Genomic DNA, 72,089 nt, shown 5'->3' on the forward strand with positions numbered 1-72,089 from the left:
GACATCCGAATTGATAAATCAGTCTCTCTCTTTCCCTCATTCTTTGTTTTTTCTTTCTCTCTCTTTGGCTTTCTTTATCTCTGTTGCTGTCTCTCTATCACACACACACACACACACACACACACACACACACACACACACACACACACACACACAGACACACACATACACACATCAGACTATTGTAGAATACCAGTTGGTTCACTAAAGCAGTTTAACAGCGCTAAAGGCCTAGCATTGAAAGCTGACAAAACACATGTACAAGTGTATATCTCAGCTGAGTCTCCTAAACACCCTGAGAAACTGGTTATGCAATAATCAATATAACCTCACTTTGCAGATGAGGATACAGACTCAGCAACTTGACCTCCTAGTGTTGTTTCTCAAACTGGCTGTGAACTCAGAATCACCTCCTAGAGGTGCTTTGACAAAGCTGTTCAGGCCCTACCAATTAAATTAGCACCTTGGGATGGGGCCCAGGAAATTAACATGTTTAAAAGTACCTCAGATGATTTGTGTGGCCAGGATTAGAGGCAGAAGAGCAAAATTTCAAAACATAATTTTCTGACTTAAAACTCCTTTGCTAATTTTACAGCTCTTGTCCTTAGGGGATATATTATCCAAATATACAAGTCTGAAAGCATACAGTTTTTAATAGGTACCTGAGATTTGGCATTTTTACAATATTTTACAATGTCTGTAGTGATACAGATTTGAGAGCCTATGTTTTCTTGTTATTACAAATCTCTCAAGAAAAATATTTATTTATCTGTAAGACTAATAAAGGGGAAGTCTATCATCTATACTTTATTTATGCTTCAGATATAAGAAGTGATCAAGAATTTTCATTGTAGCTTTTCTGTCCAGATTTGGAAAATAAAAAATTTTGACAAATTTAGGGGTTAAAATAAATAAAAGCTCAATGACTTTCCACAGTGTGTTAAAATATGTTGCTCTAATAGACTTTATGTATTCTGCACTTAATGTGAAGACAGTCATTTATTATTTTAGAGCAGAAATATCTGATATAACTGTTTCCTATCTTGCCTTAGAGTTAAATGTTCAAAAGTTTCAATAGATATCAAATGTTAATTTTTAATAATTATATTAATAATAAGTTAATGACTATGTTTAATAATTAACATACTAAATTATATATTCAAGCAAGTTTCTTCTCATTTGGAAGCTTTCTGTGGAAGAGTTGCTGTTTGCCAATGATGCTTCGCTCTCTTAAATGTTCTGTATTACCAATTAATAAGTCTCACGGGGTAGTGAACATAGACTCTGTTATACATGCTTGGAAGACATTTCATCAGCAAAATATTAAAGGTATAACTAACATCTTGTTTATGTTGCTAAAAATGTTTAATATGAATTGTCAATTGAAACAGAATTCTATATAAGGAAATAAAAAGATGAATTTATAATATTTTACATAGTAAGGATTGGGTGAAAATGTAAATTCAGTCCAAAAGTTTAACAATAACAAAAGCTTATAAAACAAATAGAGGAATTGCAAATTTTAATTTATAGCTGTTTCAGTGGAGATACAGAAGGTTGAAGATTGGGATGAACGTCTGTGTGATGTACAAGGTTAAATATCTACACCTGGAAATTGAGCAAGATGCTCCTGGTGCCTAAATAATCTCATGGTAGTAAAATGAGTCTTTATGTAAGAACTAAATAAATATTTTTGGAGGTTGAAGTCACATACAGTTAAGCTTATGGACATTAAACTCTTAAACACATACTGATACCAAAGGCATTTTTCTTTCATGCAGCTTTTGTAGCTTTAAGTGTCCTTTTCCAAAAATAGCAACCAATCAATCCATAAACCTTCACATTCTCATTACTTCAAATCCCTCTATTTCCTGCAAACTCCTAGTCTTGACCACTAGCCTAACTTCCAGACAAATATATTCCACTGCCAGCTAGACATTTTCAACTGGAGGTCTGTCAGGTACCTCTGACTCAACATATCCAAAGAGAAATCCATTATTTTTCACTGAAAACTGATACTTGGATTTCCTGTCTCTGTGAATTGCTCCACCTACCACCAAACCGAGATTTGAGAGTCATCCTTCATTTCTTTTTCCTCAGCCCCCTTATTCCAAAACTTGAAATAACTAAAGTGGTTCACATGTTCCCCAAAAGTACTCAGCACAATTTGCTTAGCCTGCAGGAGCCATGCTTTTTTTTTTTTTTTTTTTTTTTTTTTTAATAATCCATGTCAATCACAAAAAAATCAAAGCCATTCATAATAATCTGGTTGGGGATTCAGCATTGCATCAGCATAGAAAAATGCAAGGCTGTATATTTGAACAATAATAACAAAGCCATTGTTCATTTTAATGCTCCTATATCCATGGATGGTTTTGAGAACAGCCTTTCACAGAAACCCAAGAAACATTTTCATCTTCAATCAATCTTTCCAGAAATTAAGTTTTTTAATGCAAGGGTTAAGGGGAAGAAAGGGAGTAAAAAAGTTAAAACATGCAAGTAGTTATCTGGCATGAATTTCTTGAAGGAATTGCTAATGCCTGAGTGCTTCATGCTTTTCGGTGGCCTGGTGCTTAAATTTAAACTGAACTTCAATAGAAGTCATACAGAAAAAAATAAATGGAATGGAATCTAAGGAGCTCAGCAATTATGTTAAAATGTTTATCTAAACAGAAAATACTAAACATCAACTTTTAAATCTTTTTTTATTATAAAATATAAAGGGAATGAAAGTTTATCGGTAGATTGCACTAGGCAGATGAAATGTGTGTGTATTCGTATTAGGGTTCTACAGAGAAACAGAACCAATAGTATATGTGTGTATATAAATAAATATATATATATGTATATATATAAAAGAGGACATTTTTATAGGAATTGGCTCATGTGGTTACAAAGGCTGGGAAGTCCCATGATCTGCCTTCTGCAAGCTGGAGAACCAGGAAAGCCAGTGGCATAGTTCAACGTGAATCCCAAAGCCTGAAAATCAGGGGATTGATGGCATAAGTCTCCACCTGATTCATGACGTCCAAAAACCAGGAGCACTAATGTTCAAGTGCAGGAGAAGATGGATGTCTCAGTTCAGGCAGAGAGAGTGAATTCATTTTTTCTTTGTCTTTTAAAAATTCAATTCAGCCCTCAATGGATTGGGTGATGCCACCCACATTGGGGAGGGCCATCTGTTTTACTTAGTTTGCCAATTCAAGTGCTAATCTCTTCCAGAAACACCCTCAGAGACACATCCAGAAATAATGTTTTACCAGCTATCTGGGCATCCCTTAGCCCAGTCAAATCGACACATACAAGTATCCATCACAGCATGAATATCCACTGTTTTTCCCAAATAATGGAACTTCCATGTGACTTATTCAACTTTGTTCTTGGTGTGAAATCCTGAATGCAGTCTGTTTAGCCATGAAGAATCTAAGAATCTGATTATATGAAGGTCTTGACACTGATATACCTTCTTCAAAGCAGGTGACTTTCTGCACATATCAAGGATTTGAACAACAACTAATAGAACTAATGGACTCAGTTTGGCTGATTCAACTTCGGGTTTATGGTGAGCATCAAGCATTTAAACAGAAATCCTTGATCTGATGCCACTGGATAGTGTGTGTGTGTGTGTGTGTGTGTGTGTGTGTGTGTGTGTGTGTATGTGTGTGTGTGTGTGTACGTGTGTGTGTGTGTGTGAGAGAGAGAGAGAGAGAGAGTTGGGGGTTCCTTAATGATATGATGCCATGTCACATATTGGGATATAGGGTGAGAGAATCCAATTTTTGTCAACACACTAATCAAGAAAAACTTTTCACACCCCCCTTTGTTGATCCATCATAAATGGAGCACAGAAGATGTAGAATGGAAATAATCAAAACTTAATTGGTCAGAAAAATAGTAAAAAGACCTCAGTCCTCAATAACAAGTGATCTGAAGCAGCAGTCACTTGTACATCAGATATTTTAAAAAGTAAGCTGTAGATTCTGTATCTAAAGTGCAATGTCCACTCATAAAAACAGAGACTGATCATTTTCATAATGTGATATTGGTCCTAAACAAATAAGAGAAATCTCAAAGCACAGGATCAGAACAATATGGGTACATTAAGAAGACTTCCAGCAAGCTTGGATAATACAGGAAGATGAAGAAGCAAGGAAAGATCTGAATAAAGACATATCTAGGGAAAGCCTAAACAACTGATTGGTGAGAAAACTGAAAATGAATATCAAAATGGCACTCTTAAAGACATAATCTGATGGGATTATATCAAACTAAAAAGCTCTGCACAGCAAAGGAAACAATAAACACAGTGAAAAGACAACCTACAGAATTGGAGAAACTACTTGCAAACTACACACCTGACAAGGGATTAATATCCAGAATATACAAGGAACTCAAACAATTTCACAGAAAAAAACCCAAATAATCCAATTAAAAAAATGGGCAAAGGAGATGAATACACATTTTTCAAAGGAAAGTAGACAAATGGCCAATAGGTAAGTGAAAAAATGTTCAACACCACTAATCATTAGGGAAATGCAAATTAAAACCCCACTGAGATATCACCTCACCCCAGCTAGGCTGGCTATTATCAAAAAGATTGAGAATAACAAATGCTGGCAAGGATGTAGAGAAAGGTAAACCCTTCTACACTGTTGGGGGGACTGTAAATTAGTACAACCATTATGGAAGGCAGTATGGAGGTTTCTCAGACAGCTACAGATAGAACTATCATATGATCCAGCAATCCCACTGCTGGATATATACCCAAAGGAATGGAAATCATCATGCCAAAGGGGTACCTGCACTCCCATGTTCATTGCAGCTCTATTTACAATAGTCAAGATATGGAACCAAACTAATTGTCCATCAATGGACAACTGGAGAAGGTAAATGTGATATATGCATACAATGGAAAATTACTCAGCCTTAAAAAAGAAAAAAAATCTGCCCTTTGCAGCAGTATGGATGAGCTTGAAGAAAAATATGTTAAGTGAAATAAGCCAGACACAGAAAGAGAAATACCACATTTCCTCACTTACAAGTGAGAGCTAAGAAAGAAAAATAGAGAGAGAAAAAGAGTACAACAAAGCATTGAACTTTCAGAAGAAGAGAACAGACCTATGGTTACTAGAGGTGGGAAAGGGGGAGAGGAAAGGGGGAGTAATTGGGTAAGCGACACAAAGAATAATTATGATTTGTAATGATGAACATGCTAATAATATTGATTTGATCATCACATACTGTACACAAATACTTATAGTCACCTCTGTACCCCATAAATATGAATAATCAATTATGTTTCAATTCGAAAAATAAATTAAAAACAAAACAGAACAACAAACAAACACTTAAACACACGGACACGCACACACACACACACACACACACACACACGACTTATAATTTGATGGATATAATTGTGCCTAAATAAAAAATGGCTTCACAAAGTTATGAAGATTAAGTGTGAATATTTACCAGATGCTTAGCACAAAGTACACAGTTAATGGTAAATATTAAATACACAGTTTTTATTTTAAAGTGGGACTTTAGTGATTCTCAACAGATTCTTTGGCTGCTTAATAAAATCTTGAGTTTAATATGAGTTATTTCTCTGGGTATACAAAGGAGGCATGTATTAGTTATCCTTTGCTCCATAACAAATTACCCCAAAATTTAGTGGCTTAAAATAACAATATTTATTATCTCTTAATTTCTGTGGGTTAGGAATCTGGAACAGTTTAATTGTGGCCCCTCACTCACGACGTCTCACAAGGCTGTAAGCAAGATGTTGATGGGCTGCAGTTATCTGAAGGTCCAACTAGGGAAGAATCCACTTCCAAGTTCATTCATGCAATCGTTGGCAGGATTCATTCTTTGCTGGATGGTTGGACTAAGAACCTCAGTTCCTCACTGGCTGTTGGCTGGAGGTGACCCTCTATTCCTTGCCACAGGGGCCTCTCGATAGGGTGCTTGTAGCATGATAGCTTAATTCATCAAAGCAAGCAAGCAAGAAAAGCCATGCAGAGAGGTGTAAGCAAGATGGAGGTCAGTCTTTTTTGACCTAAGCTTGGAAATGACATCCCACCGCTATTGCCATGTTCTGTTCATTAGACGGAAGTCCCTAGGTCCAGCTCACACTCAGAGGAGGAGATTATGCAAGGATATAAACACCAGGAGTCAAGGATCATTGAGAGCCATTTTAGAAGCTGTTGACCACAGGGCAAGTTGAGAAAACACTCCAGCAACAGACTGAAGACCTCAGTTTTACCTCAGGACCTACCACTACCTAGCTGTTCCGTTTAATCAAGCCCCTTGACAGAGCTCTAGTATGGTCATCCAGAGTGTGGGCTCTGGAATAGACAACTCGGGTTTGAATCAGACTTCACACACTATGTGACCTGGGAATGGTACTAAATTTCTCTCATTCATAGTTTCCCCACCTGTAAAAATGTGAATAATTGTAGTATATAACTATAGGGAAAATATATAAAAATAGTCAGTGCCCTTCAGATGTTCAGAATCTTGCTGAGCGCTTGATGTAAATATTCACGTGAGCTCAGGTGTTCCTTGGTTGTCTAACATAATTGCACAAGTGCATCCAGGTGTCCTGGATTATGGACTTAAGTATAAAGGATGAGTAGCTCTGATCCAGGGTGCCCTCCACCCCTGGGATGCCCCCGGGGGGTCATGGGGAGGCTGCTAGTGCTGCTAGAGTCTGTTGCTACAAACTATTGCTGCCAGTGCCCCTGGGATGCCCTGAGAGGCCACCACCACTGCTGCTTCTGCTGCTTCTGCTGCTTCTGCTGCTACTGCTGCTACTGCTGCTACTGCTGCTACTGCTGCTACTGCTGCTACTGCTGCTACTGCTGCTACTGCTGAGGACTGAGCTCGTGTCATCTGCCAGTGGCTCCCGGGATCTTTCCCAATTACCTAGCGTGGACCTGCATGTGAGGTGTCTGGTGACCCAGCCTGGCATGTGAGGGGTCTGTGACCCAGTCTGTACAATGGGTTTGCAGGGTCTGTGAGCCCTAGCCCTCACAATACAAATGGAAACTTAGTATAAAATAATGAAATGTTTTAGCTTTAGTTATGAATACCCTAAACCCTACAATTCGTGTAGCTATTTCTGTAGCCAGACAATTGGCATAGTCATGTAACTTTATAACAAGTAATATTGATTTTGTGAAAATTAAGTGAATTGATATATAAAAATCACTGACAAGACTGCCTGGGAGTAATAGTAATAATAGTACCTAGTTCCTGTGCTTGTTGAGAGGATTCAATGAGATAATGGACGGAATTTCTTAGCACAAGGCCTGGCTAGTAAACATTCAGCCCATGGTGTCTACCCTTGTTAATGTCTTCATTCCCTTCACCAGGGAGAGGAGTCTCCAATTCCACTCCTGCTGGCGGTACTGTTCCCCCTCATCTGCTCTTCTGCCAGGTTTCTAGAAAGAGGGTTAATTGGCCTGTGGAGGATTAGCAGCACAACCTAAGGTGTCCCCAGTGTTCATGGCAGTCGGCTGCTCTCAGTGCAGCTCTCTGACCACTCGTGCTTCTGTGCCACCTGGCCAAATGCTAATGAGAAGGTTGGATAGATGTGGGCAGCTTCACACAGTAGGTGGAAGAAAGGGGTCCACAGTCCCTCAAGGAGACTGGAGGGGACTCCAGAATCTGGAATGGACACGACACTAGCTGTGCAGCTCTGACACACTTGGGGTTCTGCAAGGGAAGGCGGCCCTCGGAACACAGTGGGGTGAGACCTGTTGCTAAAGCCCCGGGCTCAATGGGAACATTTTGCAAAATTTTGCTTAGGAACAGAGGTTTCAGTCCACTCCAGCTGAGTTTCCACTGGGAAATATTGTTTCTGAACAGTCTGGATGAAGAGGAAATGGTGGCATTTTTAGAGAGGGAAAATAAACTTGCTCTGTTACTCAAACCCAAATACTAGAATAAATACTAGATTCTAGGGTCCTTTTAAAGTCATTTCAAAGCTGCAGAAAGAAACACAATAAAAGTTGAATAAGGATTTATGTTATATAGTCATCCACCCAAGCAAGTTGGCTGACTGGTAAATAAAGTACAGTGTGATTATTTTAATGTAGGTCACAGACGGCATATGTGTAGAAAATTTCCTACATTAGGAAGCTAAGCCTCTTACATTAAGTGAACCACACTGGACATTTAATATGATTTTTACAACCAAAACAGAGCTCTGTAAATAGAGGATTCTGAAATGATAGGTGAGCAGGGAGCAGTGTTCCATCTTGCATTGAATTCCAAAAGTAACGAATATTTTATGGTTTCTTTTAAGTAGCAACAACACCTTTTTCTCTTATCTCCCCCAACTCAAACAACCTCCATGAACTCACTGGAAACCTTTAGTTTCAGAGACCTGACATCATAGATAACAAAGACAGATGAGAACTGAATGACAACCAACCATAAAGAAATCTCTTAAATGTGCCTTTTAAACAAAAAAACTTGGATAAAGCACAAAATCCCATAAAGGAAAGCCCTTTGAGAAAATAAAAATATATTTTAGATATTATGTATAATTTAATATATTTCTTATGTATATACATATACATATATACACACATATATACATGTATACATATATGTACATACACACAAAAATACATATATATACCACATATAGATACATGATGCTGTCTCTGAAAGATTAGTAAAAAAGATGTATACTTTTTGATTTTAAGATTAAAATACAGTGGAGTTTGATATTATGACAGAGTAAACAGTAGGTAGTCTGCAACTACATTTTAGAATATAACAGACAGTGACATTCTTTGACTACCTGAACTTCCAAAATTTAGAAATTTGGGTTTTTCCAACAATTAAGTGGAAAAGGTTACTACATACTGAGAACAGAGTTGTTTAAACAAAAATCATTTCTCAGAATGAATGACTAAAATCCTGGGCATTTTTAGAGAATCACAAGAGTTCTTATTCAGTGGGCAGATGTGGCTTAAAAAACCTGTGGAGAGAACCCTGCAAAGAGTTTTGCTAATGGAAAATATGCCTGGCCCTCTATGCCTATGTGATATGATTTATTTTGCAGTGCTCCTGAAAACACCAATGGGCCCTGGACCCAGATCTTGGGTCTTGGAAGGAGTCATGGCAGGCCAGGTCGGGGCAGTGGTGCAGTGGCAGGAGTGGGGCAGTGGGGGAGTGGGGGAGGGGTGGGGGTGGAACATGCTACAGACCAGGTAAGAATTTGACCTTGAAGCTGGAAGTCAGAAGGACATGGGTCCTAATTTAAATTTATGCCTTTAAACAGGTATGGGACTTCTGAAGAATTAACTAACCTTGACAAAGCGTCTCTCTCTCTCATCCTTAACAGGGGATAATGAGGCCTAGCAGATTTCTTTCATGAGGATCAAGTGAGATATGCCTTATAAGTGAAACATGCAATAATAGTACATAGGACAGTTGAAGACCTCTGTAAAGAGTAGCCACTATCATCATGACCCTTTGCATTTTAGATTTGACACCACTTTTTGTTATCTTCTTTATTCAAAGCCCCTAACAATGCCCAGGAATATTGTAAAAGGAAAATATTGGAGAGACTAACCTCATAATAAGCTGAACATATGAAGTTTCACTTTAAGTATAGCAGAGTGGTTAAGAACGAATGTAAGCTAAAGTTGGAGAAAGCTGAGTTCAAGGTCTGGCTCTGAAAAACATGTACATGATCTTTAATAACTTCTAATCATTCCTAAGTCTCCTTTTCTTCATCTGTAAAATGGAGATGACAAAGATAAGTATCTCACTTATGGAATGGCTGGGCGGAATAAATGCCTGTGAAGTGCTTGGCATGGTGGCTGATACAGATCAAGTCCTCAACAAATACTAGCTGTTAATAAATTAAATCTGAATTTCAGCAAGGTGGATGACAGATGGACTTTCAGCTGCTTCATTTTCAGTGAATTAAGCTAAATTGGGAACTCGGGAAAAAAAATAGCTAATAATATTAATGCAAAGAATTGCATATATTAAAGAACCAAAAATTGTTTCCTAATTTTTAAAATAAAAATGGGTAAGGGTCATGAAAATCAACTACAATGTATATTGAGAAGTTAAAATAATAAAATAAAATAAAATAAAAAAATAAAGTAAAAACATTTTACATTTTTCATGGTGGTTCTACACCAAATATATAAAATGATGAAATAAAAACAAACAAATGAAAATAATCCCATTGCATTACCCCAAACCAATGAAAGTAAAAGTGTAAAGAAAAAGAAAAGATATAGTTATATTTAAGCTTTTGGCAAATATAAAGAATGAATAATTTGGTGAATATAAAGATGAAAAAATTCTAATTTATATTTATTTAATTTGCTCACAACTGTCATGCCTTATATGTGCCCAGTTAGAATCATTTTCTCATATAATCGGCCATTTATTTATTAAATATTTTGGAGCATCAACTAATGATTAATAGGAGAGAACTGCTCACATGGAGTCTGTTCCTGATGGGTGCAATAAACAATACACAAACCAAAAAATACACAAATTATGATCCTATGTTAACAATTCTGGTGAGTGCTATAAAGAAGTACAGAGTTTTGTGAATGCACTGAGCAGTACAATCTAATTCAGACAGGAGGACTAGAGAGGGCTTTCCTGAGGAACTAACATCTAAGCTGGGACCTGAAGGGTGAGCAGATATTGTGAAAGAATGAACTTTTGCAACCTTAAGAGTGAAGCCCCTAGTGTGGGAAGGATGATAGGGGAAATTTTCAGGAAACAAGAGATCAGCCTGGCAACAGCATTGTCAGTCTTAGGAAAAGGTGCTGGGACACAGCTCTCAAAGTAGAGAGGACCCAGAACTGGCAGAGCCTGTCTGGCCATGTTCAGGATCTTAGCCTTGATTCTCAGAGCAAAAAAAAAAAAAAAAAAAAAAAAATCCAATGGCTGGATTCCTAGCAGGGGGCAATGGGAATAGTTTTGCAGTTTAAAAATGTAATTTTGGCTGTTATGTGAAAAAAGGATTTGAGGAAAATTGGAGAAGATATCAGGAGATTAACTCAAAAGCTACTGCCATAGTCCATTTAAGAAATGATGGTGTTTTGGATGCTCGTAATAGATGAGAAAGGAATTGATAGATCAAGGAATATCTGGAGACAGAACCCAAAGTTTTCATAGAGCAACTTGAATTTGAGCAGTTTTTGAAATCAAGTGGGAAAAGGGAATTGATGAGTGATAGGAAGGAAGTTGCTTTGTAAGTTCAGAGTTTTATGAAATGTCTGTGTCAGAGATATCCTTTTACCAGGTACAGACAAAAGAAAAGTCATATAAGTGTAATCATGTCTAATGATTTCTAACCTGGCTTGGGTTCAGATCGGATGCTTCACAATAAAATATTTTACATGTCTGAATTTATCACAACCCATTTGTTTTTTGAGAAAGTTTCCTCTTAAAAAAAAAAAAAAAAATATATATATATATATATATACGGTTCATCAAATACTTTAAACTCTTCTATAATGAATTATATCAACCTCAATCCATGAAACAAAGCATTCTTCTGAGTTAATTTCCAGTCTTATTGGAGTGACCATTCATACAATTCCTAGTTTTTGAGACAAATAACCACTGTAAATTATGTTCCTAAAAATTCCTGATAATGCTCCATTTAGCTATGGCTAAGTGCTGGGAAAGTCCTTCTTCTGCTGGTAGATTAAGACTCGGTTCCATCTGGGGAACTGAGACAAAAATTAGTACACTGTGCAATAGGATACTTCAGAGTACAAAGGGAGGGTAGAATTTTAGGAATATATACGTTGTAAGATTGGGCTCTATTTTCAATCTGATATGTGTAGTAATGGAAAATATTTTTCTACAAAAACATACTAGCTTACTGAAGTACTAGCTTACTTCTGATAAATAAATGTTTATATGATGCTCTTCCACTCTCTTTTGGCAGCACCAAGGTTCAAGGTAAAAAAGAAACAAGTCTTGCTGTCCAGAATCATATGGTCCAGTTTTATTCCTACTTGGGATGAGCAGAAATCAAATATGGTAAATGACTGAAAGTACAAAATAAGGAAGAAGGTAGTTACTTCTAGAATTGGAAACAAAAGAAGGCTTTGTGGATAAGTTGACATCTGGCTATCCCTCCAACACCTTATCTGTTACCCATGCCTCCTATAACTGTCCCACGGTAGAGAAAAGAATGCTGTGGAATGAGGTGACCATCACAGGCATATCTGAGGAAGAAGAACGGGTGTCCCCAGGGGGACCAGACAAGAACAACAAGGATAGGCATGTGAAACTTATGCATACTTGGAACCTAAAGCACCCCTAAGGAAAGTGAATTTAATTAAAGGAGCACTTTGGGCACAACCTCTCTGAACTGCATAAGGAGGCTGCCATGGATTGATTAATTGTGTCCCCCACAGTCCATATATTAGAAGCTTAATTCCACTGTTAAGGGTGGGAAATCCTATTATGGTCATTGAAAGGTGGGGCCTTGAAGAGGTGATTAGATTGTAGGACTGTGCCATAGTGAATGGATTAATAATGGTGGTCATGGGCGTGGTTCTGAGGGCTTTAAAAGGAGAACACGTGAGAGTCTCCCCGTCTCTTCTCTGCCATTCTCTCCATGTGACACCTGCATTGCTGTAGGGTCACCTCACCAGATGTGTTCCCTGGACTTTGGACATCCCAGCCTCAAAAACTGTAAGCAATAACTTTCATTTTCTTACAAATTAGCCAATTTCAGGTATTTTGCTATACGCATCAGAAACGGACTAATACAGAAACATAATGACTCAGGGAGACGGACAGTGTGGGAAAAGCAGACTTCCAACATAAGCGCTGGAAGGGACTGCAGTTCCTACCAGGAAATGGGCTCACACTGTTTCGAAGTTGAAAGGTGGGCATTGCCTTCTCTCCTTTCTACTCATATCCTTTGGTCTGAGATGATCTGTTTGTGGCATGTTTTTCCTTCAAGAGTGTCATTAAGATAGAGTTTTACCTACTCTCATTTTACAAAAATATTTTAGAAAGTGGGAAATGCAGTGTCTTTTACCTATGCTAGGGATGGTCTATTCAGAAGAGACTGAAAAGCACACATAGAATAGAAACAAAATTAAATTTTCCCTTTGATTGATACTAAGCACACTGCTGTAGGAAGTTTCATGTGGCTTCCACAGAAATCCCTTACAATCCTAGGAATTGGTCCACCACTGAGAACCTGATATTAGCCAACTCCATTGACTCATTCCCAGCCCTAACACGGCATCGTAACTTAAGGGGACTAGGCACTAGAGTGCAGAAGGTAGGGAGCTGTACTGAGCCTTTTCCTTCAAGCCAAAGACAGCAGGGTGTCCTCCTTAGAGGAAAGTCAGGCTTCTCCATCTACCAGCCTCTGAGGAAAGTCTGGCTGTATTTCATCTCAACTAACTGTGTTCTGTGGAACTAGGCCTTCTGCCAATGGCCTGACATACGTGGGACTGGTCTTGGCTTTACCGTTGCAGTGTCCGTGAGCAGCTGGTCTTAGTGGAAGCAGTCCATTGTTCTACTCAGTTTGGTGCCACCCTGGGATTCTCATCTGTAGAATGTTATTCTTGGAACCATGGGATCAATACATGGTGCTAACTTGCCTAGAGTAAATCCATGGATCAGGAAACCCACAGATACAGTTAAGAGTGAAATCGCCACAACGTACTTCAGGAGAATGAGCAGAAAGACCTATGAGAGAATATGGGTCAGGCTAGGCTGGCTGATGTCTGAGTAGAGATGTCAGATTTTGCAAATGCAAATAAAGGATACATAAGTGTGCATGAAATACTCAGGACATACTTATACTAAAATTTTTTTCATTGTTTATCTAAAATCAAATTTAACTGGGCATCTTGTATTTCATCTGGCAACCCTATATCTGAAACAAGGGCTACAGGGGAGGAGAGTGAGTCTGTAGAAACCAGACGGAAGCCAACCGTTCAGAGAGGAGCAAGGCTCATCGGAATAAAGAGTTCTCTCCATCAGGTACGGTGAGTGGTGCAGGCACATGTGATTCTAAGAAATTCATCTCCTAAGACTACATTTGGTATTACCACCCTGCTATTTTTGTCAGTAATCTCGTCCTATTTTCCATTTCTTTCCCCAACATCTTCCACTTTGCAGGCAGAGTTGGTTAGGTTTTTCCTAAGGCGGGGCTCATGGGGCAGCCTCTCTGTCCACACCAGGTATTATTATTCCATGTTTTTCTAAACTCACTGTTAGTTGGATGCTGTCCTTCAGGAAAGGGATCAAAGAGTAAGTCTCAGTCACAGCACTCTGTGGCGGGAGTAAAGGAGATTGGGACAGTTGCAAAGATCTCATTCAAACCCAGCCCAGCGATGGAGAGTGGGGGGATGGAAGGGAAGGGCCTGCCTTTGCCCTGCTCTGGCTGTGTCAGCAAGTTTAGTGAACAAATCCAACCTGCCACATCTACTCTGTGGCAGGCGTGGTGTTTGAAGCAGGGATAAAGCTTTGACAAGACAACATGTTTTCTACGGTACCCAAATGGAGTGTCCATCAGCGAAGTTCTCTGTTTGTCCTAAGAAACTTTACGCTCACCTCCAAGAAGAAAGAGAGAAAGAAGAATCTTCACCCAAAGAGGAAACAAGTCAATGATCTCAGAGAGGCAACGGGAGTGTCCCCAAGAAAAACACCCAAACAGTGGACCCAAAGAGGCTGCTGGCAGCAAAAGCAGCTCCAAGAAAAGTAAAACCTCCAAAAACCACCCCAGGAAGACTAGAATGGATGTTGCCTGGGGGAGGGCACACTCCAAGGTGACATTTCCCAGCCTATGTCCTATATCCCAATGAAAACAAATTCATGGAAGTCAAAAAGAAAAATAAATAAATTAATTAAATAAAATAAAGAAAGGAAGATTGAAGGATGTAAAGGCTAGAATTTATTCATTGAAAAAATATTAGTTGAGGAACTCTTACAGGGCCTTTTTTTTGCATTTAGGGAGTAAAAGCCTATCACCCAGTACTTCCGAGACATTGAGGAGCCATGAAAGCATTTGAGACCAGAAAAAAAAAAATATTACTTGGCTCCAAGATACAGAGGAAAACTTCAAAAATTAATATTCAAAGTTTTATCAAATGTCTAAAATTGTAACATTATGTCAGTTATACAAATCAACTCATATAATGACAGGAAAAGTTCAAGCCAGAAGAGCAAAATAAATAATTTTTATAAATGTGCAGAATAATAAAAGTTAAAATGTTTTCAAAATTTTTTCAGTAGGAATTGTATTTAATAAGGAATGCAAATGTGTTAAGAAAATAGGTGCTTGTTTTTTTTCTTTTTTAAGTTGTATCTCTTTATATATTTTATATCGACACCCCAGGGTTTTAGTCAAGTCACCTGTTTAATTTTCTCAAATATTTTCCCTTGTGTATATTTAGTATATATGGAGTTTATGCTATCTATAGTCCTTTGTTGTTGTTATTTACTGATAGGTAATTTCCATTCTATGTTTTTGATTTTAAAATATATTTTACAAGCATTTATAGTTTTCATCATAAATACATTAGCTCTGAAGGGTCTTTAAAATTCTTTGGTCTAATCTCATTTTACAGAGGGGAAAATGGAGTCCACACTGATTGAGGTGACCAAGGACACACACTTAATAAATGGCGATATAGGCCTCCAAATTGGATTTTTTTCTTCTACCTGCAGAGTTTATTCTACCACAGCAGGCTAACTTTAAACTAAAACATTTCCCAAACACTTTCTCCCCTTTTGCAGAATAAAAATGCTGATGTTACATATAAAAATGTGGTTGATTCACCTTATTAAGATATACTGGCAATATAATTCATACCCTTATTTTTCCTACCCAGGCAAGTTGTCCTGACCAACTTGAATGAAAATTATACATGATACAGTGAAGAGAATCACGCTATTTGCAAACTCTTCTCATTTTCATTCTGAGTTTTGAGTCATGCCAAATGAATTTGTATATGAACACAGTTATTACTTTGGCTTGTAATTATTTGAAATTATAAAAGGAGACGTTGAAATAAAAGTCCTTTTGGGGGTGACTTTGATACAGGGTATTAAGTTTAATTACATCATTCATGACCATAATATGGTTTTATCATTTGCTTCTAAATTTTCTTACATAGAATTCTATTTGTCCAAAAATTGCTATGGAGCCTATAACCAGAGTACTGAGGAGCTCTGAAAGGAGGTGACATTAGCACAATAATAGCTTTCTTCTTGGTGTAAGAATATTTCAATGTAGATAAAATGAGAATGTATTAGAACCGAACTTTATACAGCAGGTTTCTTTTAGTTTGAGCTTCATGTAGGCCAGTTTCTACTTAAAGTCCATAAAAATCTTAAAATATTAAGTATGAATGTCTTATTAAAATATGTTCATTCACTTATTTAAAGTCTTACACGAAGGCCATTTCCTTCCGAGTTTAAATTTAAACTATTATTTTTTCTTTTTATTTGTGTAAATTCACTGAAAGTGAATTAAAAAAATATTTTACTAGGCTTTGTGTTTGTGTTCTTCTTTTGTATTAATTCAAACAGAAAAATCACATTTCTATTTATAGAAAATATGTATTTGAAGGCTTTCAAAATATTTTTAATTTTAAAAGCTATGATTTAGGTTGTTGTTTTCAGTATACAGGAACAAATATGAAAACTGAATTTTAGAAAAAAAAATCTCTATTTCCCATCCTAGTGACATTTCAAATTCAAAGTAGTTTAAGAACATTATTAAATGAGGCCTTGGCATAATTTTGACAGATGGAGTTGAATTAGGGAAGCCAGCTTTGGAACTCGTCCACTAACTAGTCATGAAAGAAATGTCATCCCCGTTAAACTCCATTTTAACTCCCTTCCTTCAAATTTGTCTCTCGTTTGGATTAGATTGTTAAATTCCCTCAGTTAATCCTTATCCTAGCCGTCATTACCCCAGTCTGTGGTTTTTCATTATTTTGGAAATTCCTTTCTAGGGTTGCTGGCATGCCTTTATGAGAACGAACATGTGTATGCAAAGAAGAAAAGTTTCTTAATGAACTTGCAGATTCCCCTACTACATAAACATAAAGATGTTTGGAGGATTAGTAAGCATCTTGGGCATTAGTAAAATGTTTTGTCTGTCTTGTATGTTGGGGAGTAATGACACCCAGTTTTCCTATCCAAACATCTATTGATTAGTGGTGGACCCGCAACCTAACAGAACTACACTGTCTTGTAAAAATATGTTAAGTTACAGTGTAACCTTTTAGAGCAAATGCATTTTTTCTGTCTTGTTCTCCTTCTTAAGTCTAAATTCTCCCAGACCATGTGTTGTAAATATGTGGACTGACTTGGCATGGATGGACTACAGGAGTTTCCAAGCTCTGCTTTGCAGAGTCCCAGAGATTTCTCAGCATCCCCCCTGGGGCAACAAAATGTAGAATGAGGGTAAGCAGACAGGATTCTGTGCATGCGTGTGCATACGTGTGCATATGTGTGTGTGTGTGTGTGTGTGTGTCACAGGGGGTAATCAAACATTCCTTCACACAAGGGATTATTGGTATTAGTAATTAGGGTTCCTTGTGCTAATTTGTTTAAACAATATTTATATCTCTTCAATTAAAATTACAAACTTTTTGGAAACCACTGGTCTAAGAGTATTAAGACACTGGTGAAAGCTCTCTGACAGCTAAGCTAAAATTTTAGCTCCAGTGCTAATAAGATCTGAGGCCCTGGTTAAGTCACTTTGTTCGCTTAACTTTCAGTATACTCACCCACAAATTAGGGAGGCTAAAGAAATGATCTCTAAGCTTCTTCTAGGTCAGCCCTATACCATTATATGAGAAGTTCATCATTCGGCCTTCCAGTATATTCATTTTATCAGACTGCTGTTATCTAAAGTTGTAATCTTTGTGAAGGTGTTTCTCAAATGTAGGACCAATTGTCTTCATTTGTAGAACTGTTGTCTAGATTTAATGATTTCAAAAGTCCTTCTCAGCTTTTAAAAATTCTAAAATTTTGCAGTCTTTCTATATACTATTGTAAGTGTACAGGGAGACAAATGATAAAAGTAGAATATTAGCAACCTTTGCTTTCCTTTTGCATGCTAATAGACACATTTTAACTCTCTTGTTCTCTTTTCCTTTCCCATCCTTCTAGACGGTTCTTGAATTTGTAACTAAAAAATGGTGGGGGAGACCTCAGTAGACTGTTAAGTGAAGATAAAAGGGTTTTTCTGGAAGTGGGCCATTGGGCAAGGTGCATCAGAATAGCTGGTGGTGGGGGGATGGGAACAGTTAGACAGGAACAGTAAAGATGTTTGAGAAACATTTCTGGGCTCTCTCTATAAATGTCTTGAGTTATTTTGAAAGTATTTTATCGCCTGGATATGTTCTTTGCATTGAGACAAACCTCCAGGATTTAAACTACAGTGTTCACAGCTTTATAAACATTTGGTATTGTTTAGTGAACTAAATGTTATAGTGGAATCTCAAGTGTAAAACTAGTAAACCATTTGAAGGGTTTCAGAGCTCACAACAACACCTCTCTGCAGCTCTGTGAACTGCTCCTACCCACCTGCCCACAGAGATGGCCCTGCCAGCCAGACCCTGTGTCCACGACGAATAAACCGTTACTCAGTCTCAGCCCTTTAAGTCTCCCATCGTCTCTTCTGCTCTCACTTTCCCTCTTTCATGCTCCCTCTCCATAATTCATCTCTGCAATTCTCTGCATATCTAATTCATTTTTCTCTGCCAAACGGCTTTTACTGGGTCCATTTGGAAACAACTTTCTCATAGCTTCTGAGTTTACATACCCTTAGTTCCAGATATCAGCAAAAATTAAACAACTTCTTTCAGTCCCAATCCTAAATTTATGGCAGAGAGAATGTGACCAGCCCAGCTCTGCCCAGGTGTCCACACCTGGTGTCAGGCTCGGGCAGGCAGTGAGGTGACAGTAGTGCCTCCTTAACTGTGCGGCTCCAAACAAATGCAGAGGACTGTTGGGAGTCCTCAACTTTACGGCTACTGTTTCTCAAATTCTATAATCCTATGATCTTTTCACACAGGTGGAGAATGTCCTGCGCTTCCACAATCCTCCAATTTGCCACATCATTAAGAATTACACATAGCCCATTACCCCACAAGCAAACAAATGCACACTCTGTAATGAGAAGAATCTGGGCACTGAACCATGTATTCTCTCACTGCTTCAGCCCAACTCCTCTGACACAGATTACAAGATATTAGTCACTCTGGGCTTCTGTCGCTGAAATTCTCTGGTGGCCAGGAGATTCATCACTGGCCATCCTTCCCATTGGGTGTCCTGAGTGTTCTGTGCCTGTCTCCAGGCCTTTTGTTGGTGGCAGTGTCAATAAAGCATAGATGGTTTCTGAATGATCTATGAATGTTAACTAATAATCCTTCCCAAAGATAGCTGACAAAAGGGTCTCACTGCCACAGAAGTAATTAAGGAATAATGTTTAAGTATAATGGGTTGTCACCTCACTTGTACGAGAAACTTTCAGTGAGTCTGTCTTATTTAGCCAGCAATTATTACAGATTAAATTGTGTATCCCCAGAAACCAACCCTGACAGCACCTTGATCTTGGACTCCCAGCCTCCAGAACTGTGAGAAAATAAATTTCTGTTGCTTTGGCCACCGGGTCTATGGCATTTTGTTATGGCAGCCCAAGCAGACTATTACAGTGACCCTGTTGACACATGCATGAAAACAAAAAGTGGGTATTCGTGTATGGCCTTGGCCACCTCCAGAGGGGATGATCAGTTTTTCCTCCCTAGGTCAATTTCTGTAGTGGCATTAGCATCTTATTTGCACTTAATTGATCTGATCTGCTCTGCGCCGATCTGAACTGATCACCAAAGACAAGCGAAAATCCTGAATCGACCCTGCCACCGTCTGCTGTTTTTCAGTTGTCTAGACAGAGTCATAAATAGCTGGATGACGGCCCACTATAAATTTTTAATGAGAGATTTTGAAATTAGAAAAGGAGGGAAGCAATCACAATTTATGGCCTGGAGTGATTCAGTAAGCGGGGACCCACCTGGAAAGCCAGCTCTGAATTTTATCTGCTCAGCTGCCTCATAAACATCCGCTCTCTCGGTCATGCAAGTCCAAAGTATCAGCCCCCTTTAGACTCCACTTGCTCTTTCCAGAAAAATCCCACCATACCTCTTCCTGATTCTCAGCTTATGGTGGAGAATTTTTAAATTATCCAGAAAGCATCCCATCTAAACCAAATGAAAATGATTTAGGGTTATTCGTTAAGTACCACTTAAGTAGTTCCTAAGCAGGTTGGATCAACGGTCCCTTTGAAAATATAAGGCAGGGATAAACCTTCTTCCCAGAGAATATCTTTATATTGCAAAGAATCTGGAGAATACACAGGTATATTGAAGCCTATTCAAGCACCTGTGGATGCCTTGTTAATACCCTTACAAGATTACCTCCCTTAGCTGGCGTGGATCTAGATTTTCTGAGCTCTGTTCCTGTATAAATTTGGATATTCAGAAAGCAATATCCTGGGCTGTATTCTATCAAAATGTGCTCACTAAATTAGGCTATACTACTGTACCCTCAGAAAGGATAAAAACATGTTTACATCTATATGCAAAATATGTATGTATAAGTGTGTGACATATTATTTTCCAAAACTTTAGTAGAAGACATTGTTGTTGATGTGACTTAATGTGTCTTTTACGTAAAGATCCTGGTGATGAAATGTTTCTTTCCTCTAATTTCTTCCCACTGAGCTTCCTCTCAAAGGTAATAAAAATTATACAACTCAACATGTTTACCTTTTTTCTTGGCTCCCAGAAATCTTACAGCTAAATTTTATTGCTAACAGCAATGACCAATTTATTCTAAGTTCCTGGAAATTGTCCTTTAATTTTAAGTTTATTTAATGATTTTAAACTAATTTAACTCATGGAAAATCTTTTCTGGAATAGGCAGGGCATAAATAATAAGACAGAAAAAGTTAACAAGCCAGCAAACAACAATTACCCTCAGCAGGAAGATAAACGACAAATTTTAGTAGAAGAAAAGATTCTATAACTTTCAGTATTGACTCAGTAGAGTGAATGACACATTACTCTCAGTACAAGAATGATACTAGATGTTTCACCATCAATGGGATAGTCTTTTATTCTTCTGGTTAACAGCTATTGAGAACACAGATAGATGCCAAAGACTTCATCAAATGGACTTTGGGGGTGGGGGGTGGGGCATTGAAAACAAGTAAGATAAAGCCCTTGCCCTCAGGAGATGGGCCATTCATAACTTGGGGGACAAAGAGAGATTACAGAGCTGTGTGAAAAATGCTATGTTGAGACTGTAATGACTACAACCCCCATCTCCAATTCTTAACTGCATAATCTAGCTTTCATTTTGTCACAACATCGATTTTCCTAAAATCTTTGCTTTCCCATTTAGTGTTCTTAATCAAGAAGTGTAGTTTCAACTTTGTAATCTACAAGAAGAAATATAAATGGCCAATAAAAGTTTTTAAAAGGTTCAACTTCACAAAACAAAAGAATTTCAAATAAAAAGTAGATACCTTTCTTGTTTTTTTTTTTTTTTTTTTTTTTTTTTTTTTTTGCTACCAACTTTACAAAAAGAATGTGATTGAACCTTGGTTAAAGTATGAGGGAAAAGCACTATTGTATACTGTCAATAGGAAATAGTCAATATAGTATATTCCCAAAACCTTACCCATGTGATTTTGTGATTCTTTTTTTTTTTTTTTTTGGCAGCTGGCAAGTATGGGGTTCTGAACCCTTGATCTTAGTGTTATCAGTAGTATGCTTTTCCAAGTGAACCACTTTTGTGAATAATTTTTGATTCAACATTTTTACTTCTACAAATTTACTCTAAAGAAATAATCAGGGGCCGAGCCCGTGGCACACTCGGGAGAGTGCGGCACTGGGAGTGCAGAGACGCTCCCGCCGCGGGTTCAGATCCTATATAGGAATGGCCGGTGCACTCACTGGCTGAGTGCCAGTCACGTAAAAGACAAAAAAAAAAAGAAAAGAAAGAAATAATCAGTTATATATGATATTTTTATATGCACATATCTATGCATATATGTATGAACTATTATTTAAAATAAAAATTATCCAACAAACTATGGTACATAAAAATACAATAGTCATTGAAAATGGTGCTGCAGAAGCATTTTCATTATTATACAAAACTTTAATGATAAAGTACTGACTGTACACAAAACCGGTTACAAAACAGAACGTCTGGTAAAATTGTGTGTGTATGTGTGTGTGTATGTGTAGTAGGTAGATTAATAGATAGAGATATAAAAAGATATATGGATACAAAAGTCTGAAGAATATACATCAAAACATTGTCTCTAACACGGGCTTCCTCATTGTGTGTCCCACTATCATAACAACTCATCAAAAATTTTGTTAAAATGCAGATTACAGGGTTCAAATTTCACCTCCAGAATGAGAAGATTGGGTATGGGGAAAAGGATCATATTTTAACAAGCCTCTCAGATGATTATTATGCTGTAGAGAGAGATGTACTTTACAGTTAAAAAGGAATAATATTAATGCCAATTTCCAGTTAAAATTGCTTTTCGGTATAGAAGCCAACCCAAAGGAGCTTTTAATGGCCAAAGTGGAACAATTAGAGCTAGAATATAGATAGAAATAGCATTGGATTTTAACCCACAGAATAAAACATAAATATTTATAAGCTCATATTGATAAAGTTAAAGGATTGAATGAATTTTTTTCCTTACCAAAGAATTCCAGATAATATGTGTAGACACAAAGAGAAGAAAAGAAAATCATCTTCAGGCAAATATTATAGTAATTATAGAAGGTATGATTAACTAATAGATGCTAAAACTGATGGATAAAGGTTTGAGGGAATAAAAGGATATTTACATAGCCTCAAAGTATCTCCCCCAAGATATTCATTAATTACAAAGGAAAGATTAAAACTTTATGAAGAAATGTGGCAGATCCTACTTGCTAAACGAGTAATCAAGGTTAACATAACCAGGAAAAAGAAATATTAACGTCATGAACTCCTGACATGATTGATGCCCCAAGAAGGACACTACACCATTTCTGTGGCATTCTTGCAAAAAAATTACAACCTCATTATAATAGGAGAATATGTCAGACCAACTCAAATTAAGGGACAAAGTAAGTGAACAGTATTCTTCAACAATGTCAAGGTCATTCATGGAAGGCAAGAAAAGACTGAGGAACTGTTACAGATCAGAGGAGAGTAAAGAAAAATATCTCAAAGGAAGTTAGGACCCTGTATACGATCCTGGGAGAGAAAAAGAATATTAGTGGAAAAACGGGTGAAGTTCAGATAAGGTGATCTTTAGTTAACAGTACCGACCAAGGTTAGTTTTCTGGTGTCGATCATTGTGCAATCGTTATGTAACATGTTAACATTAGTGGTAGCTGAGTGAGGGATATAAGCCAACTCTTTACTGTTCAATGCAGCTGTCCTGTAATTCTGAAACTTATTCAAATAAACATTAAAAAAAAACCTTCTAACAATCCTTTGTTTCAGCAATTTTCAATTCTCAGTAACATATTTATAAATCACAAAGGCAATCATGAAAACATTAAAAACTGACTTTCCTCCTTGTGCCAGATTTTTAAAGGAATTCCCTCTAAATCAGGCTGATGATTCTAAACTGAGAAACTCACTTGGTAGCCAACAAATAGTTTAACCACAGAAAGGAGAGAGTAAAGCAGTAGGACTGAAAGAAAGGAGGAAGACCCTTTATCATTTTCCTCATCATCTGCACCTGGCTCAGAAATTCAAGGTCTGTTTGAATCAGAAAGTCAGACAGCCACATCTCTATGTGGTGTCACTTGCAGAGGCAGCAGTAGCTGTTCAGTTTGGGCAGGCACCTCTTTGGTCCCCCACTATCTGCCTGAAGCACAGCACGTCTTTGGCGTGCTGAAGACTCCAGAGACCATACGGCGCTTGGCTGTTGTGGCTGCAGAGCCGTGGCTGCACCTGCCATGTGTGGTGCCCAGCTCACCAGACTTTCAGAGAGAAGCCCTTAGGATCCAGGAGCAGCTGGATGGATCCTGCTGAGCCCTATAGAGGACTTCAGCAGCAGATATCCCTGAAGGGACTTGAAGCAGGAGAAAGAAAATTTGGCAAAGCCACCAAGTTGTCTGTGTCCATATTTGAGACATCTCTGAGGATTTTTAGAAGTTATTGGAAAGGTATGAGAAGTACTAATGATACTGACTGGCAAAGGCGAGTGTCGGTCAGTGGAATACACTTTATTTCTGGGCTCCTCGCATGTGGCAAAGACCCAGAAACATTAGCTATTATTTTTATTGTGATCCCATTTGCACACTCTGGCTGGGAAAATCTGATCAGATACTGGTTAGGCGAGGTCTGAGTTAGTAAGAACTCCTTTCCAGGTGCTGCATGAGCTGGAGGCAGCAGGACAAACATGGACAAGGTGTGTGAACCAGGGTGTTGCTTCTGGGTCTGCACTGACTTGGCAGCCGCTGCCCTTCTCTGAGCCTCCACTCTCTTCTACAAATGTGGGGGTGGGCTGTAATCGCCAGGACTCCTTTTAGCCACAAGTTTTTTAACTCCACATTTTTCAAATTCTTTCATTTCATGAATTCTTGAACATGATTACACAAGCTCTTGGCCCTCTGCTCAATATCGATAGAATGTAGAAGGAATGCCTTAGAAATGTAAATCCTCAAACCTCACCCCCAACCTACTGAATCAAAAACTTCTGACCACTTCCTCCTTTATTTCCAGCTCATTCTTTCTCCTACCCTCAACACCAGCATTTTGGCTTCACTGGGACCCCAGATCCATTGATTACCATTGATAACTACCCTTTAGTAACCCCCTTCTTATCTCCCCTATGAGTCCTCACTTTCCTTCCTGCCTAGCTTAGATTTCATAGACCATTATCATAAACACTTTCTTGCCCCTCTCTTCCTTCTGTACCTAAAAAACCCCCAAGCCTGCTTAATTCCAACTCCTCCTAGATTCTACAATTGCACCCAAACAGCTGAATTTCACTGGAGGGAAACACCAGCGATGCTGACTGGTGATGGGCCTCACTTTGTACTTAGGATAGCAGATCTCAATGGGACCCTTTGCATTGCCAGGCAGCCCTGTGACACTCCCTGGTTCATCCACTCCCCAGTTTCTCATGTGCCCAGTTCACACTTCTTCCTCACCCCTCACACTCTCAGCTGATGACCTGGCTTCTCATTTTACTGAGAAAATAGAAGCGATCTAAAGAGAACATACTTTTCTGCTAAACACCAACCATCCACATGGTTACAGTGGATGCCTTCTGTCCTGTTGTGGTAGATGTAGTGTCTGGGCTTTTCTAAGGACAGTATTTCCACTTGTTCTACTACGGGATCATTGTGACTGTATGCAAACATGACATAATCTTTTTATTTAAAGACTTTCTTTTATCCCACATTCTTCTATATGCTCCTGATCATTTCTTAGATCTGCCATAAAACAAAACTCGAAAGCGTCTATATTAGTTTTCCCCACTGTCTCATCTCCCATTCTTTCTCAAAATCCCTCATGTGATCAGCGCCCTCCCTGATCTCTAATTCACTGCAGCTCTGTCTGTCAAGGTCACTCATGACCCTTATGTTGGAAAATCTAGTGGTCAGTTTTCAGTCTTTGATGTTCTTGACTTCTGAACAGCATTTAGCAGATCTGACCATTCTCTCTTTAAAACATTTTATTTCCCTGCATCTGGAAAACCAAAATTCTGTTGTTTTATTTTTACTTTACTGTCCTTTTTTTCTCAGGTTTTTTTTTTTTTTTTTTTTTTTTTTTTGCTGTATTGTCCTTTATTCTAACCTCTAAAGTTTGAAAGGTCCTGGGCTTTAGACCTCCTCATATATCTTCTGTAGCTCCACTTTTTCAAAAGGTATTTCATCTGATGTCATGGAGTTAAATATCATGTACAAGCTTGATAACTTCTATATTTGTATCTATTCTCCCAGCCTCTTTCCTGAACTTCAGATCCCATCCCTAGCCACCTCCCTGTGGCCTCATGGCAACTTAAAGAGCATCTCAAACCTAGTAAATTAAAAGCCGAATGCTTAGCGTCCCCCAACAAATATGTCCTTCCCAGTACTTTCCAACTTAGTGTGTGGCCAGACCCATAGCCCACACACTCAGACAAAACTCGTGGAGACATCATTGACTCCTCTCTTACTTGCTCTCCTGATCTAACCCACCAGCACATGCTGCCCATTCTAGTTTCAAAATATTCCCAAATCTCTTACCAGGCTGACTCATTTTCAAGCACTGGTTTGGTTCAAAACAGCTTCGTTCCCCCATTAGTGCCTCATTCTGAGCAGTATAGACCTGGACTTGGTATTAGTCCTGGCTTGGCTGCTTCCTGGGTGCTTGACCTAAGGTAAGTTACATCACTGTAGGAGTTCAATTCCCAGAATTCAAATATGTGTATTTATGTGCATGTATGTAGTATAAATGTGTGTATGTATATGCGTGTGCATATATGTGTATATATGTATATATACATGTGTGTATATAAGATAAATCGATTCTAAATCTCACTTCTTCTCACCACCTCTACCACTATGCCTCTTGTTTAATCCACGATTACCTTTTGCCTGGAAAATTAACAAATGTCTCCAAATTCCTCCTCCTGAGTCCTCTCTTGTCCACCCCCATCCCCATATTCTATTCTCCACCAGCACCCTGAGTGATCCTTTTAAAACATGTCCCACCATGCTGTGCCCCTGCTCAAGTCCCTGCAGTCACTTCCCATCCCATCTGGAACAGCATCCAAAGTCCTCATGATGGTCTGCAAAACCCTCTGTGATCTTGGCCCTGCCCGTCTTTCCCTCTCTCTACTCTTTTTCAGCTACACCGGTCTCCTTGATGTTCCACTAACTCATCAGGCATGGCCCACTCCCAAGGCTTCACTATTCTCTCTTTCTGGAACGTTCTTCTGCCACAGATATGCTTTGCTCAGTTCCTCTCTTTATTCAAGTTTCCTCTCAAATCTCACCTCCTGATAGAAGCTTTCTCTGTTTACAGTGGTGTTCTGGAGCCGGCTTGTATAAGCTTGTGAGAAGCACTTGTGAGCTTCTATTCTCATCTCTGTGTTCAGTGATGTCACATTGGTAGCTAAAATCAGCCACAGTGAGAGCATTCACATCATGGAATCAGCAAATGCAAGAAATCAGAGATCTGCCCCCACCTCTTCTCCTCCAGAGAGCACACAACCCTATCTAAAATAGCAGATCTCTTGGCTAATTACTTGGTTTTATTTTCCTTTATAACTAATCACTATCTAATACTATATTTAAAAATATATAAATGTTTATTGTTTACTTCCCCAATGGAACATAAGTTCCATGAAGGCAGGGACTTTGTCTATCTCGTTCACCATTATATCTCCAATGCCTAGAACAGTGCATGGCACAGTCCGTACTCAATAAATACTTGCTGATTGAGCAAATAAATGAACAAATTGTGAACATAATTCCTGTACTTGAAAAGTTGAAATGTGCAAATTGCTTTCAGTTACATTATCAACTCTTTTTTGTTCATTTCCTTTTTGTTTTTTTGCAACCTCCCTATTTTTCTCAGTTTTCACACTCCCAGGATAGCATTAATCTTCTCTTTCAAAGCTTCAAACTTCCTTGTGTGTTAATTACTGATGAGAATTTTTAAGGCTGTCCTCCTTATATCTCCAACCTAAAACTTGTGATCTGTGCAACCTCTCAGATGATCACATCACTTATTTTCTGACCTGTCTCTGACACCTGCATTCCACACCTGGGGTTCAGTCACGATCTTTTCTAACATAATTCTTTTAATCTATATCCTGTCATAATTCTTAGCAGAAAGTTCATTTCTCATGAAACAAAGAAAACAGAGGAGAGATAGAGAAGGTGGAAAATAGTCAGTGAACTTGAAAATGTTATTCTGCTCAATTTATTTCTTTATTTTTGATTGGGTCATATAATTAAACCACATTTGCTTCCCTTATTTTCTGGCATATGCTTTCCCTTTTCAACTCTCTATACTACCTCTCCCCATCTCTGGGAAAAGCCCTTCTGTGGTATAGAATCCATGTTTTAAAAGCCATTGACCTAAAACTGCTGCTGTTGGGCTGTTTCTGTTAATGAACTTAATACGCACGGGAGAGAACGGCAAGGTCACCCATGTTACAGTGCTCAGTCCCTGTATTTCATCACAGGGAGTTGTAGACAATCAATGCAGAGGACGAAGATGTATTAAGGTAAATCACAAAGCATGTTTGGATTCCCTTGTATCATGTCAGCAGAGCCTATAACTGCTGAGCTTCTCTCAAATGGGCAACTATCTGCAAATGACCACACAGTCATAGGAATTTGATTGTCACAGAGGCTATGATGCAGAGAATGGTGCAGAGAAATGAATTATTTTATCCTTTCTTCCTACTTTGTTCCAAAATGGTGACATGTAAGAAATTAATCTATTGCATTTGGTATAATCTTATAAATATAAAGGGAATTTTTAAAATTAATTTTATTAGGAGTAATTGGACAGGAAATACAAGGGATTAGTTTTCTCAAAACTGAGCCATGTGACAACTAATATATTGTACTGTCATTTCTTTCTCCAGCCTATAATCCCTCATATGTCAGGAATAGTCTCACGATTGAACAGGTGTTTTCATAACAGACTGGAATTTGCTTAAAAACATATCCCTGAAATGTCTTTTTGAGGCACTTAAAGCTAAGACCCACATTATAAGAACATCAAACAGAAAAGCTGCTGACGTAGAGGAGGCCTGTCTTTGGGTCTAGATACAGCAGGTGACAGCCAGGGGCTTCTCCCAGGAGTGCTGAGGAAGCTCTCCTGGCCCCAACCCCTCCCCCACCTGGTTTGGTAAAGCTTCAAATTGAACTGGAGATTTTCCTTTGGCTTAATATTTTTAAAATATCGCTAAAGCGAATGGAATAGATTATTTTCATTTCTTGTACACGTTTGTGTGTCTGTGTCTATTTTGTGTGTATATGTATGTCTTTCTATCATTTTTCCAGGAGGAGTTTTTGATTAGGAAACGAGATGAAGAGATCCCGAAGACCTTGAAGTATGTGTCTGTGCATCTGTGTGTATGTGTGTATGTACGTGTATATGTGTGTGTCTGTGTGTGGCATATGAGTGTGTCTGACTATGTTTATGTATATGTATATGTATGTGTCTGTGCATGTACTATATAAGTGTGTCTCTGTATGTTTATGTGTGTGTGTGTGTGTGTGTGTGGTATGAGTGTGTCTCTGTGTGTGTTTACGTATATGTGTGTGTTTATGTGTGATGTATGAGTGTGTCTGTGTGTGTTTATGTATATGCATAAGCATGTGTCTATATGTGTGTAGTATAAATGTGTCTCTGTGTGTTAATGTATAGGTGTGTGTCTTTGGTGCAAGAGTGTGTGTGTTTATGTGTATGTGTTTGTGTGTGTGTGTGTGTCGTATAAGTGTGTCCATGTGTGCCTGCATCAGTCCCTTTTCTAGGAGTGGTTTCTGATTGTAGGAAGGATGAGGAGACCTGGATGACGTGGTACTATGATGTGGGAGAGGAAGAAAGAGCCCAAAGAGGAAGAAATGCTCAGAACGTGGGGCTTCAGCAGGATGGGGAGGTGCCGTGCCCGACAGCTTCTCCCACTTCATGATTTGCTCACATCAGTCTTGATAGGTTTGTTTTCTAAATTTCCTTGTACAGTTATAATTGACTCTTCCTAGGACAGAAAACATCAAGTGAAATAAAAATATTCTAATAAGTGACTGTGTACAAATTCAAGAGGTTTTCTTAAAAATGTTTACTTTTATTAACTGACACTTTATGAAAGTCACTTCCTGACTGCCCTACCTAAAACAGTCCCCCCTCATTCCCTTTCCTCTATCCCACTTCATTTTTCATTTTTTATCATCATCACCAGATATTTGGTTCTTTGTTTGATTGTCTCTTGGGAGTCTTTGCCCACCAGAATGTGAGCCCCAGGGGCGAGCCACGGTGCCAGGAGGAGACCTGTTGGCACTCTTTGGGACCCTCAGAGTTATTCCAATGTTCCCACCTAAACCCCGGGTTCCTGGCAAGGCCCAGAGCCCTGCAATTAGAGTAGCAGGCTAACTGAGGAGAGGGAGGTGGCCCTGGCTGCTCGTGGACCCTCTGACCTTGGACTCTTACGACAGATCCAGGATGGGTAGTCCAAGGATCAGGAAGTTCAAGAAGTTTTGCAGGAGCAAGGGAAAGACAGAGCATGAAACATCCCCAAAACTGCTTGCTTTGTAATTTAGAAAAGAGAGAGACTGAGGCACAGAATATCTTAGTTTACTGGGGGCTCAGAGGCCAGGCTGTCTGGAATTTAATACTGATTATGTGCTACCTGACTTCAGACAGGGTTCTTAACTCTTCTGTTCCTCAATTTTCAATAATCTGTAAAATGACATAAAAATATGTAAAAACAGCAACAAATAAAAACATTTGGGGGATAGTGAGAGGTTGGTTAATGGACACAAAATTATAGCTAGATAGAAAAAACAAGTTCTAGTGGCGTACAGTAGTGCTAGACGTCTACAATTAACAATAACTTAGTGTGTGTTTCCAAATGTCTAGAAGAGAGTTCAAATGTTCTCACCACAAAGAAACAAATTTGGGGGATGAATATGCTAATTACTCTGATTTGATCACTTGTACCTTGCATAAATGTATTAAAATATAATTCTGTACCCCATAAACATACACAATCAATACATTTCAATCAATTAAAAAATAAATTTAAAAACCTCTCATCTACCTCCCCCAAACAAATCAAAAAACAAAAAATACAAATCAAACCAAAGCAAGGCAACATTTGATCAATATCATCGGAGAGTTATAATAAAGAGCTGTGGGCCCGTGTAAGACAGAGCACTTTCAGCTGAGGGTTTATTCATTCACGGAGGCACAAATCAGGGCGGTGAGAAGGGATCAACAGGAGGAAAGAGAGAAGACTGTATTTCAAAACTGCAGTCACAAATCTGTTGCATGAGAGGCTAGAGAAGACGCTGAGAACAACGTTTTGAGCCTAGAAATCTAGAAAGTTAACTGAAAATTATAACAATAGTAAGCAAGAAAAGCTTTTGGGGGAAGAAAAGGTACTTGCTCATTCGTGTGGGCACTGAACCAAACACTTACGAGTACGCTCTACACTGAACTTCTGCCTTGGGGGAGTTCTCCAATACACGATCACGTAAGTATAGGATCATACACATTTCTTATCTAGCTCACCTTCGGTGTTCACAGGCCATTTCAGCAAATTTTGGGTTTTTTTTTTTTCTTTCTCCTATTCTAATAACACTGCCCACAGGAATAGTCATCGTTGAGTGCATTTCCTCACTAAGAGAGCTAACCATGCTCTACTAATGAAAAAACAAATTCTTCCACATTTTATCCTAGCCCAACTCAAAGCCATCAATAACCTCAGCAAACCCAAGGTAAGATGTGAGACATTTGAAAGCCAGTCAAGTAACGCTTGCCATAGATGACACCTACTTCTTAGTAACAGATGTTTGTGTGGCTGTGATCTACTGGGAGAAAATTCACACTCAGTGGCCCTCATAGGCCTACTTTCCACTGTGTTGAGTGCTATTATTAATCTTTTGGCCCAGAGTAAAAATCCAGGGGACTCCTGTTTAAAGCACTCAAGCTAGTTTTTCTGCAATGACAGTGCTCCTTTTTCATCTGGACTAATTATTTTTGTGTTCATCAGAACAAAAGAGCATATTGCAGAAAAAAGAAAAGAAGTCACATCGACCTTCTGCACATGCCTTTTGGACCATGGTTAGGGAAAACTGGGGACCTTGGCTGTATTCAGACCCTGTGTTCCAGCGTCAAAGGATGTTAGCACTAGAGGTGAGGCTAATCCTCACAATTTATAGATAGAAGATGGGAAGGAAAGTGAAATGACCAGCACACACATACTCAGTGAGTTCAAAGGAACACCGAGACTAGAATCTAGGTTTCTTGCACTTGGGAATCTTAACACTGAAAGAAAGAAAAACTGGAAGACGAGAAAAACATGGAGGGTAGGGAGGAAGAGGTGAGCCGATTATAAAGATCTGTGCTCAGGCACCACCATGGCCTGGTCCAGAGGCTGGGTGTGGCAGAGAGAAGACAGTGACCTGGGCCTCTGGTGCTCTGAGGCCATAGCAGAATCCTGAGATAGGCAGACAGTTTGTCTTTATAGGAGCAGGGAATGTAGGTCAGAAAGACCGGCTGAGCAATTTAACGGTGCCATTTTTCTACCAACTTTTAGAGCAACTCATGTCCTTCCTCAGCTTGCTTTTCTGAATGCTCAGACTGCTGAAGGCTCCTGTGTACTCTCTGCAGTTACATAGTATTTTTAAAATTGAAGTAGCAAATTGGACGTTTTTGGACTATCTATTCAGGACCTTCACCACCCCCGAAAGAAATGAATCTGAGAGAAGTCAAGGCAGGGTTCTCTGCCCTTCTCCCTTAGGGGATTAATGCAGGGCGCTCGCCAGGCAGTGCAGCCAGGGCTCAGCCCTTTTTCTCACGCTCCTGCCTCACTGTCACTCCTTTTCTTCCCTTCCCTGACCTGTTTGAATTTGGTCTTCAGCATTAGCTTCTAGAATCTCACCTTTCCCTCTGAAGAGAGGGTTGTTATAATATCAAGGAAGGGATGGGAAAAAAAGAAGCCAAGTCCTCTAGATGCAAGCTCCCCCTATATCCCAACTTTTTCCCAGACCCCCTTCATTCACCTTCAAATGATCATGAACAAATAAAAGCCATATGCAGAGGTGTTGTTAACCTTCTTCAGGACACACACAAGCAGCTTAGTAGAACACAGCTGCTAACTATCAGTATCTGTAAAGACCAAAAATACCTAACTATTTAGGTATTTGGGAGTTTGGCTATAACCATGGCCTCTTGTTATATTGCTATTGAGGAAGACAGCAGTTGCTTTTTCTTTCAGATTAATGTCTCCTAATTCCCAGTCTACTTGTGTAATGCACTAGAAATTTGGGGGAATAAATAATTTCTAAAGACATTAGCCCATGTTAACATCTCTTCCTGTGATAAAAATGAAATGGTCTGTGTCTTGACTATGATGATCTTTTGTTTTAAGGTAGAGCCCAGTGATTCACTTGAATATGGGTTTTAGTTCTGTTTAATGGAAATAAAAACAGACTAGTTGCATTATTCAACATCAAAAACAATGAAACTGGCTTATTCTATCTCAGTGGAAGTGAAGTTCCTATTAATAGCTGTGATTATTCTAGCAGGTCCACTTGATTACTTTCAGAGACAAGAGAAAAGGTAAAGGGCAGGTTTGCAGAATTGATGAGCCTTCCTAATTCAAGATTAAACCAGCCCATCATTCTATTCATGGTGTGCGGCTATTGTACGCTTATCTTTTCTTTCCTATGTATTTCTTAAGTCAGAATGCAGTGTCACTTTTGGGCTCTCTCACACTACCTACCAAGGTTACATATACCCTTCAAATGTGTAGGGAAAGTGAAGGAAAATGGTCAGGGACCCTCAGATGTTGAGAATCTTGCTGAGCATTTGATGTAAACATGCATGTGCGCCCAGGTGTTCCTTGGCTATTGTCTGATGTAGGTGTGTGGGCATCTAGATGTTCCTGGGTTGTCAGACTCACACCCAGGTGTCCTGGGTCATCAGACTTGAGTATAAAGGATGAGTGGCTCTGGTCCATGTTGCCCCCTGCCCCTGGGATACCCCAGGAAGGCCACAGGGAGGCTGCTACTGCTGCTGGAGGCTATTGCTGCAAGTTGTTGCTGCCAGGGCCCCTGGGATCCTCTAGGAGGCCACTGCCACTGCTACTACTGTGAGAAGCTGCCGCTGCTGCTGAGGAGGCTGAGGACTGACCTTGTGTCATCTGCCAATGGCTCCCAGGATCTTTCCTAATTACCTAGCTCATGGATCTGTTTGTGAGGGGTCTGGTGACCCAGCCTGGCACATAAGGGGTCTGTGAGCTCTGGCTTTAGCCCTAGCTCTAGCAATACAATTGGCTTTTCGGCAGGATTCCAACAATTGCCCTGACAATACAAAATGTCAACTCTTTATTATGGTGGATTAAAGAGGGCCACAAATAATTTGCCTGCCTTCTCATAGGAAGTAAGTCTATTTCCCCATCCTTGTCTCTGGGCTGGCCTGGCAACTTGCTTTAACCAGTAGAATGAATCACTTTCAACATTCTTACCAGAAATAGCCTTAGCCAGATCCGTGAGTGCATGAACTGCCCCTCTTACATATTACCACGGATAACCGTTTCTCTAATTTTTCTGCCTTTACATAACTTGGGCCCTTTTTCTTCCAACTTCCAAAAGCAATTTTCTCACTGCCCTTCATACTATCACCAACAGTTTCCCTGAGGCCTTTCCAGCTTCCACCTGCCACCAACCCCAAAGCCAATGCTGCACATCTATATTTCTAGTACCAAATCTGTTTCAATTATTTATTGCTGTGGAACAAACCACCCCAAAACTTAATGGCTTAAAGCAGCAATCTTTTTTTGTTTTTACTTGTTATTTTATCTCTTACAAATCTGTGGGTTGACTAGATTTAGCTGGGTGGTTCTGCTCTATGTGATCTCATATGGGAGCTTGATTGGGCTGGAAACTCTAAAATGCACACCACCTCCACCTCCCTAGCTGCTGGTCGTCAGCCAGGAACTCAGCTGGGACTGTCTGCTGGGGCACCTACATGTGGCCGGCCTCTCCACATAGCCTGGGATTCTTTTTTATTTATTTATTTATTTATTTATTTATTTATTTATTTATTTATTTATTTATTTATTTTTAAATTTTATTTTCTCGACATACATTGTGGCTGATTATTGCTCCCCATCACCAAAACCTCTCTCCCTTCTCCCTCCCCCCCTCCCCCCCAACAATGTCCTTTCTGTTTGCTTGTCGTATCAACTTCAAGTAATTGTGGTTGTTATATCTTCTCCCCCCCCCCCGGTTTTGTGTGTGTGTGTGTGTGTGTGTGTGATTTATACATTAATTTTCAGCTCCCACCAATAAGTGAGAACATGTGGTATTTCTCTTTCTGTGCCTGACTTGTTTCACTTAATATAATTCTCTCGAGGTCCATCCATGTTGTTGCAAATGGCAGTATTTCATTCGTTTTTATAGCTGAGTAGTATTCCATTGTGTAGATGTACCACATTTTCCGTATCCACTCATCTGATGATGGACATTTGGGCTGGTTCCAACTCTTGGCTATTGTAAAGAGTGCTGCGATGAACATTGGGGAACAGGTATACCTTCGACTTGATGATTTCCATTCCTCTGGGTATATTCCCAACAGTGGGATAGCTGGGTTGTATGGTAGATCTATCTGCAATTGTTTGAGGAACCTCCATACCATTTTCCATAGAGGCTGCACCATTTTGCAGTCCCACCAACAATGTATGAGAGTTCCTTTTTCTCCGCAACCTTGCCAGCATTTATCGTTCAGAGTCTTTTGGATTTTAGCCATCCTAACTGGGGTTAGATGGTATCTCAGTGTGGTTTTGATTTGCATTTCCCAGATGCTGAGTGATGTTGAACATTTTTTCATATGTCTGTTGGCCATTTGTATATCTTCCTTAGAGAAATGCCTACTTAGCTCTTTTGCCCATTTTTTAATTGAGTTGCTTGTTTTCTTCTTGTAAAGTTGTTTCAGTTCCTTATATATTCTGGATATTAATCCTTTGTCAGATGTATATTTTGCAAATATTTTCTCCCACTCTGTTGGTTGTCTTTTAACTCTGTTATTGTTTCTTTTGCTGTGCAGAAGCTTTTTAGTTTGATATAATCCCATTTGTTTATTTTTCCTTTGGTTGCCCGTGCTTTTGGGGTCGTATTCATGAAGTCTGTGTCCAGTCCTATTTCCTGAAGTGTTTGTCCTATGTTTTCTTCAAGAAGTTTTATTGTTTCAGGGTGTATATTTAAATCCTTAATCCATTTTGAGTTGATTTTAGTATACGGTGAGAGGTATGGATCTAGTTTCATTCTCCTGCATATGGATATTCAGTTATCCCAGCACCATTTGCTGAAGAGGCAGTCCCTTCCCCAGTGAATAAGCTTGGTGCCTTTGTCAAAGATCAGATTAGCCTGGGATTCTTATAGCCCGATGGATTCCTAGAGGAAGTATCCCAAGAACAAGTTTTCAAAGAGGGAGAAAGTGAGAAATTCCAATGCTCTTAACAGACCACATGCAGAAGTAGCATGTCTTTCCTTCAGCCACACTCCACAGGTTCAGGCAGAAGCAATCATAGTTCCAGGGGTAGGAAACTAAACCCTACTTATTGGTGGAGAATTTGTGCTCTCTTTAACTTACTCCAACCTTCAAATATTATTTTCCTGTGAGTGAGTTCTCTAGTCTACCAAGCCTTTTCTTCCTCCTCTCCTTTCTTCCTCTCGTGCTTTCATGCTCTCCTTTTCTGTATTAGCAATCCAGATACCATCTGTTCTCTCGTGTTCTTCTATCATCTGGATATACCATCAGGCAACAATTTTCTAAATAAAAGATTACAATAAAAAAATACGTAGGATATAAATAAGACAAAACTGCAGTGGTAACTGCTGAAACTGTGTGACAGACACTTGGGGGTTTATTATACCAGTTTCTTTAGTCTTGTACGTATTACAAATTTTTCATAGTAAAAGGTAAGAGGAGAGTAAATATTAGGGATTGCGATGTACTCAAACAGTAATCTCACAGCAGCACCTAGCTGACCAGCAACATTCTTAGCTGCTTAATAACTTTTTAAACAAGTTTTCAAAATCCTGGAATACACATAATATAGACATAGTCACAAGGAACCTAATTAAATGCATGGGTGTACCTGGTTTTGATAATATAGGAGGACACAGTTTTTAAAATTTGTAATTGCCAAAACCTTAGGAAGCATAGCTGTGCAATTACAGATAGAAACAGAAATACTTGCAGTAGCAAAAATGTACTTGATGAAAGCTTCATTAAAAAGTATTAAAACTTTGAAACATTATATGCATAGAGACTTAGAATGCCCTTCATAATATGCAAGATCTGATATGTGTTATCTGTGTGGCATGCTTAAGAAGAATGCCTGGGACATTGTGAGCACTGCAGTAGCATTGTCTATTATTATTATCAGCAGTGGCAGCAGCAAAAAGTGACCTGGCTGACAAGGGCCAGTGTGACTCAGCATAGGACTGAATAAGGACAGTGACGAAAGAAGACCCAGTTTCAAACAAGGACAGGCATGGCCCTATGAGTTTCACCCAAGTCACAGGAACATAGTCTTGGTAGGTGATCTCTGGCTGTGATGCCTCTTGCCAGTTGTAGTATGTTTAGCTCATGTCTTAATAGTGTCAACAGAGGAATTAATTGAAAAGAATCACAGCCATACTGAAAGCCATCGATCTGCATTTCCGAAGAGCTTATGTCCTTAGGCCTCTTGTGGCACCATGAAGTCACCATTGACCTTGGATGCTTTTCTGATTTGACTATCATTCCAGTGGGTAAGTTGATGACAAATTGGAACCTAGAAAATTGCAGTTTTCTTTTTCGTATGTGTTTATTGTTTTTCTCTGCTATTAGAATACAAGCTCCATGAGGTCAGGGCCAATGCCTTTCTTTTTCTCCATTATACCTCCAGTATCTAGAACAGTGTCTGACATGTTTGCTGAATGATTACATACCAACTGACTTATGTTTACTGATGCTTTGAGTTCAAAGAATCTCTTTGGACAATGTTAAGTTCCCAAGGTAGATGAATAAAATCTATATTTATTCACCATCTTGGTTTCCAAAGTTGATGATAGATGTCACCTTACCCAATGTTATTTGAATAGGGACCATTTCTGCTTGGATACATTTCACCTTACAAATAATCAAGTTGAGCGTCATCATTTCAATGGTTCTTAGTCTCTCCTGGTGTAGGCTTTACTTATTTTGCAAGAAAGTAGAATTTTATTTTAACAGAACTCTACCGAAAAACATTTTGACCTCAAGTTTAGTAAAGGTTTCATATCAGTTAATATCCAGTATGTACTTAAAACTATGTCATGAAATATATATTTATATTTACATTTATGTTTATATATAAACATTTATATACTTACATACTTATATAAATGTTTATATATTTGTGTATAACATTTAAAACTTCTCTACCCTTCTACCTACATCCTCATAACTATTAATTGGTTTTTAAAGTGATTAAATAATCAATTTATGTTTAAAGTGAGACACAGATATGAATATAATATGAAAAACTGTCAAAAACCCAAAGCCTGGCACAGCCTTTCAAAAACATGCTAGCAATGATGTTTTATATAAGTCACTGCTTTATTTTGATCTCATAGCTACTAATGCAAACTACTGGTCTTTTTACATATTTTTATAGTCTTTATACTTTGAAAAGTACTTTCATACAGTCATTGCTCTTTTGGTCTTCACTACAACTAAATACCTCATGTATGGTTTCTGTTCCAATGAAACCACATCTAAGTTATTATTATTTCTGTTCTTTATATGCAAAAATTGAAGATTGGGTACCTTGAGTGACTTGCCATGAATCATTAAGCTATTAGTATTTTTGCACATTTAAATGGCAGAGGAATTTTAATTACCTGTAAATCCCTTTTGTTTTTAAAGCATCATCTTATGCATGTCACCAAACCCTCCACTTATCAAGAGAGACAAAAGTGATTCCAACTCTCCAGGAAGTTGCTGCCATTTGGAGGCTATGCCACTTGGACTAAACAGGGTTAAACATGGCGTAGTGCCTAGACTGCTGAAAAATTAAAACCTCCTATGACTCAGTTTTCTTCTTCCTGAACAAGTTTGTAATCATTTTACCCCTCTAGAATTCACATCTGTTCATGACATAATGCTGTGGGTCAGCCTGGGTTCTGTCAAAATGAAGCCAGTATTACCAAATCCCAAATTACAGTATGTTTTACTAACCAGTTTTATAGACTAGACATTTCACTCAGGCAGAAAGGAATTCCCACTGCACTTGAGGGGTAGCAGAGCCTCGAGAATGGGCTACTGGTTCTGCTCGGCTTTGTGCTGCCCCTGCCTCCAGGCATCCCAAAGACAAATAAGCAGAGTAAATCTTGTGGGAGATAAAATTATGAAACCAGCCTTCTTGATTTTAATTTCTCCTTATTTGTGGATGCCATGACCTTGGACTACATCATAGCAAAGAGTTCAGATCTAAAAATAAAGCTTCTGAAAGAGAGAAAACTAAAGCCCTGACAGTATAAGAGAGTGAGAATGTACTTCCACCCACTAAACAGAAGTGAGGAAGTCACAGTTTTTTAAATAAGACTGTTCGTTCATAAAATTCTGAAGAATGTAAATGTTCTATACAGCTTAACTTTTCCTTTTTCTCAAGCATTACTTACCAAAATTCACATCAAAATATACTGTTTTATTTCTTAGGTTACCCCCTCAGTTTAGTCCCATTCTGGGTAAAATTGAAAAGCAATAAGTGGAGCAGAAGGAAATTAAGAGGAGACACAAGACTGGTAACATGAGACCAAAATGCAGGGCAAGGTCTAAGGCCTTTTAAAAACATATTTATTCATGCAGTAAAAAAATTGCCTGTTGCGTTTTTTACTGAACATGTGTTTATGTTTGTGCATAATAAAAATCCCAGAATTATGGCCTAAGATCTATACCCGCCATGAGTTTGTTTGCTCATTCATCTACTTCTTGACACAGCCAGTGAATATTTGCTGCATGTCTAAAATGTGCCAGGCACTGCTCTAGGCACAGAGGATGCAGCAGAGAGCAAGAGGGAAAATTTCTCTGCCTTCCTACTGCTTGTGTTGTAGGGGGGAGTAAAACAATTAATAAATAAACACACATGTGTGTGACATAATTTCAGGTGGAAATAAATTCTATATGGAAAAATAAAGCAGGTTAAGAGTATACAAAGTGAATCAGGTAGAAAGAATTTCATGGATGGGTGAATGAATGGACACAATGCACTGATGTTGACCCCCTAGCCCCCAGGTCTGGATTTCTTAACAACCAAGGACCTCCCTAGGTACTTGCCCTGGGGAAAGGGATTCCTCCTGAGAGAAGCATATTAGTCCATTTTAGTGTTGCTGTAACAGAACACCCGAGACTGGATAATTTATAAAGAAGAGAGGTTTATTTGGCTTATTCTGGGACAGCTGCATCTGGCATGGGCCTCAGGCTGCTTCTACTCATGGTGGAAAGTGGCAGGCAGCCAGTGGGTACAAACAGATCACATGGTGAGAGGAAGCAAGAGAGAGACAGAGAGAGAGAGAGAGAGAGAGAGAAAGAGGGGGAGGTGCCAGGGTCTTTTAAATAACCAGCTCTTGAGGTAACTAATAGAGCAAGATCTCACTCACTAACTCATTAACCGCCCCCTCCACCCAGGCATTAATCTATTCATGAGGGATCTGCCTCCAAAACCCAAATGGCTCCCAACACTGCCACATTGGGGATCAGATTTCCACATGAGTTTGGGGGAGGACAACACATCTAAAGTCTATCAAGAAGTAAATTCAAAGTGCAAAAACTCAGAGCACAGGCAGCATCTAGAATGCAATTGTTGCATCTACTTGGAGCACTCACGTTCCACCGATTGTCCTCTGGCTGCTTTGAGCGGGGACTCATTTATTTCAGAGCACTTGGGAGATGCGCTATAGAAAAAGAGCTATAGCATCCATGTCTCTAAAAATTTCGTTTTCACCTGGAAGCCTCATAAAAGAAAGCAGCACTTGTGTGGGCGAAAAGCAGTTTATTTCACTTTATGGTGGTACCTGGAATAACAATCTCACAACTTGAGAAGCATGAAGAATATCATCAGAGTGACGTGGTTGTGGAGACATATCTTTCCGTTACCCTCTTTTCCTCTTCTCTTATAAATCAGACCTCTCTTTCCTGGGGGAGAACCCATTCAATGTGTGTCCGGTGGAGCTAAAGCCTCTTCCTGTCACAGCAGCCGTTTTTTGACCCCAAGTATACATGCCTCAAACAAAGTAATCAGTGGATAGGCACGTGATGGAAACCAGACTCATTAGAATCCTCTGTAGAATGTTTCTGTAGGAGCTATGAGAAAAGTCTGTTTTTTCTTGAGACCGATACAACTGAAAGAGGTGAGTATGCACCATTCGTGACCACCATTGAGGAAAGTGAGAAAGACGGGAGAAAGAGACAGAATCCCGAGGACACTTGTGGACCCCTGGATCTAGCTGTATCTGAAGATGTATCTGCCCATAGATGTTGCAGGTATATGGATCAATAAATCCCTGGTTTTGTGTAAACAAGTTTGAATTGGGTTACTATCCTGAGCAATGGAAAAAGGCCCACATAATGAGAACCAGGGATCCACAGAGAAAATGTGAGCAATGACAAGAAATATACCCGGGGTAGCAGCTGCTGGTCAAAGGTAACAAGATGTGCCTGCAGGAGAACAGAGAATATGCTGTAAGGAAGGGGAAAGAGGGCCGTGGTTGCTCACAGTCACCTAGAAGATGCCCAGGGATGCCAAGAAATGGAGGGAAAAAACGGTGAGTTGCATTCCAGATGTATGGCTAAGGGTCCACACCGAAGAGTTGCTGTCGTTTTATTGTCCCTCTCAGGTTGGTGTGACTAGTCAAGCTTATGATTATTTCCTAAAATCACTTTAATAGTTAACATTTTCAGAGAGGGACTTGCCAGCTGCAAGGCCTGGGGTATGACTTTTCTTTGGCACACATTTAACGCATGCCAATCTTGTGCAGGCCTATGTGAGGTAGGAGCTAGAGGGACAAGAATAAGATGGTGGCTTCCCCTCAAGCTTACCAAAATGGCTGCCAGGAGGTCAGACCCCTTGGCCCTCCCTGCAAGCTGGCAAAGGTGAGATCTGGGATCTGGGAAGTGGTTTTTGAGGGAAGAAGACAACAAAAACATAAAATATTTCCTGAAGCATGCATATGAAAGCAATGTGACAGCTGATTAATTTGGGCCTGCTTCTGCCAATGCGTTTGTGTGTTTAAGACTTTTTTTAGAGCAGTTTTAGACTCTCAGCAAAACTGAGAGGAAGGTACAGACATTTCCCCTGCCCCTCACATGCATAGCCTTCTGAGTTACCGACATCGGCCACCAGAGTGGTACATTTGTCAAAACTGATGAACCTACATTGACGTATCATTATCACCCCAAGTCCACAGTTTCCATTAGAGCTTATGCTCGGTGTTGTATATTCTGTGGGTTTGGACCAATGCATAACACCATTCATCCATCAGTACAGTGTCATACAAAGTAGTCTCACTGCTCTAAGCACCCTTGTGTGAATATGTGTTGTGAAGTATCTTTAGAACAGGCTGGAGGCACTGGCTGCTGACCCACTTCACTCTAGATGCTGCCCTGCAGGTCCCATCCTCGGCAGCTCTGCCTCCCCAAAATGGCATGCATTATCCTGTGCATCCACCATCTCCATCATGCCTTTCTTTCCTCGATGGAGAGATGACTGCCCTCTTCCTAAATGGCTTTTATCGAAAGACTTGCTCAACACAAGAACAGCAGCAATAATAAAACACATGCTTTCCATGACGGCACATGAATGCTGCAATGAGAACTAGCCCAAGTCATAGCAGACACCATTTGATCCCCCTCAAATCCCTCCCTTTCTCTTGCCCCCAGCTTCCTTAGCTAGATCCTCCACCCTGCAATGAGTATGTGGGGATTTTATGCAGGAAGTTCACCTGGCAATGGTTGACAAAGCAAAGGGCAAAGAAAAAGGTGGGGAATGGAATGCGGAAGATGTGGCAACTCTACCCACGATGAAACCAGCATTTTTGAAGAAAATATCTGGTGTTAAGAGTTTAATTCTGTGAGATAAGTTATCACATATAACAGGTATGGGATTCCTAGAAAAGAGGTGTGAATAACTCATCCTCAGTCACTTGTGTGACTCTTCTGCCCTCTCTTCCCCCCAAATCTTGTATTATTCACAATGTATAGCAACACTTAATAGAAATCATTTTGCCACTCCCATTGCAACTGGAGCTGAGGCTCCTGGTGTAGCTCCGGGCATGTCCTCAGCCACCTCGGAGAATGGGGGAGGGCTACCTCTTCTCTACACTCGGCAAAATTTGTAGGAAAGAAAAGGTCTAAATGTCATTGAGTCCTCTCACAAGAGGACAAAAAGCAGAGCTTCTTGGAATTTCCTAAGGGGCATGCACACAGTTAATTTAAACACATTCAAATTAACAGACTGTGTTGACTGAAGGGTGCATTTCTCTCTGTTTTGGATAAAAAAACAAATTTAAATGTGGTGGTACCAGGCTGTGAGCACATTCCTGTAATGAAGTAAACAAATGTTACTGCCTTTCCTTAGAGAGTCTTGCCCAATTAGGTTGATTATAGTGATCACAGAGATGTATCCTGAATGCACAAGAAAGTAGTAATGCTCAGATTTGTTATGTAATATTTATAGACTCTGTGGTAAAACTTCAGATGAATTAAAATATACAATCTTGTGTTTCCACGGACGAGGGGAATGTGATCCACATGTTTGCTATGAGGCAGAGCCAACAAATTCCCTGACATTTACATTGATAAGACCTTCTCAGAGAAATTGTGAACTCCTGCTGTAAACTGCTATTTTAAACAACAGAGAAACAGCTTGTCTCTGTCACCTGCAAATTTGACCCCAAATCACAATTTGGTCTTTGCTTGACTTTAGAAACTGTCTCTATCATTTTCTCTGAAGTGGATTGACTTATGAAAGCATATACTGTATGAAAATAACATATGTTACATTCTCTTTAGTCTGATTGTCTTATCATCATACCCAAAGTGTTATTGCCACTTAGATTTTGCCATGATTAAATATGGACTTTTCTATGTTTCTGTGACCGTTATAGGATATGTCAAGGTCACTGAAAAAGAGAAACACAGTTTTTAAAACTGCTACTCACTTAACAATGGAATCTATTCATCTCACCACTGAGTTGATGAGCAAGTATGGCATAATTAAAGACCAGTGGGGTTGCATAGTGAAATTTTGAATGAAGAATTTAACCTCCCTGGGCCCCAATTTCCTTATGTAAAATGATAGAGTTGTTCTATGTGATCTCATAGGTTTTCCAGCCCTAACCCATCTGTGATCTTTGATTATTGACACAGTGGTACTGTGGGTAGTATACAGGTCAGAGGGATCCAACCCAGGAAGGCCAGACTGTGACAAACACTTGGTTCAGAATGACATTCATTTGCAGCTATTTGAAATCAAGAAAAAAAGGATCATCAAGAACAGGGATAAAGTCAAGGCCAGAGGAGCATTAAATAAACAAAATGAAGAAATGTATGTAATCTTGTTTGGAAGAAAACACTTACATTTAACATAAATATTTATTGTAACTTCTTTTGCATAATGTGTGTCTTAGAGAAAATATCTCACTGTTTAGAAAAATACCTCAGTGGGACTCTTTGGATGCAAAAACTGAACGTGGTTTTGGGACAGAAGAGAGTCAAGGAGACCTCCATGCCAACCCCAGGCCTGTCCCTCTACACAATCTAAAAATGCGAGAAAGTAACCACCACCAAGCACGATTTTGATAGCATTTGACTCAGTTTGTTTGCTGGCTCAGTTTGATGGCTGTCCTCATTGATTTGTTGTCTTACACTCATGCATCCCTAACAGACTGTACAGCTCCAACCTTGATACTACTACAGTTTGTTCGTTCATTCATTCATTCATTCATTCGATTGTCATCTACCAGCTGCCAGATACTGGGGTTATAATGATGATTATGCATAGACTGTGCACTAGAAATTTTCAGTCTGGTGCACTGGTTTTCAAATTTTGAATGAACCTGAGTCACCGGAGACCTTACCTAAAGATTTTGATTAAGAAGGGAGGGTGGAAGGCAAAACTAATGTATTTCTATCAGGCTTTCCATGTGACTTTGCTGCAGGTGATACGAAGATACCATTTTGAGAAACTCTGACCTAGTGTATATTCTCCCTTCTCCCTGGATGAAGTCCACCATCTGCCCTGGAACCAGTTGTTCAGTTGTTTCCAGTCCTTTCTAAGGCTTATCTGCTCCCCCACCTGCATCTATTCTGCCCAGGCTCTTGCCAGCTCTGCCACTTGACTTGTGTGCACATCCCTCAAGCTGCCACTAACTGAGCCTGAACATAATCACAAAATGACGCAAAGTGTAAATAACATGAGAGTTTGACTGTGATGGAGTACAGACCTTTTTTGGGATATATGCAATTAAACCTGTGACTCACCACAGCACACAGTGAAATGGAGATTGGGTAGCAATCTGATGAATTTGATCAGTGTAGGCAGTTCACCCAGGTGAGGTAGATCCCAATGTGTTTCAGATAACTTTTTAGATTTGATCAGACCTTTATGAAAATCAAACCACCATTGCTTGCTGTTGTTTAGTATAGCCACTTTGCATATAAAGACATACTAATGTTTAATTAGGAGCCACTAGTTCACAATGGCATACATCATACAGACAACAGAGAGAGATATAGATTCTATTAATTTAACAAAAAACTATCTTGCCTAGATATTTCATGGTACATAAAGAAGCTAAAAAAAAAAAAATACTCAGCTAGTGAAGCTAGAGAAAAGAGAGGCTGACCAAATTAATCATATCAATGCCAGATTTTGAATTAAATAATAAATTATTTAATCAATATATCCACAAGCCTGTGTTGAGCACCTTTGCACAGGAATAATATGTATATGTAGCTAAATAAACTGTCCCATGCATAAGAAAGCACAGCTGGAAAATAAATTGGAAAACATTTGTGATCTTTAGGTATTTTGTTTGATTCATTCCTTTCCATAATTGTAAAGTGCACATGGGAGTGAAATTTATGGTTCCCATGCAATAGAAAAGCATAATCTTAAGTTAGGGAAATGATGGGACCAACTGCTGGTTTCTAAAATGTGTTTAGGATATGCATTTAAAGAGGACCCTATCAGGTCTTTATTCTATAAAATAGCTAGACAAATAAATCTGAGGCATCTGAGGGTAATGGCATCTCAAGAGATAATGGATATTCAATCTGGGATATGGGAAGAAGATAAAACCTTGGCTAGGGTACTTTTTTAAAAAAAATCAGACTGCCTGTTAAACTGCTGGATAGACTAGTTCCTATAAATTTTCAAAGAGTGTCCTGGGTTTTATCCAGGAGGCTATTGCAAATGAGATACACACTGCTAAAACTCTCCGCAGTTCTTCAGAAATTTTAGAGCAAGTTCATGTAACATACACCTCATCCCTGGGGTCAATCACCAGTAGTTCTTGGCAGAATGCAATCTTTAATGCTCTTAAAGCAAATCCTTGAAAAAGAGTAAAAATGTCCACTAGATTTCAATTCAAAGATGAGATAGATTTCTAATCCTGTCTACTGATATTTTCCAAGTGTTAAAAGGAAAATTAGTGGTAACTCTTATTAGCATTTTTGTTTGTTTCTTTCCAGGAAGACTGTGCTTTTCTTAATTCTTTTGCTGAGAGCATCCATTTTTAACCCACAGGATACAATAGTGCATTAAATCATTTTTAGGATGCTCACATCAATATCTCTACCTTCTGGAATACTTCCAACATTTATAGAAAAAGCAGTTTTTCATAAATACCTCCTCCAAATTTTCTGGGTGGAGGGGTGAAAAAGATCCAAATGTATTTTACTCCACTTTGTAGTTGATGGGTGGAGTAATTGCAAAAAGTTTTCTCTCCTTCCTGTGTTCACGCCCTTTGTATCACTGTGACTTGGCCTATCCTCCCATTAAGGGGTGGAATCTATTTTGCCATCCCTTGTTTCTGGGCTGGCATTGTGACTTGCTTTGTCCCAAAAGAATGTAGTTGAAATGACAGTGTGATGATTTCGAGCACAGGTCTTATGATGCCCTGCAAGCTTCCCATCTGCCTTTTGATCTCCTAACTCTGCCATTAGATTAAATGGAAAGTTGCTAGAGAATGGGAGACCAAATCAGTGAGATCCCATCTGCCCCAACCAATGTGTTCCTAGATAAGCCTCTAGGCAGCTGACCTCCAATATGTGAGAGCCCAGCCCGACAGAAACTATCTGACCTGTAGCCCATCGTGAATACATGAGTGTGCCTCATCTAGTCCAAAAGAACCACCCCAGCTGATTCTAGACTCATGAGCAGTGATAAACTCTTACTGTTTTAAGCCATGAAGCTTTAGGTGTTTTGTTAGGCAATAGCTCATTGATACAGCTGGTTATATTAAAAAAATCAGAAAATGAATGGAAAGAAACAAAGAGGATTGTCTCTCCTCAAGAGGCAAAAATATCTATTCTGTGTTTCCAGTCTACGCATTATATTTGGTGAAGGGCAATGCTTGTGTTCTTTTAGCTTTGGATGTGGGAAGTGCCCATTGCAAAGATAGCAATAACATCAAAAAATTATAAACTAAAAAATCCCAAAGAAATGTGGGTGGAGCTTATGCAGATGAGAGATACTTTTGCATGTGTAATGATATTTTTAAAAGGACTTTCAAATCTGTACTATACTTTCAAGCCATGCATCTCATTATGCTATACATTTCATTAGGCTATAGGCTTCATTAGACACTTGAATCAAGAATCTCATTACACACTCCAGACACACATCTCATTATGCCATGCATCTCATTAAGCTCCCAGTCAGGAACAGATGTAAAATAGACAAATTTCAGCAAGGCTTTGATTCCAGCCCACATGGCATTCTCATCAACAACCGAGAAAGGGTGGACCAACAATTGGGTGATTTTTGAATGACACTTGACAAAGAGGCACCAGCTCAATCACGCGCTATTAAATAACTGACGAGAAAAAATAGCTTGGTGTCAAATTCCACTTTGCTGTCCACTCTAGGAATGTGTTTCCACTGTCAATCAGGAATCCCCTATCAGTGAAAAGCCGGAGATGGGGTGGAAGAGGGCATGTGTCTGTAACATTGCAATCATTTGTCATGAGACAGACACTCAACAAAGGGTAGCGTCAATGTCACCTTGAGTTTGGCTTCAGCAATTGTATCTGTTCTGTGTACCCAGCTGTAATCCGTTGTTTGGCATCTTCATGGATAGGTTCCCTGATGACATCCCTGGTGAAGCAGTTCTTCTTTGGCCACAAATGATAAAAACCCAACTCACACTAATTTAAGATTAGAATGTATTGAGGAGCTCAGAGGTCTGGCTGATTTCAAGCCCAACTCTATCCAAAGGCTGAAACATCACTGGGATACATGTCTCCCTCTCTCCCAGTTCTGCTTTGCTTTGTGACTGGCTTCATTCTTAGTCATACTTTCCCCATGAGACGGTTGCAGGTGACTCTAAGCTTTCATCATCCTCACAGCTATCAATTCCAGCAGAAGATAGTGTCTTTTAGGAAGACACAATCAGATCCTAGGCGATGACTCTCACTGGTTGATTTGGGTCCAATGACGACTTAGAAAACAATCTCTGTGCCAAGGGGATTAAATAACCTGAGTTGCCAGCCCTGGAGCATATGCCCTTCCCTAAATGTAGGCATGGATTGAAAATGGAAGGTGCACCGGACACCAAGAGGATGCTAGTTAGACAAAAGGACCAATGTCTACTGCACCTCTTCCATCCTGAAGATACTTAAGAGGTCTGGTAAGGATTGTGCAACACATGTGCAGTCTGCAAACTTGGGGGCTTTGTCCATGGTCACCAGGAAAATGCTTATCACTCATATTCAAGTAAACAACTTGAATATTCATATTTAGTAAACATTTTATTTTTTAATTTATTTTTTATATTTATTTATATTTATATTTATTTTATTTATATATTTTTTTAAATATGGAAAATATTTTATTCATATTTAAGTAAACAACTTAATATTCAAGTTAAGCAATCCAGGGGCTAAATAAATACCACCGATGTTTGTTGGGCACTTGTGATGCCACAGTATGTAAATAATAGTTATTCGGTGGAATTTAGGCTGGAGTGAGAAAGCCAGTTATAGATAGCATAATTTCTGTGTGCCATCAAATCTTCTGTTTGGAACGGCTAAATTATTTCTACTAACTACTGGCTGCTACCTTGATGTCTTTAGAAAGGGTTAAATTAGGGAACATAAATAATACAAAAAACATACAAACAAAACAGGGCAGAAAATATAGCTGATTTAATTTCACACTCAGGTGCAAGTGGCATGTTGAATGCCTTCTTGAGAGTAAGTTTTGGGTAGGAAAAAGTCAAGGAGAGTCCTTAAGAATATCAGATATTTTGGCAAGGGTAGAAGGGCAGGTAAGAAAGCATGGAATGAAGTGGGAGAAGGGGAGAGTGGAGGTCAGACAATACTGAAGGCAAAGTCCTTCAGCTTCATGCTTTGCCTAGGGCTGTCCCCAGGTAGCACTCTGCAACTCTGAATAAATAAAATTTTCCTCTAATCTGAAAAGACAGTGGTTTTGTTAGATGGGACTATGAAATGATGTGCAATCAGAACCAGTAGTTAAATAACATTTTCACTGGACTTTTCTAGACAGTGTTACTCTGAAAAGAGTGTGCAGCCGTACAGTCTTGACCTTATGCCTCTTTGTGAAGTTCCTTTCCTGTGAAAACATTACAGTTTGAATGTTCCCTCCACATTCCTTTGAGATGAAGTGGCTATATCACCTATTGCCCAAAGTAGACAAAGCAGTTTCCTTTTCTAGCTTAGCAGATTTTTTTTCTGAAAGATAATTTAGCTGGAAGATGTTAGTGCAGAATAGGGTTTGGAGTAACTGTTATGGGTCAAATTCTAACTTCCTGTCATAATTAGACTCCCTCTTGTACCATATTTTCCTGAAACCAAAGGAATAAACTACATCTAATTTGCAGTTGATTTTTTCTGCTATGAACACCCTGGAATAGAGGAATTTGATACATTTATGTTAATAGAAGCAGAAAACTTCTCACATACTTAAACTCTCATTGAGTATTATTTACTAATAAATAATAAGCACAAGGACTAATTAATTAAGCACAGATAATTTTTTTTTAATGATCTTTCTTTTCCTTTTATTCTGTATGACTTGTCTTTGGCCTTCTTTGTTTTCACTCTTTCAATTAAAATGCTTAGGTTCTTATCACAGCATTCCTGAATGCAAAGATCAGTTAGTTAAGTCTTCAGCTTTCCAGCTTCTTCTCTTTCTTTGGTCCATTCTCCACCCACAGGTGATAAGGAGAGACCATTTGTGTGTAGTTTTTTAAAAAAGGACACATGCCTGATAGGCATTTTACTTCAGATTCAGAATCAGAAGCAAGCTATCTTCTTTTTGTCCTATAAGTGAAATTTTGAAAACACAGACTGAGTTGCAGTTACAGGATTAGAGGTAAAAAAACAATTTGTTTGCCTGTGAGATTTGTCCCCAAATAGTCATGAATATGACACAGAATCCTGAAAGTCTATGCATTCCATACTGCCTCCTTACTTCCACCTTTCTGAACAATATGGTAGATAGGTTTTGGAATGGGTGTTAAGGATAGTAGCAAGACAGCACATGACCCCACTTCCAAATAATGCCTAGTGGATGATTTTCATTCCAGGCCCCCCACCCCCACCCCCCGCATCTTCTTTATGGCAGCAAAAGAGAGTATAGGAAAAATTAGGGAGTATGCAGCCAGTCAATTTCAAGACAATGGTGAGAGACAAAAGGATCTTGTTATCTGATTGTCCACCTCCAACCTTTCAGGGCAGCCTATATTAGAGTGGAACACAGTCGCTGGTGGTATCTGATCCTTTAAGAGGAAATATATACTGTCTGGGTCTGGGGTCCTATACCTATACAATGTCTTTGCACTTCACAACAGTTCTAGGATGTTTCCATTTTGTTGTGAAACTCTTGGCACTTGAATTTCATTTCACATAAACTATAAATAATATTTAGACATTCAAAGCTAAAAGGATTTGCTCACTTGGCTAAGGTGGTAGCACATGTAGACTTAAAAGAATAAAGGCGTTGTGACCTTTGAGTGAACAGTAGAACTCAAAATGCTATTGTTACAATGTGGCATGGGGAAAGCATGATTTAAATGTAAATCTTTTATCTCCAAAGCCATAAAAGACTATGCCTTGGAGGTATGAGAAAATGCAAGCTCTAATGTGGAGCATATTAAAAAAAAACTTAAAACATTTAGCGCAGTTCCAAATCTGCTTTTCTGAACTGCATTTTGCTCACGAAATACTTAGAGTATATAGTATTTTATTTATATTTAAAATGAGCTGGTTTTTAACCATTTAGTCTCCGGTTCCTTGGCCTACATCGGTGCCCCCTACAACTGCGCCCCTCCCCTTTCTCCTCCTGTTAACCTCCAAGCCGTGGATGTGTCTTTATGCCCTATGAATGTCCTTATGGGCAAATCTGTCCCCTGGAAACCCTCCAGCCTGGCTTCCACCTCTGTGAGTGGCAGAGATAGCCAGGAAGGACACTGTCAATGCCAAAGTTTGTATCTCCATTTTCACATTCCTTGACCTGCCCCACTGCTTTGAGAGAAAAGAAATAAAGCCCCGCAATTATTTGGAACAAGCCATAGGTAGGACCGAGCTCATGACACGTTTTGTAGATGGGCCACAGATTGGACACAGTTGGAACTGAGGATCTTGCCCAGATTCCCCTCACTGTTTTCCATATGGCATTGTTGGTACTGATCATACCTTGTCCAAGACTAAATATGTTCTCCCCTTTAGGAGTATCCTGCTGTTTCCTCATGTTTTCACTGCCTGCTGGCTCATCTACTCCTGGCATCAGTTTCCCAGGCTTTTTTCCCTGCTACCACATGTGGACCAGGCAGGAGCCTTCCCTCCCTGCCCCCAAAAGAAACCAATGTCTTGTGCAGCCCTGAGTAGGGTATTTGCTTCATGTGGGGCCAAGTTCCCTGAGAGCTCTTTGAATTAGGAACCGCTTTTTGTGTTCCCAACACTGGCACATGATAGATACTTGATAAATTTTTTCAGTGAATGAAATGAATAAATATATTTCACATACTTTTGAAATTAGACTTATTTATTTAATTCTTTACATGACCTGAAAGAAGCATAAATGTTCAAAACATTTCTGTTTCCTCTGCCTGGAATCCTCTCTCACCCTACACCTTCTTCAAGCTTTCCCCATATCCCAGATTAAAAGTGGTCTCCTCTTGTAAACTCTCACCACATCACTGTTTTCCTTCTTAGCCCAAATGCAACTGATTAAATGATGATGTGTTTAATTGAACATTTATTGTTCTCTCACCGAGACTGTAAGCCCATGAGAACAAAGGATCATATTTACCTTATTCCTCACTGTACTTACAACACCAAGACAATGCCTGACATATAAAAGACATAATATTTGTTGTTGTTGTTGTTAGATGAAGAATCAATAAATGATTTTCTAGGTGCATATGTGTTTGTTTATTTATTTGTTTTCCTGGTTTGCCTAAGATATCTTTAGTTACTCCTTCAAATTCTCTTTTAAAATTTCTCCAAAATCTCTGCTACTAGCTCTGAATGTCTTTCTCTGCTCAGTGTTCTTTGTGCCTCAACCTCTAACCCTTTATTTGGTTGCTATGCCATGATATTCACACGTAGATTCAGGACAATCTCAATAAATTCCCCACATATATTCTTCTCCACCCATAAAACTTTCCTTTAAATTCTATCTTTATGAAAATTGAATACAGTTTTTTCTTATCCCTAAGCATATACAATAATATACATAACAATTATCTGCCACTTTATATTTTAAGACCATTAACCCTGTGCAGTAAGCACTGACATCCCATTCTGCAGTTAAGGAATCTGATGCTCCCTTCTATACAGCAGAGTAGTCATTGATTCACTCTGTATTTTACACCAAGGCCTCTTAGATCTAACTTCAGGGTTGGTCAGTTGCTTACCACTTTCAGCAACTTGTATCAGCAGTCATAAAAATGTCTATGTCTAATGACCCAATAATTCTTCTTTTAGGAATCTAGCCTAAGGAGATAATCATAAATTCAAATAAAACTTCACCTATAAAAATGCTCTTCACTGTGCTGGATTAGATCCTAAGTTAGGAAAATTAAAAAAGTATTTGAAAGTGAACTGTGTATTAGATAATGGTTTTATATCAATATTAAATTTACAAATTTTGAAAATTGTGGTGTTTTATAAGAGAAAGTTCTTGCTTTTAGGAAATATTCACTGAAGTGTTAAGGGATAAATGGACAATCTACTCTCAAATAATTCAAAAAAATTGGTGTGCATATGTGTGTGTGAGAGAGAATAATAAAGCAAATGGGTCAAAATATAAACAATTAATAAATCTGGGTAAAAGCTATATGAGAATTCCTTGTGATGATCTTGCAACTTTTTCTGTAAGTTTTTCTGTAAGTTTAAGATTACATCAAAACAAAAATTAACCAAACATACTCTTCATCGTGTTATTTACAAAAGTGAGAAAAAATGGAAACAACCAACAATTTAAAAATAGGAGAAAGTCTAATAAAGTATGATACCTCCACATGATGAAAAATAAAGAAGCCATTAAAATTGTTTCAATTCTCTCTAATCAATGAGGAAGAAATTAAAGCTCCAAGGTCTGTATAACCAGCCTACGTTTGACTCATTTTTTGATCCTTAAAGAGAACACAAAGAAGGGCAAGTTAGAATATCATCATATTAATACCCTTGAGGTTTCAACAAGTCATGTTCTTTCTTGAAATTCAAAACTATTCACCCAGCTGTAAAGGAAGAGTGCCCCTATGCCTTTCTGAAAGGTCAGGCAATAAAGAAATTTCACAAAACCAACAAAAGTATTTATTTATTTATTCCATATAGTGCCACTCATAGAGAATTTCCTTGCTGAAAATCTCTTCCTTTATACTTTCAAGTTTTCATGGCACACAATTGTTTTCTCTAGAGGAATATACCTGAATCCACCAAGCTGCCCTGCAAAAGCAGCACAGCCTCACTGCTAATAAACTGAGATGTGGTGAACAGAGGCCATGGGCAAGCTAGCAGTGGCTGAAAGCCCCTTTCTACCCCAGCAGTATTATGCTGCTTCTCCTGCAAGCATTGCCTGGGTAAAGCTGAAAGGATTTGGGAAAAAATGAAAACTTGGCCAAAAATGTAAAAATTGAAAGCCCTTTGACATCTTCAATTCTCTCTGCAAAAGAATAAAATCAATTCATAATGTTTATTCTTTATGTTTCATTGCTATTTTTATTTTTTTATCTTAGAAATTATCTATTTCTCCTATGAAAGATACAAAGTTCATGTTCCACTACCCTTCTAGCATCACAAATGACTAATCAGTTTGTGTTTCATGCTAATCCACATTTTACAGTATAATTGCATTCCCTTTAACGAATGGCTTTTTGTTTAGTTTAGACTTCTTTGTACCAATAAGAGTAAATCAAGAAAGAGAAAGATGTGGAATCTAGAAAATAGGAAATCTAACCCATGAAAGAGCTGAAGATCAGATGCACAGCACCCAAATTGATGAAGGAAGAAAAAAAAAAATAAAAAAAGGAAAGGAAAGAAAAGAAATTGAAGGATTACCTGTCCTGTTTAACAGTAAGGAGAGATTTTGCAAATATCAGAGTCTGGGAGACAAATTACTTATGGGTACATAATGTTTCTTAAACAAGGAATAGTGCAACCATTCAGCCTATAAGAAAGCACAAGAAATATTTAGGCTCCTAAGGGAAAATGAGGTCCCTTTTTAGTTCCTTATTATTGTCATCTCCTGAGAAGAAAATGTCTTTTGTAAACTTTCCATGCAGTAGAATGCCCAGGTGCAGACCCACCCAAAATTGAGTCTGGAAATCAGATTGTTCTGTGATATAAGAAGAGAGGCTGAAGAGCGCTAGTGGTCAGTACAGTGATAAGAATGGAGGTCCTTAGTGCTAACCGTATTGTCAGGGTCCGGGGCCTTCTACATGCCCAGAAATTTTCTCCTCTTTTAAGGCATCTCAGGCTCACCCCACAAGTCCCTGTCTTTTTGCAGAACTCAGCTGACAGTTTATAAATCCCCCATAAACGTTACCTAACAATTATGATGTGCTCCGCTTCTCCCCAAGGGCATTTGCATCTAAGAATAAATAAGATTTCATGCATCAAGGAAATGAAGCCATAAAGATGGAATAATCAACACTGAGTTTGAGATTTAATATTATGTTTATTAATTCCACAGACTTTGTTCTAGATGTGTGCATAGGCTCCAAATCTCAAAGAACTTACAATCTAGTGAGAAAAAGCTAATGGTTCAGTCAGAAAGTATTTTATCTAGTGAGAAAATACCATATAGCCTATCTGTGGTACAGGTATGCATGGGATGACACAGGGCACAGAGGAAGGACACCTGAGATGGGCAAAATCATGGATACCTGAGAGTTATCACAGATCACTGTCACTTAGGGAGCATTGTCAATTTCACATCTACTGTGAGCATCATTAGAAGTCTGAGGTAAGGGTCGATTTCTTAGGTGACTATATTGAAGTACAGAGCAGTTCATTGGCTTGGCTAAGACAAAACAGCCAGTAATGGTGAAGCTACTATTGTCAGAAACCCATACCTGTAACTATTAAGTCAAAGCTCATTCTCCTGAAAGAATTGTGTGTTCAGCTCACCCTCTTTCAAACTTGGATAAGTGTGTGTGTGTGTGTGTGTGTGTGTGTGTGTGTGTGTGTGTGTGTGTGTGTGTGTGTGTATGAGAGTTCTTCAAGATGTTCATGGAAAAAATACAATTAAAAGACAACAGAAAGCTTTCCACGAACGTTTTGAAGTACCCTCATACTAATGATAGGATTCAGTCTTCTTAGGAGCAAGACCAATCAGCTTGGTTTAAATGACTCAAACGTTTCAGGGTAAATCTAAATAAAATCACCATAACATGAAAATGTGAGCTAAGCCTTCTCCTTTCTCCCTTTGAGGAAAGAATAGGAGAAGGGGCAGTCAGAAAGAATGCTGGGCAGTTTAACTCCCCAACTCAACACTTGTTTGGAGAAAACCAACCACTGACTTCCTGGAAAATAGATGATATATAAACCATGCTTATAAATAAAAGTGAAAATGAAAGGAATGATGTTCCATTATTCCACTTTAAAAAGAAATAATAACTCTTAAAAAGTTAGGTGAAGAGGAGTCTGATTTCACCAAAACCCTTTAGAAATCAAACTCTTTTCCTAGTTTTGTTGAACAGAGTATCCATTTACATGTCAAAAATGTCTTTGGATAATTATGAATAAGTAGTATTTGTTCCTTAAAGTGGACCTGCTAGTTCAGTGATCTTAAAATTATAAAACTGCCTTTAAAAAACAAACAACCCCCCCAACCCCAAATATTTCAGTAATTTAGACTGGCTTCTCTCCAATTTGAGGATTTACTCTACCAGCTTTAACTGATTTGCTCATGATGTTAGCAAGCAATTTTGGAATTGTGTAATCAAAATCTAAATGGATCTTAATAGCCCCAAAGAATTAATATGTCTGCTACAATGTGAGCAATTTATTCCCTTCACACCAGTAGATTCTGGTTCAGTGATTATTAAATTCTTGATTATTTGTAGGAAAAACATTATATGAACAAAGTCGTCTTTTAGATTTGCCTTTTCTGTTTGATTTTGTTTATTTTCATTGGGTCCCCTCCAATGATAGCAGGTCATTCATTTCGCAAATATTGGGCACAACTATGTGCCAGACACTGCTATTCACTGCAGAATCCTGGAGGACAAGGGCTCAGCTCCTGCCTTTAAAGGGATCACTGTCTGGTGAGGGATTCCAGGATATAAACAAACCCCTACTAAATGATGCAATAAATCTCATAGTGGGAGTTTACTTCGGGTATTATGGGGACATGGGAGAGTAAGGACCCAACTGTCCAGAGGGTGAGTTTAGAGAAGGTTTTCTTGAGCAGAAGGTCTCTTTGAAGTGACTTTGAGCAACCTGATGAAAAAACATAGCAGATAAAAAGCATTGCAGGCAGAAGAAATGAAGCCGTGCTATAACTCTGGGTATGTTAAAAAGTGCGATTAGTTGAGACTGCACAGAGATATTTGATGTGGAGGAGATATGCAAGCAGGGGTAAGAATGCAGGTGGGGCATCTTACAAGGAGCTTCACATGCCATGGTAAGAATCCTGAAGGCAGTTGTTAAAGCATCTACAAATGAATTTCATGCAGGCCACCAATTTCTCTAGTCTTGGAATATAGTTTACTTCTGTCCCCAACATTACCAAAAGGTGTTCACATCCTGATCAAATGACAGGGCAGTGATTGATTCCAGAATATCCAGATGTGAAGACTAATGTCTTCCCTCACATAGCTTACAATATAATAAAATTGTGCTCACTGTATCTATTTTATGTTTCGGTCCCCCATGTGTGTACTCAGAAAAGCTAAAGAACAAGCAATTGGAATTAAACACCCACAATTTTAATCACAAAAAAATGAGCAAACAGAACATAATTTGAAAACTCATGAAATTACATTACATCTTATTTTAGGAAATTAGGTAAGAAAAGATATCCAAAATTGTGCTTATGTGTGTGTGTGCATGTGCATGTATGTATGTGTGCATGCACATGGGTGTGTATGCACACAAGTTTATGTTTGTATTTGTGTGTTTTTACTTTCTTTTGCACACAACTATTTAAGCAGAAGTAGAGTTCTGGAGATGTACTATCCTTGGAGTAAGGTATTAACCACAAGTATGCCAAAAAAAAAAGCACAGTTTCAAAACTGTTTGAATATCAAGAGCAAACACAGTAAGACTCAGAGCAAAGCATTTATGTCATAAATCTAAGAATGGGGAAGAATTCAGGATGATGCAAGAGCTGTTTTCTGGCCACCCTGTAAGAGGATTTGTATCTTCCCTGGGAATAGAAAGGGAGAGAGAGAGAGAAAAGAAAAAAACAAACAAAAAACAGAGAAGAGAGCCTTATGTAAGATTCCTGGGGTGGGATTCCTGCCCCTGAGGTTGTGTCCCTGGTTATGGGATAAAAATATGCCCCAGACATATTCTGGGGGATTGCACAATAGAAATGTAGCTGGAGAAAGAGAAACTTTCTTATAAAAGTTCTACCATTCTTAGAAAAGTCTACCCCTTCTCCTGCTGGAGGGAGAAAAGGGGACAGGGCAGACCTAACTGAAGGAGAGACTGAGTGAATCACTGTTTTTTCCATGGCCACAGAGCAGTATAGTAAAGTGGGCAAGAGCTTTCTGTGCCCCAGAGAGGGATTCAGAAGAGTCTAGGTGGCCATGGACAAGTTGAGGCTCCTGGTAAGGCAAGAAGGAGACAGTGTGTGAACCCAACACAAGGGTCCATGACAGGAGGGGCACAGCAGCAGCTGAGGCAACACATGTAGGGGATGATGACACAAGATGGGCCACTGCTCAGGGGGTCATCAAGGTGGAAGGTGCACATGGACCAATACAAGCCTGCCTTGACCCCAGAATCAAAGGGGGAGCGAAACACAGAATTGACTGAGTAGCTGCCCAAAAGTGAGTGACTTTTAAACTAAAAGTGATTGAGTTATCTCGATTTGGCAAACCTGTGTTATCTGCCACCAGTAGCAATGGAATTTCATGAGCTGAGTTGACCTCAGTAATATAGAAATAAACTTCATTTTGTATACCTGAGCTCATCACTGTGTAGTTTATCTCCACATCACATGTGGACCATTATAAAGAAGGCAAGTAGGAGGGCTGAGCCCGTGGCGCACTCGGTAGTGTGCTGCGCTAGCAGCGCGGCGTCGCTCCCGCCGCCGCGGGTTCAGATCCTATATAAGAATGGCCGGTGCACTCCCTGGCTGAGCGCCGGTCACGAAAAAAAAAAAATTAAAAAAAATAAAAAAAAAAAAAGAAGGCAAGTAGGGCACCCAAAAATATCTACTCTAAGCATCACCAGGCTCCGTTGATAGGAGTAGAATCGGTGCAGACAGCTTTGCATTGGCTGTGGATGGATCTTGAGACCACAGGAAATGAATGAGTCCATACTGGAATCAAACCAACAAGCTTGAGTTCACTGACACTTTCCTATAATTATTTTCAAACTAGATTAGCATCTGACTGTACTTTTAATGATATTTTAAGAAGATTTGTTCAAATGAAAAATGACACCACCTATTAACAGGATCCCTGAGGGTAGAAGACATCCCTAACAGCCCTAAAAAACAGAGACACTGTCCCTCCTAACGCCTCATTCCAACGATGCCAGTGAAGTGAGAAGTCCTACCTGAGAGCCCTGCCCTAGAAATCCTCTCTATCTAGGCTGGGAACATAAAGTAGGGAGACTTAAGCCCTTTGGCTTAAGAAGGTTTCCATCCAATTCTGCCTTTCTGATAGGATGAGGAAAATTAAAGGCTAGAGAAAATGTCCATTTTATTCTATGTGTTGCCACAGGGGAATCCGGGTGAAACAATATTGTTTTGCCCCGGCTAGCTGAAGAGTCCTCTACAGATCTGATTTCCTAGTGGCCACATCCATGGTGTCTGCCATTATGAAATGTGCTAAGACACTTATGAGGAGAGAATGGAGAAGGCCAGTCCTGTCTGAAAGGACGAGCAAATGTACAGGGATCTGGGAGGTCCTCTCAAATGACACATTTTATTATAAATCCATATATTAACAAATACCCTTTGTGTGATACAATCTAGGCTTCTTGCCTAATCCCAAATGTGCCATACAGAAAAATTCAGTCCTACAGTCTAGATATCTGAGGTGTAAACTTATTGCCAGGGGAAAAAGGTGTCAAAAAACCTCAGATGACCTCTAACCAGAAAGCAAGTAGACCAACTGGTCAACCATAGAGAGAATTTTTTATTTTTATTTATTTTTTCAATGCAGTCATTGTGTGTAACTGGAAAAAACTTGATCTCTGCAAGTCAGGACCTAGAAACAAGTATGTCATTACTAATGACACACTTAGGGGTTTATTCTCCCCCAGATACAGATGCCCAACTCCCACCAAAATTAATCTGAGTTGCATTCAAGTGTGGATGGGAGAATATGGCTCCATGGCCTCCAGTGCAGCAGTAATGAAATTCCCTTATAAGCCCGTGTTGCCCCATAATAATACTACAATATTGAAGCTCAAGTCTGTTAAGTAGCAAAGACTCAATGCAACCATTCACTGCGAAGCTTTCCAAGGAAAAGACCCCAGTGTGTATTGAATATTTTACTGTTTTCTTAGAAATAATTAGGTTTTTAAGTAGGGAGAGGAAAACCTCTTTCATGTCATTTCAGGTAAGGAGTGGAGTTGGGAGTTGAGTGGAAATAGGATTTTACCAAATTCTTAATTTTTTCCTTTACTTTTCAACCACATTGAATCAAACACTTCTTAATAAACAAAAGGATGAAATAATGTACAGGAAAGTGTATGAGGTAAAACTGTCATATGCTATGATTTATAACGGAGAGTTGGAGGGTAGAAACAATGTTAAAAAAAGAGAATCATGCTGTACTTTATAGAAATCTGAATTGTCACTCATTGTACTTAAGCATATTTATAAGGTAATTATTTTCTGCTTCTAAATTAATATTCATTGGAGAGAAATTGGGAAATACAGGGAGAAAAACTTACTGTTAAATTCCAGCACTCAAAGATTACCAGTGTTAATATTTCTATTTTTTAACTAATTTTTCATAGACAAATTTTTACAAAATTAGAATTCAGAATCTATACAGGTCTGTTTTGTAATTTTTGACATTTAGTAGCATATTTTATTAAATAATCTGTGAAAACATTATTTTAATCAATTTGGTCACTGAAAGTATACTTTTGATTTATTTAACCAGTTGGGTTATTTGGGTTGTGTTTCCCCTTCCCTTTTGTGCTATAAATAGCCCAATATCTACATTCTTGTACTTAACTCCATATCAGCTCACATATCAACTATCTGTTATTTCTATATGTGAGATTCCTTAGCAGGCCATTTTTGGAAGTCTTTCTTTTTCCTTTCTCTCTCTCTCTCTCTCTCTCTTTTTTTTTTTTTTTTTGAAGCAGTGCAAGTGCATTCTTAGACTGTAAAAAATAGGAAAATAGTGAAAAATCAGTCTCCTTCCCACCCTTTGGCCCCCAGGTGTCTTCCCCAGAGACAATGCCATTACCAAATTCTTACAAGTGTTTTCAAAAAGACAGTGGCATGAAGCTTTATTTTAAAGACTTTTGGAACACTTTTACCAATTTTTTTAGCTCATCTTTTGTTATTAGCAGTGGGTGCAGAACTTAATGGCAATGAACAGCTGTACATATTGTTTCTGTCTACACTTACACACTTTCTTTACCCCCTTTCTTCTTGGAAGAGACAGAGAAAGGACCCAGGACCAGAGCTGGGCCAACCATGCTATACCACTCCCCATGCCCTCAACACTGAGATGGATTCAGGGTGGACTCGTGACCCAGGTGGGCAGTCTTCATGGCATTTCAGCATTGTGGCTGGAAAGACAGAGTGGGCTCTCTGTGGGCACTGCTCAGCTGTAGAGCTGCACACCTGGGAGGCTGGTAGCCATAAGAGAATGTGGCTAATTCATAAGAAGCAGAACTAAGAAATAGACACAGAACATTCCAGTGGCATTATTTGAGTCCCCAAACCAGGTGTGGTGTCAAGTCACCGATACCAACAAATCCACTTTACTTTTAAAAAACTAGTGTGAATTATGGTTTTGTCACTTATAACTGAAAGAATCTTAACTTCTACAGTAAGAGCTGACCTTTTCGTGTGTAACAACTTGCTTGCAGCAAGAGAGCGCCCAGACATAACCCCTGATGGATATTTAGGAAAATACAGCTAGAGAAAAGTTTCCAGGAGGATTGCCCCAGTGAAACAACATACAGGTGCTTAGCAGTGACTCGTGAAATTGAAACAAAGTACAATGCAAATACTATGCTGTGTATGGTATGGGCGCAGATGTTTGTGCATCCTGGAAGAGAAGGAAGCTGTCGCAAACACCTTACCTGCTGCAACCTCCAGAGGAAAACTATTCAGCATCTGTTCATTTAAGTTAGCTTTATCTGGATTGTTACTTTCATGAGTTTTTGTTTTCTTTTTATTTTAATTGGCGCGAATTAAGGAAAGAAGACAGAACAACTACTTAGCAAGATTGAGCTCCAGAAACACAGGTTTAAATATAATTCAAACAAAGCCTCTATCCATCTTTAGGCTACAAAGTGGTGTTCTTTGAAATTTGAGATTGGAGGGTCCAGGACCAACCTAACACTCATTCATCTGTGGGTGACCTCAGCCGTGTTTGTTCCTGAACTTTGCTAGAGAAGCCAAGTGGGCAGAATCAACCTAGCTTAACAAAGATGGAACATACACAAGCATGCTCATGTACTCCAGCACTCACCCATACACGCTCCTATGCTCATATACACATGCCCACAAACACTCACACATTTACATCTATAAATATGCCATCCTTGATAAGTCAGTCAGTCGCCATTGTGACAACAGGAGCTCTCTGTGGGAGAGGAAGAAGAACCGGAACCCACCCAAAAGCTTCCAATATTTCATTTGAACTTGAGTTTACACTACCAAAGAAGGAAAATGAAAAATGTGCCAGAATTTTATCATTCCATGACAATCATTATTTGCAATAAATCCCCAAGTAATTTGGACTCACTGGTGCTTAGATGCCCATAATCTATTTGCTTTATATAGCTGAGCTATTGAGTGAGATCTAAAAATTTCCCCACCCTCCCGCATCTCTGCTTTCTGTCTTCTTGATATGAATTGTAGGAGCAAAGTAAACAGAGGGCTGTGTTAGAATTTCCTTTTTTACAAATGAGCCATAAAATTGTCCATTATTCAGTCCTGGCTCCCAGGGGCTAGTTTGCATTGTAGAGGTTTCCTTTTCCTTTTCTGATCCCTATTTTGTTGGAGAGTACTCAAAAGAAAAAAAGAAAAAAAGAAAAAAGTCACACAGCAATAAGCCCCAGTGAATAGGCTTAGGAAAGCCAGCTTTCTTTTTTTTTTTTTTTTTTTTCCTCCTAAGCAGACTTTGACCTGAGCCAAATTCTCATCATTTGGCACATTCAAAACTTCAAAATCTACTCTGTTCATTTTAGACATCCTTTAAAATATAAAATATTCTTTTCCCCTTCCCTGAAGGTATGGTGTTCTCATCTACTTAAACAAGGACCCCGTGTAAGTTATTTAGCACCATAAAAAGACCCCCTCAGGATCTGCAGGGCAAGAATCCATGAGCACAAAAATAATGAAACACTGCAAGAATTCCCTCTGAGTTTGGCATTTCAGGGCCATCCCCACTTAATTCCTATACAAGGTGTCAGTTCTGACAGCTTTTGCATTTATCTTGAGGGTATTTCCTTGACAAGACAGAAGGAGGAAATAATATCAGGCATAATGCTGCCTGAGAGAAGAGCAGGCCCGGTCCACCCACCTTTCGGGCTGTCCCCTTCTCCTTGGGTAGCTGCTAGTGGGAACCTGCCTGCCCACCTGCATTTTCATTCCCTTAAACCAGATTCTCAACCTTCAGCGAGACTCCCACACATAAATACAGACAGGTATCATCGATAGGCTATTTTTAGATATATAAATGAATCATCAGTTTTAAGTGTAGCAATAAAAGGAACTGTGCAAAAATTGGCTTTCATGAGACTGTAACGAAAGCCCTTTCTCTGTTTAGTTTGAGGCTGCTGGTCTTTGCTGAACCCCGACTTCCCCTTCATTTCACCCTTTATATTTTGTCCCTTATTTACATTAAGCGCAAAACTTCCATAAGCTCCTTTAAAAGATTTCTTTATTTTTCTTTACCTTTTTTTTTTTTTTTTTAAAGCTAAACTGTTTGTTTAACCTGGGTGTTAGGAGAGGGGATGAAATAGCCAGCAAAGATTTTTATTTCTAAAAGAGAGTCACCCTGAGGTTAAATTGAAAGCTAAACAGTTTTAAAAGTTTATCTCGCAAATGTAGAAGCTCACTAAATGATGTAGTGTGGAGTCCCCTGTGTGAAGTACAGCTATTTCTCCTAGAGAGACCACATTTGTTGATCTGTGAGATGGCATCTAAGCTCCTTAAATAAGCTGAGTGTGATTAACCCAGGATCCCTCTTCCTCGGTCATTAATGTTGTTTAGGAGTCACCCTCGGTAAATTAAATACATTGATCTGGATTGATTAATTGTTCCATAAATCTTCTGAGAAAGTAAATGCGCTTTATAGTCACTCTTCTATTTCTCGAGAGCTCCTCCTATAACATTGCACTTATGCACATAAAATTTGAAAATGTCTGGACTTGTATTTGATGTGACTCACTCACACCTAGAGAACCATTTCTCTCATTCAGAGACTACAGAAGTGTGAGTTCCTTGAATCATTGATTTCGTTAGCACAAACATGTTGGACTTTGCTAACATACCTTAAGACTTTATTAGCCTACCTTGTTTTATGTGTCCTACAGGCTTTGGCAGTTTTGCACATTTAATTGAAATGCATTGGCTTCCATATAAAGGAACTTGTTTAAATCAAAAAGGAATTTCTCGTAATCTCACAAATATTAACATTTGGACGTTTGACAGTACCTGCTGCATCCTATGGCATTTCATTTATGCAATTCAGATCTGAAGTCTCGTCTTAGTATCTGTTTCAGTAAAACTGCATGAAATCTCTTGGCTTTTGTGCATATGGGAAGGAAGGTCAGACGGGGGTGGGGGAAGAATGCTGTGTCCAGACTGAAAGCCAAGAGAGACCTAAACTATGCATATTTTCATTGGCGCCTGTGTCACCCAGGAAAACCATCCTGGAAAGGGAATGAATGAAAGGCCAGCTCCTGTGACAGGCGAGCCATCTATGGAAGAGAATCCGCCAAGTCTTCTCCATTCATCTGCCCAGGCCCCAGTGACTCATGTGGCTTCCTAAATAACTTAACACTGACTTACCTCTGGGCTGGCCAACTACCGCTGAGATCCTCTGCAAGGCAAATCACATTATCCTTCTTTGAAACAAACGATGCATTTTAGGACTAACATATGCAGGGCCTGGCCTCATTCTCTGGCACAATATCGGAAACCAGAAGCGATTCCTGCTAGGAAAAGGTGGCCTATTAGGAGTAGGTGAAAATCTCAGATAATCCACATTCCCCATGTAGCCATTCTACTAATTCTTTCCTTCTCAACCTTCACAGGAGAGACAAGGTTGTTCTTGGAGAGCAAGGCAGGGTTGCAAATGTACTCACACTTCACCGGGATGTGCAGAGGAAATGTGCTGCTTTCCTTCTTGTGTGGGTGTACTAACCTTTGTCATAAGGTCGTTCACATGCTTGCAGAGAAGTGGAGAACACCTTGAATAGACTGCAAGTCAGCAATTTAAACTGCTTCCCCAAGCACTGGGTAAATGTTCAGTTTTTCAAGTTTCCTTTCAATCCCACAGCTCCTCTCACACATGGGGTCTGTGGGTTTGGGGAAGGAGGTGTTCTTCTTCTTAGTATAAGCCAGCAATTCTAAATAATGTCAATGATCAAAATATTACTTCCCTCCAAAAAATATTTTGTTGGTCTAAGTTCAAAACAATTGCGGCAATAAGTATGGAATTTTAATAACTTATATGTTAGGTTCAAATTAGCAAATTTTTATTACATATCTTTTCACAAACTTTGTATTTATTTGATATAGAATTCTATTTGCAGAGTCCCCATTTATATAGTCAGCCCCCAAAACAGACTCAGCTATACATATCCCTACTAGGTACCTGCACCTAGAGGTATAATAAGCATCTGAAACTCAGCATATTCAAATCTGAGAATCATGTCTTCACCTCCAAATCTGCTCCATCTATGGTTTCCCCATCTCAGCTGATGATAACTCCATCTTTCCAAAGCTCAGGCCAAAACCTTAGGAGCCATCGACTCCTCTCTTCCCTTCACACCCCACATTCAATCAGCAGATCCTGTTGGCTCTGTCTACTAAAATATATCCAGAATCCAACCTCCGCTGACTCCACCACTGCCACCACTCAGTGTCAGCCATCATCCTCTCACCTGGCCCACTCTGATAGACTCTGTCTTGGTCTCGCTATCCCACCACTGGATGCCTGTAATCAGGAGCCAGAGCAATCTTTTAAAATCATATGCGGGGTCACATCTCACTTCTGTTTAAAATCTTCCAGTGGCTCTCTATTGTTCTCAAAGTAAAAGCAAAAATGCTAACAGTAATTTACAAGCAGAGTACAGCTGCTCCCCCTAAAGTTCAAATTCATTTTGCAGGAATTAAAGAAAGGTGCCCAAATTAGAAAAATGGTACTTAAAACCTTTGTTCCACTACAATCTCCAGTAAGGTATCCTCAGGAGATAACCATAAATCGAATCTCAGATTTACACATATTCCTCACTGTATTGTTTATAAACAAATGCAGTGACAGCCACAATCGCTGACATTGATCGAGTACATATTACATACCATGTTCTAACCACTTTATCCAAATTAATTAACTTAATCCTCACAAAACTCCATAATGTATGTATTATCATTGTCTTCATCTTACAGGCAAGGAAGTTGAGGCATTAACAAGTAAATTGACTAGCCAAGGTCATACAGACAAAAAAGAGTGAAACAGGGATCTAGACTCAGGCATTCTATCTATAAAGTTCATGCCCTTCACTGCTCTGAAAAAAGAGCAAAAAAAACCTACAAACCATGTAAATGTTCAACATTATAGGATTGGTAAATAAAACACAGTGAAACTACATAATCATCAGACATGATATTTTCTAAATCTATAATGATGTTAGAATACTTGTGATAATGTTAAGTAAAAACGATTAGATCATACAGAATACTCTCAATTTAACAAGTGCACATACATGCAATACACCTGCACCCCCCCACATATATAATAGACAAGGCCACGAAGAAAAGCCACAAAATGTTAATAAAGATTCTTTCATAATGACCAAGTTATTAGATGATTTTTATTTTCTATGATGTACTTTTAAAAGACATTTTCTCCTTCTATTGTGAAGTTATTCTACAACCAGGAAAAACTTATTTTCGAAAAAAAAGTTTAAACTTTTTTTCCCAAATTTCTAACCAAATGGCTATACAATAAGTTCATATGAAAATAATCATGAAGAATATAGCAATCTGTAATAAAAATATAACAGAAGTTTCCAACTTTTTCTTACAAGGAAAATTTACAGTTTTTCCCATGTAAATCCTGATGTTCAAAAGATCTTAGTTACTTTTAAAAAAAACTCTTCATTTTTTTTAAACTTTAATTATTTTTAACCATTTTTTAAAAAAGCTCAAGGACGTAGAACTGCAAGATTTTTGCCTCTGTGAACAAGCTCAGACAACCAACTTGACTGCCAGAATTCATGATTATGAATTGATTTAAATCAAAAATAATATTACCAGTTTTCTTAAAATATTGAAAATTACTTGAAGACTCTCATTTCCACCTTTACACAGAACTTGAAATTTAAGGGAACCTCTGAAAGTGACTGAGATAAACTGTTAAATGGAAAAGTAGAAGAGAAAATTGTTACTGCATTTGAATTTCTATATTAATTTGGAATGCATCTGGATGGCTGTGAGGAACAGAAAACCCACCACCCAGGGCTGGGCAGTAGTTCACACGCATGTACATACATGTACTAACTCAGTCCTCACCACAACCCTACAACCATTAAAGAGGGAGCAAAGGAGGAATACAGCTATTACATGGCAGATCTGGGATTCAAATTCCAGCATTGGACTTCCAAGTCTCTCCTGTCTTAACCTCCACTATCCTGCCCACAGAAAAGGGAGGGACTCCCCACAGTATCCATAAAAGCATTCGTTGTGACCTGGGTCTCTTCAATGGTTCCTTGTACACTGGGAGTTTGTGAGACGCATCAGAAACCCAGAAGTCAGCATTTTTTTTTTTTTTTTTATTTAAAATGTGAGCAATTTGGGAATTTCGCTAATGCAGCACTTTCTCTACCTTTCTGTCTACAGAGAGGTTGAAATGCCTTCCTCCTCACAGGAGAGAACCTGCAAATAAAACAAGTAGGCACAGCGGCTCTCCTCAGTGAGCTGTTTGAAGGACAGATTCCTGGTCCATCCACTACCACGTAAATAATTAAACACTCTGAGCCTGCAGCCAAGGTAGGCAGTCTGTGGAAGCAATTTGCTTTAAATATTGGTGACTGGTAAACTTGGTCAGTCATTAGCTCCTCCTGTGGCTCTTCTGGTCTTCAATCAGCTGTCTTTGAGGAACAGAAACCCTGATGGGTGATTAATCAATTGGTGGGAGATCAATCAATCGATGGGAGAACATCATTTCCCCTTAAGCAAATCTGATGACATCTGTAAGCTTCAGTCTAAAAGAGGGCCCCTCATACCTAATCCAGATCAGTAGCCTGAAGTTCTGCTGAAGTGACAAGACCTTTCTTCACCTCTCAAGTGCCAGGAGTTGACCACTCAGTGGGAGACGCCCCACCCCTGAGCCCAAGCCTGATTTAGACAACAAACTACTCTTCCATAACCAGGGTAGAGCACGGTATCATCCATGCATGTGGGACTTATGATAGATGGTCAGTCAACACTGTATGTATAATTCTGTCTATAAATAAAGCCCAACCATAATATTTTTTTTCTTTCTTTTTTTTTTTTTTTTTTTGCTGAAGATGAGTGGAGTTGTGGATAAACCAAAAAAGATAAATAATACATTGGGAACTTAAGTTTGGATTTCAACTGTTTTGCTCCTGCATGTGCCTGAAGACACATCTGCCACACTGAAGATTAATCACTTCAAATAACAAGGCCACACCTGTAGAAAAAAAGAAAAGGGAGAGAAAAAAAAAAAAGTCTGGGAAGTTATCCAGTTCCCCATCCTGCCCTCCTACTCAAGTCCTCTGTTGAAATATCTCCACACTGGGAATCAACAGATCTATTTCAGACTACTGCCAGGTTTTACCATCCCCCAAATCTTTGAAGGATCAGGTGAAGAAGTCCAGTGTTGGAGTCTCAAAGGATGACTTGGCAGTAAAAGAAAAGAGGAGCTGGGATGTCAACAGAGTCCCAAGTGTAGAATACATGTAAAAGGGAATTTTTCCTTGGGTAAACCCAATCTAGAATCATTTACCCATAGAAAATCCAGAATAGTGGTATATAGGTGAATTCAAATAATATTGAGAAAAAAATAATTAACGAAATATATTTTTTAGAGTGCAGGTACAATCAAACAGGAAAACATTCCAGATCCCAATCTTACTATTGTAAGTACAATCACATAGTTTGATATGTGATCCATAATCTACTCCACACTGAGTAAATGTACCATCGATTTTATTATTGATGCCAGCAGGCATTAAAATTCCATCTCTTTTCTTTCACTGTAAAGGTGACATAGTTGAGATGGAAAGGTTATTCTAAAGGTTTGGTACTTTTACTCACCCAGCATTGCTTAGAACAAAAGAACATACATGCACACAGGCACATGTGCAAACATACACAAATGCACACATACACACACAAGCACACACTACTCTGGGGCAGCTGTAGAGCTTGTATTAGTCCATTTTCTGTTGCTTATAATAGAATACCTGAAACTGGGTTATTCACAAAGAAATGAAATTTATTTCTTACAGTTTTGGAGGCTGGGATATCTATGTTTCAGGAGGCACATCTGGTGAGGGCCTTCTGGGTAAGAACTCTCTATAGAGTCCCATGGCAACCAGAGTGTCACATGGTGAGAATGACAAGAGCTCTTTAATGTGCTTACTTTCTCTCCTTATGAAGCCATGAGTGCAAATCTTGTGACAACTCACTAAACCATTAACCCATTACTTCATGAATAGATTAATCCGTTCATACAGTGTAGTCCTTACAATCCAATCACTTCTTAAAGGTCTCACCTTTTAACACTGCCATTGTTTGATCTCCCACCTTCATTGTTACAATGGGGATCAAGATTCAATGACTTGTGGGGGGACAATCAATTCACAACAGAGCTTTAATAATAATTTGTGCTTCCCTGAAATACTAGAAGTCCCAGAAAATCAGCAGTTACACTAGATGATCTTCATTAAAACAGAGGTTGTCTAGAAAAAAAACTACAGACTTCAGAGTTAGAAACAAATCCAGGTTAGTATCCTGTCTGTACTCCTGAACATTGTTTCCCCTTAAGCAAATCTGATGACATCTGTAATGTTTCATCTAAAAAAGTGCCATTTATACCTAATTTACCAATCTGCATGATATATAGATCCCATATATAAACTGCTGATCCCATTTATGAGCTGCTGGCATAGAACAAGTCCTTCAAAATGCTTAGTTTCTTGCTACTTTCTTCTTGTTGACAAGTTCTTTTACTGTTGAATCTCTGGGGTTGGGGATGGGGGATGAGTTGGTAGGTAAAAGTGGACACATCCCTGATAATTCGTAAATCCCTGGAATATTCTTTTCCTCCTGCCAGTCAATACTGTTGACTGGTTTTGAACCCCCTCCTGAGAATTTTTATTCCCTCATATCTTGGAGTAAACGTGGGCTTTATAGATCAATGTCCTCCTGGAATGGGTCAGCCTGACTTCCTTGCAGCCTGTCTCCAACAGTCAGCCTGTGTTTTCTCAAAACCTGACTCTTTCCTAGGTTCCAAATTATTCACTTATCCATCCATTCACAAATATTTATCATGTGCCAATCCCATATTGGGACACAATGGTGACAACCACAGTCTTGGTTCCACCTTCATGGAGGTCACGTTCTGAAGTAGAAGACACACAGAAAAGAATTAAGTGGGCACAGAAAGGCCTTAATTATAACTTGCAACATTGTGGCAAGTGCTGTGCTGGGAGCTCTAGTAGAGAACAGAGAGTGAGTACTGGGGGAGTGGTCGCCATCTGTAGTGGTCCATTTTGTGTTGCTATAACAGAGCACCTGAGACTGGGTGATTTATAAAAAAAACAGGTTTATTTGGCTTACGATTCTGGACAACTGCATCTGGCATGGGCCTCAGGATGCTTCTACTCATGGTGGAAAATGGCAGGCAGCAAGCAGGTAAAAGCAGACCACATGGCACGAGGAAGCAAGAGAGCAAGAGGGGAGGTGCCAGGGTCTTTTAAACAACCAGCTCTCATGGGAACTAATAGAGCAAGATCTCACTCAGCCCCCTTTCCCCCAGGGAGAGCATTACTCCATTCATGAGGGATCTGTCCCCATGACTCAAATAGCTCCCAACACTGCTGCATTGGGGATCAGATTTCCACAGGAGTTTTGGTGGGGACAACATGTCAAAACTCTATCACCATCTGAGGCAGGATGGTCAAGGAAGCGTCTCTGAAGAGGGACCAGTTAGACCAAAAGAAGCTGCAGGAGGAGCAGGGGCCCTCAGGCAGAGGTCTCAGAATAGCTGTTGAGTGGAACTTGTGAAATGGAATCCACAGGGAATGGAGATGTTTTCAGATTTGATTTTCTAAATTCTATTCCACTCTTAAAATCCTGAACTTCTTCCAGAGGACTTAATTGCACATATGATCTTCTCAGGATAGATTTCTGTGGCTTTCTCCCTCGTTATTTCTTTATTTAAAATTTTCTCTCTGTATGTCAAGAGGTCTACTTAATAAGTTACATAGATTCCCTTTCTTTTAACTGGAAAAAATAGAGAGGAGTGCTGCCTGGACTACTTCCTTCTTGGAATTATGTCCTAAGTTTTGGTCCACACAGCACCTGTATAACTGTGTCGGTCTTATTCATGTTCCCGTGGTAAAAAAAGAAAAGGCGTGGGCCAAAGGCTAGGTTGCCTGAGTTCCCTGCCTCACCCCAGGAAGCCCACAGCACGCCGCCCAGTGCATACTGAAAATACAGCCCTAGGTGGCCGCCTGTGTCCTCCTCACACCCACGTGCTAGGGAACAGGACCTTCCTTCATGCTCTGCAGGGCACGAAATACTTCCACAGGCAGCACCTGCTCTGGTTAATTGGCCCCACATTCCACAAAGGTCAGTTCAGACCAAAGAGTTGTGTGGCTGCTGGTGACCGCCTGTTTTCAGCAGGGGGCTTCAGCCGGCTTTTCCTCCTGCAGGGTAGCACTGAGTTTGCCTGCAGCTGATGCTCTAAAAGGCA

This window comes from Cynocephalus volans, chromosome 1, assembly GCF_027409185.1.
Source record: "Cynocephalus volans isolate mCynVol1 chromosome 1, mCynVol1.pri, whole genome shotgun sequence".
NCBI classification, from domain to species: domain Eukaryota; kingdom Metazoa; phylum Chordata; class Mammalia; order Dermoptera; family Cynocephalidae; genus Cynocephalus; species Cynocephalus volans.